This window comes from Lactuca saligna, chromosome 6 (assembly GCF_052625555.1).
Source record: "Lactuca saligna cultivar CGN05327 chromosome 6, ASM5262555v1, whole genome shotgun sequence".
NCBI classification, from domain to species: Eukaryota; Viridiplantae; Streptophyta; class Magnoliopsida; order Asterales; family Asteraceae; genus Lactuca; species Lactuca saligna.
In genome coordinates, this window is record NC_136422.1 from 81,224,362 (window position 1) to 81,296,450 (window position 72,089).

Below are 72,089 nucleotides of genomic sequence, written 5' to 3' on the forward strand. Positions count from 1 at the left end.
TCAGAAATCAGCTGGACTTCTAGAAATCAATACTTTATTGACTTTCTTACCAAAGTTCAGATTTCTGATACTGGATTGTTTTGATAGAACTTTATCAAAATCATACACCTTCCCTTAGATAGCACACTTGTGTGTCTAAACAATTATGAAGAGCGATGCCGTAAACATAATGGTTAGACCTTTTTTCCACTTCTCACAAGTCCAGGTTAGTGTGCTGGTAAACCACACACGCTCCACTAACGACTTTGAGAATGCAAAATATTACATTTGCTATCTAGCTAAATTCTACTTAGTGAAAGTGTTTCCTCACCATCATTTTCATGAATCGGAGAGAAACTTTATGACACTTAGATTTAATGGTGTATGTGTTCTTATCCATGTGAATTGTCAAAACCATAGTCACAAGACAAGGATAATGACAAATCCAAACTCATATGGACTGAACTCAATCTTAATTTCTTGCCACCTGGTAGCTCAAGGGCCTACCATTGCTTCCAAGTTGTTGTGCAACACATTGAGAACTCTAAGAACTCATATGCAAAGCCAACTTTAACTGGAATGGGCACAAAATATGTCAACACGATAGGTTATAAACCTTAAGTCGTGTGCTAGTGAAGAACTTTAGGTTTCATTCTTGATTAGTTCTTGAGGCTTTCAAGACCTTTAAGACTCCCACTATCCTCTTGACCTATAAGACTCCCTTGTCAAACATCCAAGAGATAGTGTGGATTCTAACCAAGACAAACTCTTCACACAATTGCCCGAAGTTGGTCTTTGTTTTATCCAAAACATCACAATTTACCAATTTCAAATGTACAAGAGTAGAAAACTTTTACTCTTACATTTGTCAAGTGTTTTAAAACTTCTTAAAGACATGTCACTCATATTACAATCTTGGAGTATGACTCTAAGACTTGTATTGGAACGAAGTATGACTGATCTTCTTGATTTAACCATTTCAACAATTTCAAGATCCCTTCTTCTTAGTCATAAGAATGCACTAAGACTTCCTTAGAGAACAAATTTTGATATGGTTTCTTAATCATTAAGATGATCACAAAGCTGATACTAAAGTACTCTCCCATCTTTTCAGATTTGAGAAACTTTTATCCTTCTGCCTAAGTTGATTCTTCTTATTCGCTCTGCCTTACATTGGAACCTTTTCCAATGTCTCAGAGTTACACTTAAGCCTCTAAGTATAATCATATTTACTGAGCTTTAGTAAACTATGACGAATAGTATTATTAATCTTTTGTGGTGGACTTAATCAGTGCACATGACTATGTACTCGATCCCTTAGTCCATTACTTGACTCACACATCCATGTGAATAAGTAATTAGTCTTAATTTTCCAATACTTGAAAGTTCTCATTCATCATGCTATATACCTTGCATGATTCCAAGTTCCGGTCCAATTGAGACTTGGGTGATGAGAATCTTTCCTTTATTTGATAAATTTAGACATTACCACAAATGAAAGAATCAATTTCATATTTCCACTCTTGCTATTAATGGAATCATATAAGCAACAATTTTTCCTCAAATGCCATTGTAAGGATATTTAAAATAAATAAAATCAAAAAATTTCTTTTATTTTAAAACTATGCGGAAAAACTTATCCTTACAACCCATATGAAAACTTGTTGTTATCTATTCCTAAGCAATATCTCATAACTCCTAAGAAGTAGCTCAAGAATCCGATCTTCAAACTACGCGATAGAAATCCATCTACGCGATCAGATTCAGCATATTCTTTCTTTAAGTTCCTTTACTTTTCTTTGATTCTTAAAACATTACCATGTGACCCAGTCACATCATGTATCAGGAATCTCAGAATAGAAACTTAACAGAGTTAGATAGTGGACTTTACCTGAAGTAGAGTCAAACTTATTGACTTTAACATCCTTAGGTAAATTTGGCAGCTTCGCAACTTATAACCCTTACTTTGGCAATATAAACATATGGACCCTTTGATAATGGTACACAGGACTATTACAGACTTAGCCTTTTTCTCTTTACCATTTGGTCAACCTAGTTGACTATGGTCAATCCCTTTCCATTGGGAAGAGAATGCCTTTTCTGTATTTCCAGTGTCACCATTGTCAATGTCCATAAAGTTTCAGGAAGTTGATCTTAACAAATAGATAAGATCATTAAGGGTCTTGTCATAGTCTGTTTCATAGGTGTTCCAAAAGAACTCACTATGTGACTTAGAAAGTAGTTGAACCACCATCTTGCTCAAGACTTTGACACCCAACTCTCCCGGCTTGTCAATATGTGACTACATCTCCAAGATGTGATCACACCTAGACCTTGCCTTGCCAATAGGGCTTGAGTGACCTTAAACTTTTCAAGAACTTGTGAGTTAGGGAGAATAATTAGAGGAGGTGAAAGAAGTATGATTTCCATGGAACATCATCTTCATTTAGGAAAGCTTGTTTCAAGAGATTTGGGAAGATCATAAATGTCTAAACCAGACATGTTTTGGGAGATATTCAAGATAGTTGATCTTAAGGTCCTTAATATGACACCCAATATGAAATATTAAGACTAGGACCCAACAAACTATTTTATAACTTAGAAGAGGTATGCCGTAATCCAAGCTATAAAACAATTTGAAGGTAGGTGAATGACGATTCACCAATTTCCACCAAGATAAACGAGATGTATTATTAGGTTTTAATTGGTTTTGAAACTCCTAGATCTTTTGAGATTCATTGAACTGTTCAATGGCATGTTTCAATCTCGAGTGTGCCCTTCAGGTTTTGTGACTGGGATGCCGAGGATCACAAAACAAGGTGTGAAGTAACCATGCAAATTACTTGGTACCCTTAATAAATTACCCCTCAATCGATGTGCCGGTTAACCACACACGCTCCATCGATACTATGATAAACATTAAGTTACCCTTTGCCTACCTTGTTAAATGCGAGTTAGTGTGCCGGTTAACCACACACGCTCCACTAACCGACTTAAACAAAGTGCAAAGTGTAATTTCATTGATTAGCACCTTCTTCACATTTTCCTAAGTAACTAAGATTGGGAATTATTAAGAGTTTAGTTACTTAGTATTTATCATTAATACTTTTAATGAAGGGAGAATTATAGTCCTGTCAAACCCGTTCGGCTAACGACCCTCCACCAGTCAAGCAAGCGGTGGGTGAGAGTGGACACCCATTAAGTTGCCATTTTATAGGCAACAACCTTATACCCACCTTATAGACCGGCTTCGTGAATGAGGCGTACTAGCGGTAAGACCGACTTTACTCTTATACATATATATATTATTAACTTATAATATTATAAAGTATAAGGGTTGAATTTTAACTTTTAAAATTCTAAGGGATAACTTGGAATTAAAGTATTCATAAGAGAAAACTTTACAAATTCCAAAACTTGAGGGCAAGTTTTGAAACTATTCAAAACTAATTAATTCCGTAACTTATGTATTTAAAGTAGTTTTAATCCAAAAACTCTTCAAGTTCCATAACTTGAGGACAAATTATGGAAGACTTTAAACTAATAAAGAATTAACTTTTCTTTATTTTTATAACTTATGGAATTAATTAAGGTTACAATTTTTTTAATTTTTTTTTATTTATTTAATGAAGAGACTCTTGGTCCTCCATAACTTGAGAACAAATTATGGAGTCATAACTCCAATTAATTAGAACTAGACTCTTCATTTTTGTAACCTTTGCCAACTTTATGAGTTTTATGGTCTTTAATGTGACTCTTCATGTAACTTGAGGATAAGTTACACAAACACATTTTGTACTCAACTCTTAGACTAAAATGGATTGAAAACAACTATTTCAATTAACTTTTCTATTAATCTAAGCAACTCATAAGAACAAGATAATTCAAATCAAACTTTTTCATGTAATTAGTCTAACCTTTAAACTAATACAAAACATGAATCTATTGACAATTATCTTTGAAATTGGATTAGCATGAACATTACCACAACAAAAACAGGTTTATAAGTTCAAAAACAACTTAAGGTAATGTTCCTAGTCCATTTCTAGCCAAAAAACTCGAAAATATGTTGTCTGGGGTCCAACTCGTCGAGTGCATGAACACAACTCGGCGAGTTGGATGCATTTTGCCTTGGACTCGTCGAGTCCCTTCATGGACTCGGCGAGTCTGCTGGGCTGACAGCATCAAAACTCGATTTTTCAGCTTCTATTGCAGGTATAACAAGAAAACAAGCCTAGGCTCTGATACCACTGTTGGGTTATGAGCATTCTAACACTCCTAACTGTACATGCAACCCTAAATACCTTGGATCTATGTTTTCTCTATTATACATGCAAATATGAATATCCAAGGTATTATCCTAAACTAGCATACACAACTATCAATATAACAAGATAGAATACATACCTCTTTGATGGAGCTTGTCTTCATGAAGCTTGAGTGTCTAGTGCCCCAAGTGTGACACCTCAAATGGTTCACAATCATCAAAACACTTAGAATAACTTAGAGAGAATTCTACACTTCATGAAAATCGGCTAGCCCTTTCTTACTCTCACTAGTGGCCGATTTTCCTCAAGAATAAGATGCTTATATAGTTATACAATTAGGGTAAACCCTAATTGTCATGACTTTCCATTTCCTTGGATCCATGGGTTCAAATACACCATGGAGCATCCATGGAGCATCATATGGGTTTTGGCCCAACTAGATAATCCATGGAGCATTAGCCCACTATACAAGTATGGATGATTTACACAATCAACCCACATATTTAATTAGTCTTCTTTTGATCACTCAATCAATGCTAGATTAATTCTTGATCAATACTAATTAAATAATCTCATTATTCTTATTATTAATATACTAGAACTTATAATATATTAATAACCATAAGTGTTTTATTTCTCTCATTTAGTCTATCCAAGTGCATGATGGTATGCAACCCAAATGGACCATGCCGGGTCGGGTCAAGTCTTACCAATTATAGTTATGGACTTAGACATTAATCCAACAAAATCATCACATAAACCTCCAATTTTTTCGTATCTAACCCTGAAATACGGCTACTCAAACATTATAGTATAATGCTAAAGAGAAAATTCCACACACAGGGAAGATTAGACTTGTGAAATTGACTTATGTCGGTAAGAGGAGGTTGATGACCCATATCATTAAACAAAAAGAACCTATCATTCGTAACCTCATAGAATGGACCTGAATATGGTAACTTCATAATCTAAGCAAATTGTCTCTTGGTGTGCTTTTGCAATTTGTTGTTCGTCAGTTCGAAAGTAATGAACTTTGTTGTTTTGTTGAATACCGATGTTGAACTAGCAAGAGATAACAAGGTCATTGGAAAAGCAAATGACGTTGATAAGACAGTTGAAAGAACATAGTGATTTAGGACAAAAATCAACATCTAGAACTGCTCAGGATATTGATCAAAAGTGGGTAGATGACAAAGATTCGAACTCTGAATCTTGAACAACAGTTCAGAAATCTCTTCTTCATTTGTAGTGTTCGAAGGATCAACATTGTAGTAGGAGCCACCATTTTTAGGGTTTGAAAAAGTTGTTTGAAGATGATAAGATTTTTAGAAATTTAGGGTAAATTTGATAAGATAGAATAAAGTCTTCAAATAACACCACTAAATTCCTTTTATTACTTAAAGAATTTCCATTAAAACTCTATTGAGTTTTGATCATCAGAATTATGTTTATCCACTCCTTTGGTAGCCCCGGTTAGAAATGTAAGATGTACTTAAGAGTTGAACGAGTAACACCATAGCGATTGCACTTGAATATCAACTCATTCAAGCAATCATAATATAGCTTAATGGTTTTGCTACCTTTCTGCTTGAATTCACCTAGTTCCAACAAGCATTGTTTCACAGAACTCTTCTTGGTCTTTTCACTTCTTTGATACTAGTCTTTTAGATTATCCCAAATCTCCTTCAAAATCTTGCATCCTCGAATATAGCTGTCAACAACCGGTGGATGAGCATCACGTAGTTCACGAAGGCATTTCTTATCATTAGCACCATGTTTATCCTTTTGTGTTGCCATACCTTCATTTCCAACTTGATCAAGCCTTTCAGGGCGATAATTTACACTAGTAATGCATCGCCAGTGATCTTCATCGATTCCATTGAAATAATCCTCCAAACGATACGCCCACTACCCATAATAATTCTGAATGAGCATTGGAATCTCTGTGGAACATCTAAGCAAATGAGAAAAGCTTGACAAGGTGTTCATGTTGAATTTCACCATTTTTGTATGGACAAAAGTGACTATTGATTTCAGAAAAGAGATCTAACGGATGAATTTGTAACACTCAAAAATTTAAGATAAATTAAAACTTTCAAAAACACGTTGAATTCATCAAAACATTACAACTTTGTTTTCAAAATACATTTATATCAGAGTTTTCCCAGAAACATAACACAATAGGAGGAGCTGTATGATCATGCCTTTGCCTTGCCGCGATCCCATGAGGTACCTGAAACAATAAACCAAAACTGTAAGCCCGAGAGCTTAGTGAGTTGCCCCCCAAAATACCGATACACATACAGTCCACATAACCCTGTCACACCTTAACATATCATAACAAACTGAGCAGAAAAGCACATAACGGGTCCACAGCTTTACAGACTGGAATACCCCTGGGCCCACGGTGTGAGTCTGGAATGCCTACCAGGCCCTCATCTCACATCTGGATTGCCACCAAGCCCTCAGTACGAGTCTGGAATGCCTACCGGGCCCTCAGCTCGTATCAGGAATGCCCCCAAGTCCTTAGTATGAGTCTGGAATGCCTATCAGGCCCTCAGCTCATATCTGGAATACTCTAGGGTTTGTTGGCTACCGCACGAAGCAGTACGGCCTCAACCCATCCCACATAACATATCACATGTAACAGATAATGCACATACAGGTAATCAATCAGTATCACAGGTAGTCCTACAGTCCTACCCTCAAGCGTATCAAACTAGCATTTATAATTAACTCCAACTCAACATAATACAACTACTAGGATATCATATCCAATGGGCCGGCCTTGGTGCCTTAGACCCCTTAGTATAGTGAGGATAACTCACCTCGCAATTTTCGTCGAAAATAAGAAAGCTCAACTCCCGGGTCCAACACGAACTCCACCACCTAAAAGTACCACACAACCTTTTTCATAAATCTCCTAATCCTAGAAACCCACAAAATTCAATTGGTCAACCCTTGGTCCAATTCAAAGTTCACAGTCAGAGTCAACAGTTTATGTTGACTCGACTCGCTGAGTGCAGGTCACCGACTCGCGGAGTTCTTCCTGAATTCGAGAAGTCATGAAATCCTTGATTTGCTCGTCGAGGTCCCCTTTTAACTCATCGAGTTCATAGGCGGCCAAGATCTGGAAGAAGCCCTAGCTAACTCTCCGAGTTCAAGGCAATGTTCAATGAAGTCGCCGAGTTGTTCATCCAACTCGCCGAGTTCATGTCCATCTTCAACGGACTCGGCGAGTCCCTCATTCAACTCACCGAGTCCATGAAGTTCTTAATCTAGGCAGATGCTTTTTAAGCCATGGCAAGGCCCCAGATTACAGATCCAAGCTCCTAAGGGATGTTTATCACTTAAAGTTGCAATCTTTACATACATGCAAAGCTCTAAAGGCCCGAAATTATTAATCTATGCTCTTTAATGGAGTTTTACACCTTGGGAGAGTTTCATCCTTGTACAATTTGCGAACTTTATGGATCTAGAGGTCAAGGGAAGTCCAGATCTGAAGTTACAACTTCAGATCATAGCTTAAACATGGAGAGCCCTTCATAACACCCATCCAAGGGAGGTTCAAAGTGAAAAGAGCTTAAGGAACAACCTAATACCTTCCAGAGAGTGATGTCTGATGCAATCCCTTAGCTTCCCACGGGTTCATGGCCTTGCTTATCCTTGCTTCTTCAAGTGCTTCCTTCCAAGGTTACTCCTTCAAGCTTGGACACACCAAAGAACACACACACATTTTAGGGTTTGAGAGGGACAAGAAGCAGTAAGGGGAGGCTGGTGGAGGCCAATGATCCTTTAAATAGGGTGTAAAACCCCCAGAATTTAGGGTTTCATCTACCAGCTCCTACTCGCCGAGTCCATTGGCGGACTCGCCAAGTAGGTTACTAAACACGCATTCCATTCCCACTGCTACTCGGCGATTAGGGAAACCAACTCGCCGAGTAGGACATAAAACCAATTATTCTTTAATTAAATTCATACCTGGAATCGGGACGTTACAATTCTCCCCCACTTGAACTAGACTTCATCCTTAAAGTCTGCTGCGGTGAACAGTCCCGGATAATGTTCCCACATTTCTGCCTCTGCCTCACACATCCATTCGGATCCCTTCTAATGCTCTCATTGTACCTTCGCCAAAGGTATTTCCTTGTTCCTTAGTATCTTCACCTTTTTCTCCAGTACCGCCACAGGCCTCTCCACATAGTTCAAGCGCTTATCGACTTGATATCATCAAACGACACCACCGCCTCCTGATCCATGATGCACTTTCGCAGCTGCGAAACGTGGAAAGTGTTATGTACCCGACTAAGCTCCTCCGGCAGCTCTAGCCTGTAAGCCACCTTGCTAACCCTGGAAATGATCCTGAATGGCCCGATATATCGGGGACCCAAGTTTCCCTTCTTCCTGAAGCGGATCACGCCCTTCCAGGGCGAGACCTTCAGGAGTACCATGTCCCCCACCTGAAATTCCAACTCGGACCGGCATTTGTCGGCATAACTCTTTTGTCGACTCTGAGCGGTCTGCAAGTGCTGTCTAACTTGCTGGATCTTTTTGGTAGTCTGCAAATCCACCTCCATACTACCCATCACCCTGTGTCCAACTTCGCCCCAACAGACCAGGGTGCGACATCTCCGCCCGTACAACAGCTCGAATGGCGGGGTGCCCAGAATAGAGTGATGGTTGTTGTTGTAGGCGAACTCCGAAAGCGGTAGGTGGGAGTCCCAACTCCCACCGAAATCAATGACACATGCTCTCAACATGTCCTCGAGGGTATGAATAGTCCGCTCTCTCTCTCTGGCCGTCGGTATGCGGGTGGAATGATGTGCTGAAGTGCAACCGCGTGCTCAGCTCCTCGTGAAACTTTTGCCAGAAGCGAGAGGTAAACCTGACATCCCGATCAAAGACAATGGAGACAGGAACCCCATGGCGAGACATGATCTCCCGAATGTACATTTCAGCCAATTTCTCGGCCGATGAGCCCTCTCGTATAGCAAAGAAATGGGCGCTCTTGGTTAATCGATCCACGATGACCCATATAGCATCAAACCCCCTTGTCATCTTCGGCAAGTTGGTAATAAAGTCCATCGTGATCTGTTCCCATTTCCACATGGGAATCTCTAGGGGCTGCAGCTTCCCACGCAGTCTCTGATGCTCGGCCTTGACCATCCTGCAGGTCAAGCACCTCTCAACGTACCAAGCTATTTCCCGCTTCATGCACGGGCACCAATAACTCAACCTCAAATCTCGATACATCTTCGTGGCCCCCGGGTGAATAGAGAAATGAGACTTATGAGCCTCCTCCATAACCATCTGCCTAACCCCACCCATCATCGGGAACCAAACCCGACCACATTGGGTTAATAGTCCCTGACTATCCTTCACAAACTGGGTATCCTCGCCTTTGATCCTTTCCAGCTTCCAATTTTCCGAGTGGATGCCCTCAACTTGGGCATCTCTGATCAAACCCGCCAGCGAAGAATCCACTGTTATCCTCATACGTACCTCTAGGGTGAAAGACCCTGCTGACTTGCGGCTCAAAGCGTCCGCCACTACATTCGCTTTACCGGGATGGTAAAAGATCTCACAATCGTAGTCCTTGACTACGTCCAGCCACCTGCGCTGCCTCATCTTCAGGTTTGGCTTATCCATGATATGTCTCAAGCTCTTGTGATCCGTGTAAATGATACAACGGACCCCGTATAGATAGTGTATCCATATCTTGAGGGCAAACACCACCTCCCCCAATTCCAAGTCATGCGTAGGGTATCTCATCTCATGCGGATTTAGTTTCCGCGATGCGTAGGCTATCACTCGTCCTCTTTGAATGAGGAATGACCCTAAACCTATGATGGATGCATCACAGAACACCACAAAATCCTCGACTCCCTCCGGGAGTGTCAATACTGGAGCTTCGCACAATTTCTGACGGAGGGTGTCAAACGCCCTCTGATGCTCGGGACCCCATCGGAAATCCACTCCCTTCCTATTCAGACGAGTGAGTGGCACTGTGATCTTGGAGAAGTCCCGTATAAACCTCCGGTAGTACCCTGCCAATCCCAGAAAGCTCCTAATATCCGAGGGAGATTTTGGAACCTCCCACTGCATAACTACCTCGATTTTGGCCGGATCGACCAAAATCCCCTCCTGGTTAACCAGATGTACGAGGAACTTGACCTCCCGTAGCCAAAACTCACACTTCGAGAACTTAGCGTACAGTTGTTCCTATCTCAGAACTCCCAACAGCTCTCACAGATGCTCCTCATGCTGCTCTCGGGTCTTGGAATACACCAACATATCATCTATAAATACTATGACCAAGCGATCAAGCATCGGTCTACAGACCCGATTCATCAGGTCCATGAACACCACTGGTGCGTTGGTGAGCCCAAACGGCATCACCACGAACTCGTAATGTCCATAACGAGTTCCTCACGCGGTCTTCTCCACGTCCTCCTCTCTGACCCTGACCTGATGATACCCAGACCTCAAGTCTATCTTGGAAAACCAAGATGCACCCTGTAACTGGTCGAAGAGATCGTCTATCCTCGGGAGTAGGTAACGGTTCTTCACCGTCAACTTATTCAACTCCCGATAGTCGATACACATCCGGTGTGAACCATCCTTTTTCCGGACGAAAAGTATCGGTGCTCCCCATGGAGAACTACTAGGTCAAATGAACTGCTTGCCCAGCAGTTCCTGTAGCTGCAATGACAGCTCATGCATCTCTGGTGGTGCCAATCGGTACGATGCCTTAGTAATAGGGGTTGCACCTGGCACCAGGTCGATGCTGAACTTGACCTGCCTTTCCCGAGGTATCCCTGGTAATTCCTCCGGGAATACATCTGCGTATTCCCTGACCACCAGTACGTTGGAAACCGAAATCTGGCCCCTGGCTCGCCTATCTATCACATACGCTAGATAACCTGTACACCCATGCTAAAGGTACTGTCGTGCCCTAGCAGCTGAACCAAAACCCTTATCCCACTCTGGTGCCCTCGCCATAAACAATCAGTTCTCCCCCACTTGGGGTTCGAACTACTACACGCTGCCCCTCATAGTCAATCATGGCACCGAATCGAATGAGCCAATCCATGCCTACAATCACGCATACCTCCCCCATGGGAATCAAAATCAAATCTATTGGAAATGACACCTCGAACATCTCCAAGTCACACCCTCGATAGACTGAAGAAGCAGAAACCCCGTGTTCATTGGCGATAGACACTCGCAACGGACACTCTAACTAGCCCACTGGTGCACTGAACCCCCTACTAAATGTCTGAGATACGACCGATTTGCCCCCGAGTCAAATAAGACCAAAGCAGGTAAGGAGTTCACTAAAAACGTACCTAACCATAGGTGCAACTAATAAGAATGCAACAGATATAGAAAAAACAAGATAAGGATAGAAACATACCAACAACCACATCTGGTGCTGCTCTGGCCTCCTCTGCTGTAAGCTGGAAGGCACGACCCTAAGCCTTTGGAGGCTCTGTCCTGACCGGTCTCCCATCCGTGATCCTCAAAGTAGCCTGCGCTGGTTGGCGTCGAGTAACGGGCAGTTGGCCATCAAATGGCCAATCTGATCACAATGGTAACATAACCTCAGACTCTGAACTGGATCGGCCTGGCGATAGTCCCTCGCATAATGCCCCTCCTTGCCACACTTGTGGCATCTACTACCAGCTCGACACACACCAGAATGACCCTTGCCACACTTCCCACATGTGCGGCTCTGCTGACCCCCAGTCCTAGTATCAACGGTCTTAGACCGCTTCGGCGCCAGCTGAAAATGTGTCGGGGCCTGCCGCTGTTCTCTCAACTGTTGCTCAATCTCCAACTCATGCCGTCTGGCGGCCTCCTACAACTCTAGAAGAGTATCACATCGTTGGGTAGACACAAACTGACGGATATCCGTCTTGAGCATGCTCAGATAACGGGTCATCTAAGCCTGCTCTGAAGCAAACTCCAAGCAAAACATCTCCCTCTCAGTGAACATCCGGGTGATCTCCGTCACCGAATCCCCATCCTGTCTCAAACTCAAAAACTCCTGTGAAAATCGCACCCATTTAATCCGTGGAATGTAATGGGCACGGAACATATCCCTGAACTGCTCCCAAGTAACAGCAGCTCTCTGATCATCAGAGTATGACCCAGTCGCAAGTCTCCACCAGTCCTTGGTCGCCGACCTAAGCAGGTTCAGAGCACACCTGACCTTCTGGTCAGCAGGACACGAGCAGGTGAAGAAACACCCTTCCACATCTGAAATCCACCTCATAGCCTTGATGGGATCCTGCACCCCATCAAAAGTAGGGGGCTTTGTGTTATCGAAGTCTCTGTTGGATAAGGTGTCTAAGTCCATAAAAATTTCTGGTAAATACTTGACCCGACCCGACATGGTCCATTTGGGTTGCATGGCACCATGCAATTGGATAAACTAAATGAGAGAAATAACACATATGGTTTATTAATATATTATAAGTTCTGATATATTAATAATATTATTTAATTAGTTTGATCAAGAATTAATTTAGAATTAATTAAGTGATCAAAAGAAAACTAATTAAATGTATGCATTGATTATGCAAATCATCTATAACTTATATAGTGGGCTAAGAGGCTCCATGGATAATCAAGATGGGTTATACCCATTGGATGGTCCATGGAGGCTCCATGGGAGTTACAAACCCATGGGTCATGGAATTGAAGAGTCATGACACATTAGGGTGTAAACCTAGATGTGTCAACACTATATAAAGCTCATGTGTTATCCCCAAAATCGGTTAGACAAGAAACAAGAGGGCTAGAGCCGATTTTGAGTGTTATACATTCTCTCTAAGTTTACTCCATTGCATTTGGTGTTGTGTGAAGCATTTGAGGCATCACACTTGGGGTGCTAGGCTCACAAGGTTTCACGGAACACCCACAACAACAAGGTATGTAATTCTATCTATTATTTAAGTTAAAGTTGTTCCCCATGTATGCTAGATAGGATCATAGCCTTGGAAATCAACTTTGCATGATAATTAGACAAACATAGATCCAAGGTTATTAGGGTTGCATGTACACGTAGGAAGTGTTAGAATGCTCAAAAACCTATCAGTGGTATCAGATCCTAGGCTTGCTTGTTTGATTTTTGTGCAAACTGCTTGAAAAAATCGAGTTTTCTACTTTCTGCCCGTATGAACTCGCCGAGTCCATGGGGGGACTCAACGAGTCCATGACCAAATAGAAGCTACTCACCAAGTCAGTTCATGCACTCGATGAGTAGAAGCTGTAGTTTCAGAATTTCGATTTTAGTTGCTGAAAATGGACTAGAAACATTACCTTAAATTGTTTTGGTTTGTGTAAACATGTTTTAGATGGTGTAATGTTTATGTTAATCCATTTACAACAACAAGTTATCAAAATTACAAGTTTTTAAGTGTAATTTTTGATTCATGAAAGTATTGATATTCATGTTCTTGATCTTATGGTGTTTAGATGATCATAGGAATTATTTCTAACCTATGTGGTAGATTAATTCATGATCTTTATGTGTTTTAATGGAGTCCATAACTTGTCCTCAAGTTATGGAAAACCAAAAGTCACTTTGCTTTAAATCCATTAAAAGAACTCATGGGTTATAAAATGAAGAGTCTTCATTTTTAAATACCCTAATAAACTCATAAGTTACAAGAAGTGAAAAGTTTTGAAAGTTTACAAAACTTGCCATCAAGTTTTGGAACAAGTAAAGCCTTGATTAAAACTTTAGTTCCAACGCTTAGAACTTTAAAAAACTTAAAATTCAACTCTTATACTTACTTATAGTAATATGATTTAATAATTATATATATATATACATATATATATATATATATATATATATATATATATATATATATATATATATATATATATATATGTATAAGAACAAAGTCGTCTTACCGCTAGTACGCCTCATTCACGAAGCCGGTCTATAAGGTGGGTATAAGGTTGTTGCCTATAAAATGGCAACTTAATGGGTGTCTACTCTCACCTACCACTTGCTTGACTGGTGGAGGGTCGTTAGCCGAACGGGTAAGACAAAGACTTATAAATTATCATTAAAAGTATAATGATTATTATAAAGTAACTATATGTTCTATAAATACCCAATCTTAGTTACTTTAGGAAAAATGTGAATAAGGTGCTAATCCATGAAATTACACTTTGCACCTTGTTTAAGTCATTGGTGGAGCGTGTGTGGTTTACCGGCACACTAACTTGGACTAAACAAGGAAGGCAAAGGGTGACTTAAGGTTTTTCATGAGGTCGGAAGGAGCGCGTGTGGTTTACCGACACAACGATTAAGTGAAAAACATTAAGGGTACCAAGTAATTTGCATGGTTACTTCACACCTTGTTTTCTGATCCTCGGTATCCCAATCACAAAACATGAAGGGCGCACTCGAGATTGAAACATGCCATTGAAAAGTTCAATGAATCTCAAAGAATCTAAGAATTTCTAAAAGCCAAATAAAACATAATAATTTATATTTCGTTTTCATGGTGGAAAATTGGTGAATCGTCATTTACCTACCTTTCAAATATGTTATAACTTGGATTACGGCATCCCTCTTCTAGGTTATAATATATTGTGATTGGATCCTAGCCTTAATACTACATTTGGGTGTTTTATTAAGGACTATCCCTATATCTAAACTAAACTTACTTTCTTCCTTTCAGACGTCTTCCAATAATGTTACTCCTGGCTCAAACCCTACTGGCTCCTTCTCTCTCATGAACCTTTGTGGGAGAGTCATCGTTGATGGATCCAACTTTACTGACTGGATCAGAAACATCACCATGGTCACTCGTTATGAGAACAAGGAATATGTTCTTGATAAGGAGCTCAAGGTGCCTGAGCCAACCGCTACTCCTGAGGAGTTTGTTGAATATGAGGCACATGAAAGAGATGCTACCAAAGTGGCATGCATCATGATGGCCACCATGACAACCGAGCTCCAAAAGTCCTATGAGGACTACTATCCTTTTGAGATGCACCAAGATTTGACGGACCGCTACCATCAAAGTGTTCGTCAAGAGCGATATGAAATCATCTCCTTTATGATCACAACCCGTATGAAAGATGGCGAACCCATCACAAAACCACATGCAGAAAATGCAAAGGTATGTGGATAGATTGATGAAGTTGAATGTGAACTTCCCTGAGGAGTTAGCAATAGATATTATTTTGCACTCCTTACCTTCGTGTTATGATCAATTCCGCATGACATACCACATGAATAAGGAGGAAGTTACACTTAGCAAACTTCAGGGACTTCTAAAGACCGCAGAATCAGGTCTTAAAGGAAAGTCGGTTTTGACCACTCCTGCTAGTACTCCAAACTCAGTACTTGTCCTGGAAATCGGGAAAGGTAGAGGGAAGAAGAGAAAGAACCCTTTGAAGGGTACCAAGGGTAAGACCCTTGATGGCTCCTCTTCTAGCGGAACCAAGAAAAGTTTCGTTATACCTTCTTCTGATCCTAAAGAGGCTGAATTGTTCTACTTCCACGAAAAGGCGCACTGGAAGCGTAATTGCCCAAAGTACCAGCAAGACGTGAAGGATGGGAAGGTTAAACCCAACCATGCAAGTACTTACACTATCTCATCTAATAATTCACTCTATTCTAACTCGTAGGTCCTTGCTACCGGTTGCGGTATTCATATTTGTTCTGAATTGCAGGGACTAAGAAGAAGTGAGAATGTGGAGCATGGAAAGATAAACTTGATCATGGCAAATAGGAAAGTTTCACCTGTCAACAAGATTGGAGTTTATACTTTATTCCTTAGTAGTGTATGTACTTTAGATTTGAATAAATGTTGTTATTCGCCAGAAATGGCAAGAAATTTTATTTCCTTTCATGCTTTGTATAAACAAGGTTTTACCTTTTCTTTTGATAATGAAACTGGTGGAATAAATGCTTTCCTTAATAATGTGTTTTATTTTAAAGCATTTGTGACAACCCAAAGTTTATTCCGTTACATTACCCCGTTACCGTTAACGGAATATTCCAATTTATAAAACTTTCGTAAATTCGAGGTCGTAAAATAAATAAATGTTCTATTTATTTATATTTTTATGTCGTTATAGTTGTAATAAAGTAAATAAAAACACTTAAATTACATTTCCATGTTAATTTGGAAAAAGGTTAAATTTTATTACGACCACTAAATCGGGTGCGACCAAAAGCCCCGTATAACGGCAGTATCGGGTAGAATTCCACTGAGCCCCAACTCGAACCCCCATATAAGGGGGAGTGGACTTCATTCCACTCTTTTCCTACTCCCATGTCACCCTCTCTCTATACTCTCTCGCATAAATCACGTTTTCGACTCAAATCCGCAACCAAACGCTTCCAAATCATAAGTCCCCTTACCCTAGCTTGTTCTAAACATCTTAGCTTGTGATTATACCCCCAAAAATCGACCATATAAGCTGATGAAAAGGAGTTTACGGCCTAAGAGCCTCCTTAGGCCGTAAACCCCTAAAAAGAGGCAAAAATGACCCAAAAGTGTCCCTAAAAGCTTGGAAACTAATTAAGGATTTAGCCTAGGAGTGTTCGCAACTTAAAACAATCAATTTTGGGCATAAAAGAGGGTTTACGGCCCAAGCACATGCTTAGGCCGTAAAAACCCTCTAAACTTGTAAAATCAAGTTCCAAACACTCCCAAACCACCCTTAGGCTTAATATATAAATTAGGGGCTTGCTATTTCGGGTTTGGAACATTCAAACACAAAGAAAGGTGGGGTGGATTGGATTTTACGGCCCAAGGAAGTGCCTAGGCCGTCAACACTCCAAAACTATGCCAAAAGATGGTTTTTGTCCCCCAAATGGCCTTAGACTTTTATTACAAATTACTAGAAGTGAATTTGGGACTTTAAACTTCCATAAAATCAAGGGATAGGAGTTCACGGCCGTGAACTCCCATAGGGAGTGGTTCATGGGCCGTAAACTCCCATGTAGCCCCTTTAAACACCTTAATTCCACACATACAATTTAGATTTGGACCTAGCAAAATTCCACGATCAATATAAGGCCTTTAAACATCCTAGAAACCCCTCACCATGAGCTTACGGCCGTAAAATCATGGGGAGTTGTCCCAGGGCCATAAACACCATATGGGGAGTTTACCCTTGGAGAGTAAACTCCATTCCTAAGCGATTCAAGCCCTTAAATGTTACCCGAGACACCCCAAACACTTAACCAAAGTGTTTTCCGCTCTTTAGGGTGCGTATACTTGTTTGATTAGTATTAAATGTACTAATTGTATGTGAACATATGTTATCATATGTTAAATATTTCACTAAGAGTGTCCAAGTCTTTACTTAACACCGAGCACCCAACCGCCACCTTCGTCGGAATCCACTTATACCAGGTGAGTTCATACCCCTGGATGAACCTTTTAAATGTATTTACATGTTTTACCGAGTAGGATACTATAAATGGTTTTCTAAAATGTTTTCACTTGTTCATAACTTTTACTTATATTGTTTTATCAAAGTTCATTTTAAACTGGTTTATGAAAGGTTTCCAAAGAATTTCTAAAGGTTTTCAAACTTATTTTACCCAAGAATAGCAAGTTGTGACTTTCTTAAGTATAAAGGTTTTTCCACGGTTTTCATTAAAGTTCTCTTTCATGTCGTATACTCTTGCTTGTTAGATGCCGCTGCTTCGCTTTTACTTTGTTTAAACTCCTACTTGGTAATGTTTCCACTTTGTGATACACTTATATTTGGTAACGCTTATACTTCACAATTTGATTATCCCACACTGTTTGTTTACACTTTACGATTTGGTTATTCCACACTATTCGTTCACAATTTATGATTCAGTTATTCCACACTGTACGTTATACATCACAATTCGGTTATTCGACACTGTACATTTACACACCACGACTCAGTAATACATCATGATACGTTTCCACTTGTTACACACTCAGTCGTAGTTAGATGTATGTCTATGCTTGTATAGGTGCACAAAAATAATGATTGAAGGACTTAGGAAGGCTTGTCTGCCCTATTTCCTTTTCTTCATTGAGATGTGGTCTAGTGGGATCGGATGGCCGTCCGAAGGTCGTTTGATTCATTAGTTGTATGTTATGTATACGAGCATAGACATATAGGTTTACTCTAGTCAGTTTAGTTATGAGTCTCTACCTCTAGTTCAGCACTTACATATGAAACCCACTACCCACTCTTTGGGATGCATCTTCGAGACGCAGCCTTCTCCGTCGTCTAGTTGGTAACCAGAGTCTCCTGTAGGGAGAGCGGACATTATAGATCTATACGAGATTGACACCCCCGCATACTGACTGCTAGCTACAGTTTACAGCCCACCAAGCCAAGGGGTGACAAATGTCATATTTTATAGACGCTTGTAGGGCGTCAGGTACTCCAGTGTCGGTTAGTATGGTTACAAGTATCCCAGGTTTCCTTGTAATTCATGGCCTTAAAGTAACGATATTTCACCAGCAACTTACACTGAATGCTGGAAACCCATTCTCAGAGTCACACTGTTTTTAGACCTTGCAAACTGTTTCTTTCATTTGATACTATCTGCGGTCTGTATTCTCTGTTTTAGACCTTGCTAGATGTATCTTTCATTTCATACTGTATGAGGTCTGTATTCTTTGTTTTAGACCTTACTAGTTGTATCTTTCATTTGGTACCGTCTGGGATCTGTATCTCCTTTTGATAGACTGAGCCAGGCGTGTCATTCGTTTGATACTCTCCTGGAGTCTATGATTCCTTTTGCCTTAGTCAGCAGTCCTCACTGCTGAGGCATATGTTATTTCCCCGATTTCTCTTGCTTTCTTTAATAATCAAATTTTGTATTTTGATAATGATAGCGATTAAGGGAAAACTACTTTTTACCACATAACTCCGTCCAGTCTTGGTAGAAGACTGCTTTTATTAAAGAAAATATAGGATTTTATTGAAAAGACACTAATGTAATGGATACCCTAAAACTACCACTTTTATTAAAGTTATTTGATTAAAATGACACCAAATACTTATGAACTCACCAGCATTTGTAAAAATGCTGATACTCGCTTTTCAAATAACTTGTATTCTCAGGTCAGCATTAGACAGGTACATCCTCGGAGCTGTTGATGAAGATAGCTTAGTACCATGTTGTATTTATTATATTTACTTGTATTACTCTGATATATTGTAATGTAAGCAATGTAAAACTATTACTATTAATGCAATGTTTTGTTGTACTTTGATTACTATAATACATGTGTTGTGATACTTGGCATGACGTCATCCACCCCAGAACGTTTCCGTTGTTCTGGTTTTGGGGTGTGACAGATTGGTATCAGAGCATTGTTTATAGTCAGCTAAGTATATCAATTCAAAAAAGATATACAACCTATAAATACATAGGGATAAAACACTCTGACCAAGAATTATACTTTAAAATATAACCATATTTTACCAAAGTATAAGAACATCCAGAATCTAAACACTCGAACACAAGTATCGCAAGAAGAACAAGAATAAAAGTCTTCGGATGTTGAGCATTGTCGTCAAATCTGGGCAGTTATGTAATCGTAAACTAGAATAAATATAACATGATCAACTACATTTGTTTGAGATGCGATGAACATGTGCTTGGGAGTGATAGTGGTGTGCAACAGGTCTGAAACTTACGAACTAGGAATGCTAGAGCCAAACATAAAGTTAAAATACTATAGGAGTATTTTGGGACACTAAAAGAGTCACACTAATCCCAGAATCATATCCAGAAGATAAGAAAATAAACAAGAAATTAAAATACCATAGGGGTATTTTAGGATACATAGATAACCCTGTGTGAAGAACTAAAAAGATCCTTATTGATATACCTACAATTACAAAGAGTATACTCCCAAGGTTATATATAATAAGGATCCCATAGGCTAAGAATATGTGGTTTCGCCCTATTTCCTTTTCCTTGTTTGGATGTGGATATAGTATCACATATTCGAAGGCCTATCGGATCTAAGCTATATATGATTTGTATACCCTGTGTAATCGTAGCAGGACTCGATATGGATCACTCAGAGGAATGTTAATAATCTCTTAGGATTCTTTAGACATTTCCGTTCTCGCACGAACCCTGTAGAAAACCCTACCCACTTCAATACTCGGCAGAAGAGTTGATTCCGACCCCGAGGAAGTTCATTTAGAAGATTTCTAGCTCGGAAACGAATGAACTAGGTCGAGACTATTGAATTCACCAAGTGCCTATATCTTTTAAGGACATCGGTGAGAGATTCGCCTAAACTTCCAAGATTTACAGTCATCCATCATGAAGTGATGACACCCAGAGTCGGATTCGGAAGTAAGGCGGAGTAGAAATTCAATATGTCTATAGGAGAAAAGAACCCTAGGTAACTACCCGAAGGAAACCAATGCCGATCCCAGTCAAAAATACGAGGTAGACAGAGGGAGCCAGTACATGGATCCCGTGAAATGTCTTTTGCTCGTGTAAATAATACTATTTAGTGAGTTAGTGGTTACACTACTCAGACTATGAGTTAGGTAAATCGCCGTTTCCCGATGCCAGTAACACAATTACAACGGATCCCCACACCTCTGTTGAGGTTGTTTAGCCATAAGTCTTCATGAGCCTTTCTTTCTATTGTCTTCGTTCCGAACTGTTCTCAAAACTTTCCAGGCCGGAGAGTGAAACCTTTCCCAGTATAAAGGTAACTTAGTAAGAACAACTCGCATCGTATGACTTTTTCCCGATACTCCCACTCCTACCTTGTACACCAGGACTACATCATAAGGATGTAGGTCGACACTCAGACAGCCAACATCTGAGGCACGGGAAAATTTATGCCTAATACAGTCAGGACAGATATGTTCAGGGTTAACCATCGTCACTCATTATCTTGTGTCCCTTCCATGTAGGAAAACCATGCCTCCGAAGAAGCGTACCCCATCCGCTGGCAAGAAACCGACTCTTCTATTCGATGAAGCTACGTTCCAAGTTGCAGTCTCAGCAGCCGTAGCAGCTGTCATGGCTCAACTAAATGCTAACAACGCCAATGTTAGCAAGAGCCCTATCGGAAATTCCGATCATAGTAATGGACAGCAGCAACCAACCTCTGCATACCCAGCCACCCGAGAACCTCACTTAAACCCACTAAAGAGAAAGATCAAGATCGAGGAGGGAAGTACCTCGGCTCAAGGATCTTCTGAAGGGCAACGAGCTGAGACAGTCAATACCCATGCCAACCCTTCCATCCCTACTTCAAAAAGACCATACCTAGGAAACCTTCCCCACTGCGGCAAGTGTAGCTACCATCAGCACGGTGTATGCCGGGAACTCTATTGTGCTAGGTGCCACATGTTGGGGCATACTGCTCGCGTCTGTAGAGCCCCGGTTGAGTTCATTACATCAACCACCAACTTGACGGCCAATCCAGTTTGCCGTCTATGTGGTGAGATTGGACACTTCAAGAAGGACTGCCCAACAGAAGGAAACAACAAGGATACAGGAGGAGCCTAACTCTACTGTTTAGGGAGAAGCATCAAGAAACCCAGTGGAATTTTTGGTATGTCTCTAGATCTCAGATAACTAACCGTGAACATAAAAACAACTAATTCTAAATGTAATTATTTCCCGTTAAGGCGAAAGTCGAAGCACTGTTATAAAATTTAAAATTTCATCAGGTAAAACTATAATGGCCAAACATATACGTTACGGCCATGTATAATTGAGATGGATAGACCTAGAGTGAGTGAATGCCGCCTCATTTCCTGTTCCTCGTTTGGTTGTGGATTTAAGGCGGAGTCGCTCAGTCAATAGCCGTCCCCATCTTAATTATGCATGACTAGTATATGCGAGGCGATTATAAAAATGCCTCGTGAGAATCCATTCATAAAATGGTACTCTATTTAGAAAACACTCAGGACTCTCTATAATTCCGCATCGACTCTATCGGTCCAAGTATCCGCGGCAGTGATACCCGGGACGAAACCCGAGACGCCTAGAACTAGTGTGCCTGTTCGGCACATGACTTTATTAACCCTCATTTTATAGCATGTCGAAGTGTGCCAACTTCGACGCCTCTATTAATCATGGTTCAACTTCGTGCAAACATGTGTAAACCCCTAGTGTTGTGTAAAAAGAACTTTCACCATAGCCATGTCGGCGAATAAAGGCTCTTCTGAACCTAAAACATAATAGAAATAATCAAACCTAATGCGATCCGTCAGTCGTCCCTCTTATCTCAAACCTTCTGAAGTACCCAAGAGAAGGGTATCGCGCGCTGCTGACCGGCCCCCTCTTAGTCAGATGGAAACTGAAGCAAAAGACACTACAGAAACTCCAGAAGACAATAACCATCCGAAGCATACTCCATAGATTCCCAAGAAAGACCCTTCGCACCTCGCACATTAGGTTCGTGAACCTAGAGGATAGGACTCAAGGGACTGACCACTATAACTAGGTATATGCGTAAAGGTGGTATATAGTTGGGATCAAAAAGATTTAAGATGTGTGCTTCCTCCCTACTCCCTGTTCCTCATTGGGTTGTGGGTCTGGGGTGGAGTCGCACAACTGAACATCCTGCCGACCTCAATTATATACTGCTTGCATACACCAGATATTAGTGGTTAAGCCAAGTATGAGCTCTACCACGAACCTCATAGTAAAGTCCTTCATCCTATTCCATAAAATAGGAGCTGGAGTCAAGATAACCACTACGGGTTGTGCTACTATAATTACCACACATCCGAAATTTGTGGTCATATCGGTTAAGCCCACATAGTAGCTAACACCCTCAGTTAGTAAAGAGATTAAAGTTCCGAGTGATGGGAACCTATACTCACTAGATTTGACCTACACCGAGAAGACTCAGAACCTTCGAAAGAGTAGTTGCAGTAGATGCTTGCACTACTCAGGCACTTCATCCACCCTGTTACAGACAAGTGGTGCCTAGGATCCTCCGACCTCTCGCATGGAGGAAGTCATCGTCGCCTTGTAGACGATAGATTACATTCTCCGAAGTGAACACTAGGATACCGAGAACCACAGCATAACCTTCGCAACCAAGAATACTTGATCAAAGTGCCAAAGTAGTGGCGTTAAGCATCATGACCCAGATCCCGAAGAGATTATAGACTTGACACCAGCCTTGGTGTTAGTCGAGGAGTTATGCAGGAGCATGCACTTTCCGCACTAGAATAAACCAAAGACCTAGAGATTCATTGGACTATTAGGTGTTCCACGAATACTATCTCACGTAGAAATAGTAGAACCAGCTCCCGAGATAGTCCCACACTCGTCTGGTGAAACCCTATCTCCCCGAGCTTGAGATAGACACTCTTCAGCAAACAGATAACCGTAGATACACAACCCATCCGATGATCTAGAAAGCCTCTAAAAGCGAACTGACAGGAAACGCGAAACCAAAGACAACTCGAGCTCCCTAAGAACCAACCTGAAGGACTAAACATCTAGTACGAGCGAGAATGTTAGAAACTTCGGAATGGCGATCACGCCAGTGACGATCTTGCCATAGAAGTACACTATGTTCCACGTACTAAAAAGCTCTACCCTTCCGAGAGCTTAGGACCATTTGAGAATCCTCACGGAGATTTGGTCCAACCCTCGTCAGACCACTACTACTTCCGGATATTCCTCAAGCTTCACACCAGAACGATGAACTTCTTAGACTTGATATGCGTTTACCCGACGTCACTCTTCGTATCCCACTCATATTGACAGAAACCATTGAAAACCCTAACCTCATAGATACACCAGTCGGAACCCACTAACTAGACGAGACGGAATCCACATCCCGTAGGTGAAGTTTTGTTGGAATGACAAACACAAGCCAGAGTTCACTGGGGAATGCGAAGACAATCAGAATAGGAAGTACCCTCCTGCCTCTACTCGACCATTCATACCTATTTCCTTGCCTAGACCTGAATTTTGGGACGAAATTTGTGACATCCCCAATTTCACGGCCAGAAAAGACCGGTTTTGTTTATACTTTATTTCAAAATCAGAGTAACCTTTTAATAAAAGAATTGCGAAATTTGTCCCAAAACAATAATATGATAAAGATTTATCAAAAGCATTTCCTTAGAAATGTATTTCATTAAAAGACTTGGGATGTCATGTTCGATACAGTACATAAGTATAAATAGTACATTATAAGCCTTACAACAGTTATTTACAACTAATGGCCTATAATCCAAAAGTCCCTCATCATCATCATAATTATGCTCTGAGTCCACTACCTGTAAACAGAAAGCTGAGTGGGTCAGGCTTGGGAGCCTGGTGAGCATATAGGGTTTTCAACCCACAAATAATAATAAATTTATTAATTTCATCGATCAACAATAAATTTATTAATTTCATCAACCAACAATAACCCTGATTACCCATTCCCGTTATCCTCACTTTACGTTCCTAAACACCTATACAAGGGACCTAGTCTAAGGATTTTATCATCGGCATGGACACTACTGCTAAGGGGGTTCCTTAACAATAAATGTCCTAAAGGCAACCATGAGGGGGATGGAGTACACCGGTGAACACATCGTTCACAACACCTATAGGTTGCGAGCCTGCTAGCGTTCCATTGGACTGTCTAAAAGACTTCGTGATCGTCATCCATACTCCGCTAGATGACTGGAACAACAACAACATCGAGGCCTCTCATCATTTTAACACACATCAACTATTTTTTCTACCCATGTTCTACCCAACATATTTGTAGATAAAATACATATACAATTTATAACTTGTATAAAACATTCTATTCAACAATCATCTCAAATAAACAATCAATATAATTACACATAACATGTATTTTATAGAAAATACTTCATATCTATGTGTAAGATGAAAGTGACTATAGACTCACATGATTTGATGATAATCGGACAGCAATTCGTTCTTTAAAATGATCGTTTCTGATAAAACCGGGAGTTTTATTGAGAAATCGGGCTCTACAAGAGTTGGAGCTTCAAAACCGAAAAGATAAAATTTTCTGGGTTTTCGGGCACTTCGGGACGTATTCCAGGCTTTAGAAATGATACCGGGGCTTCGAGAGAAGTCAAAATAGTCAAAATATAAGTTTAGGGGTGAAAATGTCAAGTTTTCAAAAGTACTCGGGAGATCTCGCAGCCCCCCTATTTATAGGGTGCGAGGCCGAGTTCTCCATGGCTGAGAGGCTTCCACGCAGCTGCTTGTGAAGTTTGGTGACGAAGGGAGGAGGTGGCTGTGAGGGGAGGAGGCGTGTGGCATCAGCGAGGCGAGACACGGAGGTGGCAACGAGACTCGGACGTGTCTCTGCGAGGTTCGGACACGCGGCTGCCACGAGGCATCTTCTGATTGGGCGAGGATTCGGTCCAAGGGAGTTGCGACACGCGTCTGGTCTGGATTCGGCCACGTCCTTGGTGACGCAGTAGCTTCGTGCGAGATGACGCGTCCGGTTACTGTTCATGCGAAAATTTCCGAATTTTGAGCCCCGAACTTCTAAAATCCATAACTTTCGCATACGAGCTCCGTTTTTTATTTTCTTTATATGCACGCGTAGCTAAAATCTTGCTCTACAACTTTCATTCAAACTTCGTCGGCTAATTTTGAATTTAATTTTAATATTATTATTTTTAACAGACCGAGACAGGAAAATTCGTTAAAAATTCATAACTTCTTCATCCGACGTCCGTTTTCGTCAGTATTTTTACCGTTGTACTACTATTGAAGAGACCTTTGATTCTTGTTTAGGTTGTGTCGGCTAAATTTTGCTCGATCTTAAATTCGAGTGTTTAGCTGTCTACTGCTAAGCTAAAACTTAGAACAATCATAACTTCCTCATACGAAGTCAGATTTGGGCGTTCTTTTTATCGAACTTCTCGGTTTAACGAATACTACAACTTTAGTTTAGAATGTTAAGGCTAAAAAGCACTTTATCGTATTATTCACTTTTTACGCTTCCCGGTGCCGTGTCGGTTTTGTCGCGAAACTTCGACAGGTCATAACTTCTTCGTTATAACTCGGATTTCGACGTTCTTTATATCTCCGGAATCCTTGTTTCGGCCACCACAACTTTCTTAAAAGATATCAGATTTTTATAATATATATTTTAAATGCTTATTTTTATTATTAATTAATTAAATCATAATAATTAAGCAAATAAGCATATAATTCACAAAATATTCACATAATTCCTCTTTACTACATCAAAATGAGTTACAAAGGTTGACCTAGACTATTACAACTTTATTGATGCTTTTAGCCCAAAAACACGGGCGTTACAAAATTCCCCCTAATGGGGGGATGATGTGACAACCCAAAGTTTATTCTGTTACATTACCCCGTTACCGTTAACGGAATATTCCAATTTATAAAAGTTCTGTTAATTCGAGGTCGTAAAATAAATAAAGGTTTTATTTATTTATATTTTTATGTCGTTATAGTCGTAATAAATTAAATAAAAACACTTAAATTACATTTCCATGTTAATTTAGAAAAAGGTTAAATTTTATTACGACCACTAAATCAGGTACGACCAAAAGCCCCGTATAACGGCAATATTGGGTAGAATTCCACTGAGCCCCAACTCAAACCCCTATATAAGGGAGAGTGGAATTCATTCCACTCTTTTCCCACTGCCATGTCACCCTCTCTCTATACTCTCTCCCATAAACCACGTTTTCGACTCAAATCGGCAACCAAACGCTTCCAAATCGTAAGTCCCCTTACCCTAGCTTCTTCTAAACACCTTAGCTTGTGATTATACCCCAAAAATCGACCATATAAGCTGATGAAAAGGAGTTTACAGCCTAAGAGCATCCTTAGGCCGTAAACCCCTAAAAAGAGGCCAAAATGACCCAAAAATGTCCCTAAAAGCTTGGAAACTAATTAAGGATTTAGCCTAAGAGTGTTTGCTCCTTAAAACAATCAATTTTGAGGCATAAAAGAGGGTTTATGGCCCAAGCACATGCTTAGGCTGTAAACACCCTCTAAACTTGTAAAATCAAGTTCCAAACACTCCCAAACCACCCTTAGGCTTAATACATAAATTAGGGGCTTGCTATTTTGGGTTTGGAACATTCAAACACAAAGAAATGTGGGGTGGATTGGATTTTACAGCCCAAGGAAGTGCCTAGGCCGTAAACACCCCAAAACTATGCCAAAAGATGGTTTTTGTCCCCCAAATGGCCTTATACTTTTATTACAAATTACTAGAAGTGAATTTGGGACTTTAAACTTCCATAAAATCAAGGGATAGGAGTTCACGGCCGTGAACTCCCATAGGGAGTGGTTCATGGGCCGTAAACTCCCATGTAGCCCCTTTAAACACCTTAAATCCACACATACAATTTAGATTTGGACCTAGCAAAATTCCACGATCAATATAAGGCCTTTAAACATCCTAGAAACCCCTCACCATGAGCTTACGGTCGTAAAATCATGGGGATTTGTCCCAGGGCCGTAAACACCATATGGAGAGTTTACTCTTGGAGAGTAAACTCCATTCCTAAGCCATTCAAGCCCTTAAATGTTACCCGGGACACCCCAGACACTTGACCAAAGTGTTTTCCGCTCTTTAGGGTGCGTATACTTGTTTGATTAGTATCAAATGTACTAATTGTATGTGAACATATGTTATCGTATGTTAAATATGTCACTAAGAGTGTCCAAGTCTTTACTTGACACCGAGCACCCAACCGCCACCTTCGTCGGAATCCACTTATACCAGGTGAGTTCATACCCCTGAATGAATCTTTTAAATGTATTTACATGTTTTACCGAGTAGGATACTATAAATGGTTTTCTAAAATGTTTTCACTTGTTCATAACTTTTACTTATATTGTTTTATCAAAGTTCATTTTAAACTGGTTTGTGAAAGGTTTCCAAAGAATTTCTAAAGGTTTTCAAACTTATTTTACCCAAGAATACCAAGTTGTGACTTTCTTAAGTATAAAGGTTTTTCCACGGTTTTCATTAAAGTTCTCTTTCATGTCATATACTCTTGCTTGTTAGATGTCGCTGCTTCGCTTTTACTTAGTTTAAACTCCTACTTGATAATGTTTCCACTTTGTGATACACTTATATTTGGTAACGCTTATACTTCACGCTTCAATTATCCCACACTGTTTGTTTACACTTTACGATTTGGTTATTCCACACTATTCGTTCACACTTTATGATTCAGTTATTCCACACTGTATGTTATACATCACAATTCGGTTATTCCACACTGTACGTTTACACACCACGACTCAGTTATACATCACGATATGTTTCCACTTGTTACACAATCAGTCATAGTTAGATGTATGTCTATGCTTGTATAGGTGCACAAAAATAATGATTGAAGGACTTAGGAAGGCTTGTCCGCCCTATTTCCTTTTCTTCGTTGAGATGTGGTCTGGTGGCATCGGATGGCCGTCCGAAGGTCGTTTGATTCATTAGTTGTATGTTATGTATACGAGCATAGAAATATAGGTTTACTCTAGTCAGTTCAGTTATGAGTCGCTAGCTCTAGGTCAGCACTTACATATGAAACCCACTAGCCACTCTTTGGGATGCATCTTTGGGACGCGGACTTCTCCGTCGTCTAGTTGGTAACCAGCGTCTCGTGTAGGGAGAGCGGACATTATGTGTATAGATCTATACGAGATTGACACCCCCGCACCATGACTGCTAGCTACAGTCCACGGCCCACCAAGCCAAGGGGTGACAAATGTCATATTTTATAGACGCTTGTAGGGCGTCAGGTACTCTAGTGTCGGTTAGTATGGTTACGATTATCCTAGGTTTCCTTATAATTCATGGCCTTAAGGTAACGGTATTTCACTTACACTGAATGCTGGAAACACATTCTCAGAGTCACACTGTTTTTAGACCTTGCAAGCTGTATCTTTCATTTGATACTATTTACGGTCTGTATTCTCTGTTTTAGACCTTGCTAGCCGTATCTTTCATTTCATACTGTATGGGGTCTGTATTCTTTGTTTTAGACCTTACTGGTTGTATCTTTCATTTGGTACCATCTGGGGTCTGTATCTCCTTTTGATAGACTGAGCCAGGCGTGTCGTTCTTTCGATACTCTCCTGGAGTCTATGATTCCTTTTGCCTTAGTCAACAGTCCTCACTGCTGAGGCATATGTTATTTCCTTGATTTCTCTTGCTTTCCTTAATAATCAAATTATGTATTTTGATAATGATAGCGATTAAGGGAAAACTACTTTTTACCACATAACTCTGTCCAGTCTTGGTAGAAGACTGCTTTTATTAAAGAAAATATAGGATTTTCTGGAAAAGACACTAATGTAATGGATACCCTAAAACTACCACTTTTATTAAAGTGATTGGATTAAAATGACACTAAATACTTATGAACTCACCAGCATTTGTAACAATGCTGATACTCGCTTTTCAAATAACTTGTATTCTCAGGTCAGCATTAGACAGGTACATCCCCGGAGCTGTTGATGAAGATAGCTTAGTACCATGCTGTATTTATTATATATACTTGTATTAGTCTGATATATTTTAATGTAAACAATGTAAAACTATTACTATTGGTGCAATGTTTTGTTGTACTTTGATTACTATAATGCATGTGTTGTGATACTTGACATGACGTCATCCACCCCAGAACGTTTCCGCCGTTCCGGTTTTGGGGTGTGACAGCATTACCTTGTGATGGTGTGTATGAAGTTGTGTCTGTTGTAGATAACTTAGGAAATAATGTATTGTGTATTGATTCTACTAATAATAATAATTTTGATAAAGCATCACTATGGCGTTGTCGTCTTGGACATGTAAGCAAGAAGCACATAGGTCAACTCCAAAAGGATGGAGTCTTGGAGTCATTTGACCTAAAGTCATATGATAGTTGCGAATCATGCTTACTTTGGAAAATGACAAAGTCACCTTCACTGGCTCTTGTGAGAGGGGTGAAGGTTTGTTGGACCTTATACACACGGATGTGTGTGGACCCTTCAAACATGCCACAAGGGATGCTAATCGTTATTATGTGACTTTTACAGATGATTATAGTAGATATGGATATGTCTACTTAATCAAGCATAAGTCAGAGACTTTTGAAAGGTTTAAAGAGTTTAAACAAGAAGTCGAGAATCAATTGGGCAGGAACATTAAGATGCTTCGATCCGATCGTGGTGGTGAGTATCTTAGTACTGAGTTCCTCGACTATCTAAAAGAATGTGGGATTGTCTCACAATTGACACCTCCCAGGACGCCACAGTTGAATGGTGTAGCTGAGAGTTGTAATCGAACCTTGTTGGACATGGTTCATTCCATGATGAGTTGAGCTACACTACCAATCTCATTTTGGGGGTATGCCTTAGAGATTGCCACCCATATCCTTAATCTGGTCCCTACAAAGAAGGTTGCCAAAACACCTCACGAGATGTGGACTGGAAAAGTTCCTAATCTAGCCCACATCAAGGTTTGGGGTTGCGAGGCTTTTGTGAGACGCGAGACTCATGACAAGCTTGAACCTCGAAGCGAGAAGTGTATTTTCATCGTCTACCCACAAAAATCTTTTGGTTACCTCTTCTACAGACCTAGTGAGAATGTGGTCTTTGTAGCAAGGAGGGCTGTCTTTCGAGAGAGAGAGTTCATAAGCCAAGGAGATAGTGGGAGGCTAATTGACCTTGAAGAACTTCAAGATTCAAGTGGTGAAGGAACCTCAAACCCTAGCAGTCAACTAGAGGAGGAATCTCCTGTTGACCCAACTATACCTCTAGTTGTACCTCTGAGGAGTTCCACAAGGGTTAGGAATGTACCTGAGCATTACTATGGTTTCCATATTACTACGGAAGGTGAGACACTTATTAGTGATGAAACACTAGTAGGTCTAGATGAACCAAACAGCTATGCGGAAGCCATGGCAGGCCCTAAGTCTGCTAAATGGAAAGAGGCAATGGATAGCGAGATACAATCCATGTATGACAATCAAGTTTGGAACTTGGTTGACAATGTGCCAGGTTGTAAGATTGTAGGGTGCAAATGGATCTTCAAGAAGAAGACCGACATGGAGGGTAATGTACACACTTATAAGGCACGAATGGTTGCAAAGGGCTTCTCTCAAACTCCTGGAGTGGATTATGATGAGACCTTTTCTCCAGTAGCCAAGATTAAGTCTATTAGGGTATTGTTAGCCATAGCTGCATTTCATTAATATAAAATATGGGAAATGGATGTCAAAACCGCTTTCCTTAATGGAAAGTTGGCTGAGGATGTTTACATGAATCATCCAGAGGGTTTTGTCAGCTCAGAGTACCCTAATAGAGTGTGTAAGCTTGAGAAATCCATCTATGGATTAAAGCAAGCACCTCGCAGATGGAATCTTTGCTTTGATGAGAAGGTCAAAGAGTTTGGCTTCTCTAGGAGTGAAGATGAATCTTGTGTATATGTCAAGGCTAGTGGGGGTATAGTCAGCTTTTTGGTACTGTATGTGGATGACATACTACTCATAGGAAATGACATCCCAACTCTGCAGGAAGTTAAGTCCTGGCTTGGGAAGAGTTTTGTTATGAAGGACCTAGGAGAAGCTGCATATATTCTAGGGATAAGGATCTTGAGAAACCGGAGTAAAAGACTAATTGGACTTAGTCAAAGTACCTGCTTGGACAAGGTGTTGAAGAGATTCAGCATGCAAGATTCCAAGAAAGGAGAGTTACCAATCCAGAGTAACACTAGACTGAGTAAGACTCAGAGCCCAAGTACTGAGGATGAGATAGCAGAAATGAGTTGGATACCCTATGCTTCAGTAGTAGGCTCGATCATGTATGCTATGACATGTACTCATCCTGATGTAGCCTTTGCTTTAAGCATGGTTAGCAGGTATCAAGGGAATCCTGGTAAGACTCACTGGACAGCGGTAAAGAACATTCTCAAGTAACTACGGAGGACTAAGGACTAGGTCCTTACCCTTGGTAGGAGTGATGAGTTGAGAGTTATAGGGTATAGTGATGCTAGCTTCCAGACTGATAGGGATAATTTCCGCTCTCAGTCAAGCTGGGTCTTTACCTTAAATGGAGGAGCAATCTCTTGGAAAAGTTCCAAGCAGGAGACAGTGGCTAATTCAACTTGCGAATCAGAGTATATAGCGGCAAGCGAGGCGGGAAAAGAGGCTATGTGGCTACAGAACTTCATTGGAGACCTTGGAGTTGTACCAGCTATATCGGGGCCTATAGAGATTTTCTAGTGATAGTGAAAGTGCAGTTGTCTTAGCAAAGGAACCAAGGGATCATAGGAGATCCAGACACATCGACAGAAAATATCATTTCATTAGACATCGTACAGAAGAAGGACTTCTCGTGGCAAAGAGAGTATCATCGGATGAGAACCCGGCAAATCCCATCACGAAGGGACTCGGTAGGGTTAAGCATCTCCAGCATGCTAGGAGTATAGGGTTGAAGGATGATATTAGTTTTAGTAGTTAGATAATTTTGAAATTGGTAAAACGTAATTGACATTTGATGATGAATAAAAGTTGTGTTTATTTATGAGTGAAGTGTTGCTATCACTTGTCAATCGTTTACTATTATTTATTTTGCATGTTTTGACTTCCAGAATATTTATGTTATTTTACATATTATTCAAATTATCCACAGTCGGTCATATGCTGGAAGTAGATATGAAATAAGACTGTCGTGAGTTGGTTGTAGAGGTCTAAGATGTTGGGCATGGCCTCAACACTCATGAGTGCTCATAAGTTCTGAGTATTGGATTCAACCCACGCTCGCTGGCATCACTTCATGGAATTTATCTCGAGTGATCGCGAGACGGTAATATCATATAAGTCTTCAAACCTAGAGATATGACTTGTTAACTATGAGTTAGTTATGCATTGAACGTGCGAAACCGCATTGGTAACTCGATGTTATAAAACGTGCGTTTGTGTGTAATTTAACAAGTAGTAGAACAAGCATATGAGTCGAAGTTTATCTGTTCCTTCTTGGATTAGAGGCTGATATCTGGGCCCCTCGATGATTTTGTTTTGACCTATGTACCGAGCCCGGTCAGAACTAAGTTGATGTGTTCAATTAAGTTCTTTGTCAAACAAATTAGAAATCAGGAAATAAACTGCTGGACAATAAGCAAAACCATGTTCCATGTGTTTGTCCGGCTGATATCTAGAATAGAGGATTATATGATCCCTTATCTGAAATGGCGTACCATCATCTTCTCAGTTCCGAGAGACCTTGAAAGAGCTACGATTGCTGATCGGTTCCTGAAGTATTACAGTTATAGTTATTAGACTTATCCAAGTGGGAGACTGTTGGATAAGGTGTCTAAGTCCATAACTATTTCTGGTAAATACTTGACCCGACCCGGCATGGTCCATTTGGGTTGCATGGCACCATGCAATTGGATAAACTAAATGAGAGAAATAACACATATGGTTTATTAATATATTATAAGTTCTAATATATTAATAATATTATTTAATTAGTTTGATCAAGAATTAATTTAGAATTAATTAAGTGATCAAAAGACAACTAATTAAATGTATGGATTGATTATGTAAATCATCCATAACTTATATAGTGGGCTAAGAGGCGCCATGGATAATCAAGATGGGTTATACCCATTGGATGGTCCATGGAGGCTCCATGGGAGTTACAAACCCATGGGTCATGGAAATGAAGAGTAATGACACATTAGGGTGTAACCCTAGATGTGTCAACACTATATAAAGCTCATGTGTTCTCCCCAAAATCGGTTAGACAAGAAACAAGAGGGCTAGAGCCGATTTTGAGTGTTATACATTCTCTCCAAGTTTACTCCACAGCATTTGGTGTTGTGTGAAGCATTTGAGGCATCACACTTGGGGTGCTAGGCTCACAAGGTTTCAAGGAACACCTACAACAACAAGGTATGTAGTTCTATCTATTATTTAAGTTAAAATTGTTCCCCATGTATGCTAGATAGGATCATAGCCTTGGAAATCAACTTTGCATGATAATTAGACAAACATAGATCCAAGGTTATTAGGGTTTCATGTACAATTAGGAAGTGTTAGAATGCTCAAAACCCATCACAAGGTACTTCAACTCTTTCACCTATATCTGTTCCAGTTTCTATTGTTATCTCATCCATATTCAAATCCAATGTTATGGATACTTCTACTTTGTTACCACCATTTGTTTCACCAATTTCCACATCTTTACCTGCATCTACCATATCACCTACCTTTTCAAATATCATGAACCAGCCTATCACTTCTTTATTTCCTTCTCAATCCACTGAAGGATCCAAATCCATTCCTGATGATAACACAAAAGATGATGATGTTATGGTTTCTTTCCCTGACATCCAATTTGATCCTGAGGAGGAGAACATTCCTGATTACATGCTTATGTCTGGTAAGCAGTTCAAGATCCTCAATCAAAAGCTTAACTCTTTATTATAGTTGCAACTCATGCTGGCAATCGACATAGTGTATCTGAGATTGAAGTAGATGTCATGCTCAAAGCTCAAGAACTTCGTTTGAAAGCTTTGATGGAACAGGTTGATATGAAAATTGAATAATGGTTGAAGCAACAGTCTGATTCTTTTGTTCATGAGGTAAAGGATTTAAGGGAAATTGCAAAAGAATGACATGTTCTATTTGTTGAGGCTGTTAAACAAGTATAGGAGGATGTGAATTTGAAACTTGAAGAAATTTGTTTTCAAATGCCGAAAGAGGTTGTCAATCGTGATCACAGTTACTCAACTCTCAATACAATAGTTGATATTGTTGTTGCTGTTGTTACGAAAGTTGTTGAATTTCACGATTCTCCTCATACCAAGATTGTTGCAAAGTCGGAGTTTGATTCTAAAAGCTTTGCAAAATTAGAAGAGTTAGTGGGCAGTTTGAAAGAGTTATTTTTGAAGCTTGGTTCTTCTCTACAGTCTTCGATTTCTCAAGAATCCTTGTCTAAGATATTTTCCTCATTGGATTCTTCTCTCAAGGCTAACTTGGATCCACTTTTTTAATTAGTTGATTTTGATGCCAACGAATGCACCGCCTATTAAAACAGGGAAGCAAGGGGGAGAAAAGGTTGGTGGTTCTAATTCATCAAAAGCTGGTGTTGATGAAAAAGTTGTGGAAAAAGTGTTTACTATTGGTTCATCTGCTAGTGGATCAAGTTCAAAGCCACCTTCTTCAAAGAATTATATGGAATGAAAAGGGAAGGGTATCAGTGTTGAGCCAAGGAGAGAATAAAAAAAAATATTTCTTTGCAAAAGTAAATGGAGAAACAAAGGTAGATTCAAAGCATTCCAAGACAAAGACAAAGTAATCCTCCTAGCCTTGAGAAAGGTGATCCAACAAAACCTTATTGTTACGAAACTATTGAAGCTTCGGTTTTTAGTGGGGTTGTGCATGATTTTAAGAAAGTTCCTAAAAAGAGTTATTATACTGAAAATACTAATTTCAATAAGTTGGATTTTCCAATCAATGAAATGATGTTCATATCAGCTCAGTATCAGATTGTAGATAGATTTGAAGACAAGGAAGAATATAAGAGGTTGAAGCTCAGATTCCATGCAGTTCTTGGTAAAAGAGAAGAGGAAATCTGGTCTTTTTAAAGATTGTGAGAGTTCTTAATATCTCAAAGGATGTTATATTCAAAGGGGTATTGCAGAATTATCGATTCCATGTTGTTCGAGCCAACAATGTAGCCTTTGATTTCTCTATAGCAAATTTTCCATTGATGAATCTGAATGATCTCATTAGTGTTGCAAAGATTTTGAAAGGGGCGGACATTTCAAAGCTTAAAATGACCAACAAAGAAGAATTTATGATTAGGTTCGCACATATAAAATTGTTTATAGACAATTACTTTGATTGTCTTGCTATCACAGATGTGGAACTTGCACCTGCTATGGGTAGACAAGTTACTGTCCCCCAATCTACGTTGAAGGGTAAAGGAAGTCTTAAATATTTTAAATATGGTGATGTTTGTGTGAAACCATTAGGAATCGTTTTTATTGGGAAGAACAAGATAGGGAAAAGCACGAAGTTCCTTTTTCAAGTTTGTGATGTGGAAAAGTATACCAATTCACATTATACGAATCTTCTTGTTTGTATAAATATCTGCAAAAGACATAATGATGGAGACAAAGTTAGGGTTCAAAGAACAATTAATTGGTATGTCGAGATTAGAAGAGTTCTTCATTGGAAGCCAATATGCTAATGGCTTAGGATTCGACACTGCTCATCAAGTGGGAGAATGTTGAGGTCAAAGATAGTTGCAAGGTGCCGAACTATCCTTAGTTCTTTGTTAGTGTCGAAGTTAGTATTGTATGTATTGAATAAGGGCACATATGTATGTCAAAGCGTTATTGTTTTAGCCCTTGTGTATTTTTTGTTTACTTATGTTATTCCTATAAATCGGGATAGTGCTAGAGTTAGAGTAACTTTTGAGCCTTCGTTGTTCTTACTCTAAACCTTCTCTTGTATCTTTCAAAAGTAATATTGAGCCAAACGGATTATATTTATGATTTCATTTTCTTGTTTGAGTCACACTCTGATTTCATTTCATATACTCGATTAATAGAAACTACAACAATATCAAATAACATTATGGTATTTTGGGGTCTACTTACTGACTCCGGTTGATCGTACACATCACATCCTCCTTGATTATTTTGAAACAATTTGAAAAATTATTCTAAAAATCTTTTTCCTTAGTTTGAGACTAGATTCAAATGAGTATTCCTCTAATTTACTCAAACCAAGGCTCTGATACCAACTTGTAACATCCATAAAATTCATGAAAAATTTTAACTTTTAAAACAACCCATAAATCATCATTGTTTACAAATAGTTTTGAAAACAGTTTTAATATCTGAGTTTTCCCAAAATCATAAAATCAAAACTCGAGGAGGTGCACAATCACGCCTTCGCCTTCCTGTGATCCTTTGAGGTACCAGAAACATAATCCAAAACTGTAAGCACAAAGCTTAGTGAGTTCCCCTAATACACTAATACACAAACAAAAAGCACATATATAATAATAGCGGGCAATGGGTCTAGAACTAACAGACAGGATGACCCCTTTGCCCACAACATAAGTCTGGCTTGACCTTGGCCCCACAACTTATGTCTGGCTTGCTCCCCGGCTTGATCAGTCCTCGGACTGAATACCTCTAAACCCTCCAAACGAGTCAGACATGCCCTTCCTGAACCTCGGCTCGTATCTAGAATGCTCATGAGCCCTCATTATGAGTCTGACATGCCCTCCCTGGCCCTCAGCTCATATCTAGTTTTCTCCAGGGTTTGTTGGCTATAGCACGTAGCAATAAAACCTCAAACCAACCCACACAATATGTCGACATATAACACATAAAATCATAAACAGATAAACAGACAGTATCACAGGTAGTCCTACAGGTCTACTAGACTAGAATACATATCTATTCCACACTCAGCATATCAATAATATCAAGTTATCAAACCAATGGTCCGACCTTGGTGCCTTCGACTCGAAAGTATAGTGAGGAAAACTCACCTCACAAGCTGAACAGAGCTGGTAAGGCCCACTTTGAATCTCATTTCTCTACTCAATGCCTACATCTACCAAGTGACCAATTTCATCAAAATCACAACAATACCCAAAATACCCTAAAAAGTCCAGCTTGGTCAAACATGGTCAAACTTAAAGTTACCTGGTCAAAGTCCATAAACCCACTGAGTCAACCCAACCGAGTTAACTCAACATGGTATGAACCATGCCAGTATGTGGGGTGTATTTCGGCGGTATGCTCAACGTACACAAAGCTTCGCAGAGAACCACCATCGAGGTGGCTGACCAGGTACACGGGGAGTACACCAGGATGCATGGGGCGTTCACTCGCGTATCCAACTTCTTCATTAACTGCTTAATGCCTTTAGCACTTGAGCTCATACTTCAGATCCAAGTTCCATAGGCATACTATGGTTATAAAGTCCCCAACTTTACGACTTTTCACGTTCAAAAAGTCCTTAATACAAGGTCTTAATCCATTAAGACTATCTACAAGAAGCACGGAGTCAAACTAACTAAAGTGGGCTCTTTTTGTGGCTTAGGATCCATCCTAGGGTCTGAAAGGATAACCCAAAATGTCCAAAACCAAACGTGCATAGAAATGGGACTTTTGACACAAGAAGAACCACATAAAGCTACCAAAATGAGATCCAAGAAAACAAAACATCAAGGGGAAGAATTTTTACCTTCTGGAGCTTCCCAAGGAGGTAATATTCCAAGATCTACAAGCTTGCTTCAACTTCCAAGCTCCTTGATGCAACTCCTTCTTCATAAAGCACACCAAGAACACACTTTTAGCTCAATAACACTCTTAAGGGACTAGGGTTTGCCAAAAACGACTCAAGGGCTTTGGAGGCTAAAGATGTGGAGGTAAATGAGCCATAAAGATGCATAAATACCCCAAAACCCTAAAACTTAGGGTTTTACTCGGACATGAGTACGCCTAACATATATATGTGTATGCCCAGTGTACTAGGGTACGCCCTAGTACGCTTAGCGTACTCCCGCTGCATCTAAATTACAATCTTGCCACTAGGGTTCCCATGGCTCTTTCTTTCCAATCCAAGGACCAATATGACATGATTTAAAACCAAGGGATGAATTTGAAAATACGTGAAAACTGGAGTGTTACACCTTGCCCCTATCCTCTGAGGTACATGGAACCATAACGTCAAACTGTAAGCTTGCGCTTAGTGAGTTCCCTTAAATACCACACATAGCTAAACAGATAATATCATGCATATATGGGTCTGTGGCTTGACTAGACTGCCTTGCAAGGCTTACAACCTATCTGGACCATTGTGGGTATCTTGGGATTCAACACAAAGTAGGACTACCTCAACCTAACCACAATATCTCGACATATGCATCAGACAAACATATACATATAGCCTACAAGTTTAGGTAATCATATAAATCTACCAATCTAATAGTTCGCTACAACATAACAACATCTTATATACCAGGATACATAACATAACACAGTGGGTTGGCATTGGTGCCTTCGACCCATTAGTACAATGAGGAAAACTGACCTCATAGTCTGAAAGATAGCTAAACTGATCACTACTCCAACACTGACTCTACATATCACCTATACCACAAACAGAGACCAAGCCTCAATCCACTACTCAAAATACCCCAAATAACCTAAAGTCAAACTTGGTCAAAGTTAACGATAAATGGTAAAAAGTCAAAAGTCAACCTCCACCTGGTCGACATGTTGCAGCCATCCTTGGCCACGTCGTGGCATCAAAACAACAAAACAAACGAGCCTTAGCCTAGTCGCCACACCGGGGCCACCTAAAGTCATGGTGTATGCATTGGGTTCCTAATAGCTTAATGAGTTAACTCATTTACTTTGATGCTAAGGGCTCCAAACCTCAGATCTGGTCCATTCTATGGTCTCAATGGATAAAGTTTCCAACTTTATCCCTTTAGACTCTCCAAAAGATAAAGATCTCAACTTTTAGGTATAAAAAGGGCAAAGCACAACTTGGCTTAATCAATAAGCACTTAATCTTGAATACTTCTTGTCTAAAGTTTCGATAATGGTTTCTAGCACCACAACTAACAAAAAAAAATCCATACTTGTTAGAGATGCATGTCCAATGCATGTCTTGAACTCCTATAGGGTTAAAATGAGCGTTAATGGCCAAAAATCCATGTATGATACGAAAACTCATTTCTAATCCAGATCCAAAGCACCAAATAACCAAAATGGCCTGGAGATTCATAAAGTTTCCTGTTAGGTTAAAATGAGCGTTAATGGCCAAAAATCCATGCATGATACGAAAACTCATTTCTAATCCAGATCCAAAGCACCAAATAACCAAAATGGCCTGGAGATTAATAAAGTTGAAAACTTTATGAGATCTAACCACTTAAGCCCATCAATACATGAATAAAATGGACAAAATCTAAGATCTAGCAACTTAGCAAGGAAAAGTTTGGGTCTTGAACACTCACGAGCTCTAGAAGATGTGTTAACTGATGTAGATGATGCTTGTGCAATGTAGATTACCACACCAAAGGCTTCTTTCTACTTCAAAGATCACCATAAACACCAAAATGAGTTCACAATTACAGTGAAGGCTAGGGTTAGGGTTTCTGAGCTTGATAGGGTAATGCAGACTGAATGACCACGAAATCCTAGCCTTAATGTCCTTTAAATGGGGCCCAAAACCAGGGAATTAGGGTTTTCTCCTAAAAACATCTACCACGTTGTGGCACTTATGGCAATGTTGTGGCAGGTCATGTAAATCTGCAATTAAAACACTACTACTACATCGTGGTGAAGCTCCATCACACCGTGGCCACCTAAAATAAAAGTAAAACATTTATAAATTAATTCATACCTGAAACAGGTGTTACATTTACTATTAATATGTTAATGTGACACGAAAAGATGATTTTATGATCTCCTAATAAATATGAATGAATCCCTTTGGTAAAACCTATACTCTTATTTTAGAAATGTATGGTCATATTCTTTTGGATGTTATAATTGGACATACATGTCTTTAAAGTAAGGATTTTTATCAAGCTTTTGGGGAGCTAGGAAGCTTTCTGGAATATATGAGTGTTGAGCCTAGCGGATTAGGAGCTTAAGCCATTAAACTGGTTTTGGTTAGATCTCACGGCATGGGGCGTAGCTTGACACAATGTGGTTGCAGGTTTCATCCATGTTTGTCTTGTTGTGTGGCTACCCAGGTATGGTCAGTGATTGGTCATGGCTTGTTGATTGACTGTTGACCATTGACTCTGGACCATGTTAAGTTTTTGGAAATTTTTTAGTTTTAGTTATTATACTAAGGCTTGGCCTTCTATGATTCACCAAGTGGTGTGTAGTACAAGCTTCTCGACCTTGTGAGTGGTGGTGTAGTCTAATTTGATTTGTGAGATAAGTCTTCTCACAATACTATATAGAATGCTAGATTGTCTTTGTGACTCGTGCATGTATGTTGGACGAGACCCGTTACGTATGTTGGGGAGTGTTAGGTACGTTGGGTGGGGCCCGTTATGTATGTTAGGTAGGGCCGGTTATGTATTATGGGTGAGGCCCATATTGGTATATGGTATTTTTTGGAACCCTTTAAGCTTTGTGCTTATGGTTTAAAGTTTTATTATTTCAGGTACTTCTAGTAGCAAGGGGAAAGAATCGGCTTGATTGTGTTGCATCCACCAATGGGTTCTGCACCTTATGATTTTAGGATTACTCTGATGTTTTTATAAAAACTATGAGCTCATGATTTGGATTATTTGACTTAGGATGTTTATGGAATGATTTTTAGTACTTTAAAAATGAAGAGTTTTCATAGATTTTTTGGTATGTTACAATTGCCAAGAAGAAGCTAGGAATGATGTGGAACAAGTATTTGGTGTCATTAAGTGGTATTGACACATACTCAAACTCGCAGCAGAGTCATATGAGTCGTAAGATTGCAAAACATAATGTATATGTCCATCATATTATATATGATTTTAGAAGAATGAACAAAAAGTGATATGCTACTAAAATGAAAACTAAATTTTTCCAGCCTTTGAAGGAGTAGATGTTGATATGTTGCAATATAGGACAAACGGAAGGGAAGTACATGAACGTGATATCCATCATGCCCTTCGTATTGATTTGTGTAACATATTTACATGGCTAACATATATATTTTGATCGAGGATAAGCATGATGAGTTGTTTGATGATACATATAAAGATTCATATTTGTTCATCGAGGATGCGGACGAAATTTTAGAAGAAAATTCGGTGTGATATAATATTTTAATCATTGTTATATTTTAGTTTCGATTTCTTATATTTATTTTGTAATAATTATTTTCAGATAATAAAGTATTTTTATTTTTATTAACTTTGTGTTTAATTATATTTTTTATTAGTTTTTTTACTAGTTAAATCATAGCTTCGATTTTACCCACCCCACGTTACGACCGCAATAATGGATTTAAGTAGTAGAAACTAAGTTATTACATGTTGAAAATCGACAAAAATGTAGTTTCTGCTTTAAGCAGACAAACTCGAATTTATACAAAGAAATACATAATTTTTCTCTAATTAACAAACAAAAGTTAAAAATTGTGGTCAAAATGTTGATTACATTGAATATATGAAATATACATAAAATAAGCACGTAGAAATTTAGCTTGTTATATTAAGAAAAATCAAATTATGTATACAACAAGGATAAGCACCAAAGCTTAGAAAATGGGATTCGAGAAAGTCAAATGAGTTAAAATGACATCAAAAAATAATAAATATGAAAAATGTAATTATCAGTTCTATATAATATTGATATTATTTGGCAGCAAGGCTAAACCTCAAGTTTTTCGAACTATGACCAGCCACAATAAAATGAATAACTTAAGGCAATAATTTTGTAAATAATTAATAATTATATATATTCTACTATGATTCATTTTTATATACATAAATGATTTAAGACCATATTTATTAAAGCTTGACAACAAATACAAATCTTAAAGTTTTTTAAAACATTGGTAATTTTACAAATTAGAGGGGTGCAAATTATCGAGCTAAAAATAGAAAATAGAAATGATTAAAATGACATTTTAAAAAGTAGAAAAACGAAAAAGAATATTTTTTCAAAGTAGAATTCCATGTTAAAATACTGAAAGTCAAAATGATATTTTAAAAAATAAAAAATAGAAACAATTATTTTCAAAATAAATAAATACAAACTATAGATAAAAACGTCTGTCAACTTAAACAAAATAAAAGTAATTTGATAGAAAATTGATGTTCCCAAGTTGTGAAAAACAAAAGGAAAATTAGGTGACATAAAAGGAAAAAGAAATTGTAAAAGATTGGTAAAAACGTCTATCAACTTAAAACAAAATAAAAATAATTTGATAGAAAATGAAGTTCCTAAGTTGTGAAAAACAAAAGGAAAAGCAAGCCACATAAAAGGAAAAAGAAATTGTAAAATATGACCAGACTGGTAAAAACGTCTATCAATTTAAAACAAAATAAAAATAATTTGATAGAAAATGAAGTTCCTAAGTTGTGAAAAACAAAAGGAAATTTAGGTGAGATAAAAGGAAAAAGAAATTATAAAATATGTCTCATATATTTTTTGTATTAAATCGCACGATTTTTTTGTACTACATGAGATCAACGTTAGGAAACAACCAGAACCGTATAGGCGATAAGCAAGTGGGTAGGCGGGTTGCTCAATCTTAATGGCAAACATGAAACATTAGTATGTGGTCAATCACTAGTTCACCACGTGTCCTACGTAACATCAAGCATATACTACCGTTGACACGTATTATGCCACCTGCCAACTATCATCCTTGTATATATATATATATATATATATACCCTTGGCTACGTTCACCTTCTCAATAAATATATTCTCCGCTTTACTCGATTACTATATTTGAATTTTTAAAGCTTTTTGATTGATCTAAAATGGCGGAAACAGTGGGACGAAGCATTGCTGCACCATTGCTGTTCCTGAACCTTGTTATGTACTTTATCACCTTGGGATTTGCTAGTTGGTGTCTTAACAGGTTCATCAATGGCCAGTCCTACCATCCTAGTAAGTTATCTATCTGCCCGCAGCTACCTGATGCGTACTATTGCAATATCTGACCTTTTCTATTGCAGGTTTTGGAGGGAATGGAGCAACAGAGTTCTTCTTGGAGTTTGCCATTCTAGCTTCTGTTCTTGGAATAGTCTCGAAATTCGCAGGTGGCAACCACCTTAGGGTATGGAGGAACGACAGCCTTGCCGCCGCTGGATCGTCTTCTCTGGTTGCGTGGGCCGTCACTGCTCTTGCTTTCGGGTAATATCTTTGGTTTCACATGCAAGTACGTTAATGGTAACAGGTGGTTACTGAATTAGGTAACTGAGAGTTGAATTGCAGGTTGGCATGCAAGGAGATAAACGTAGGAGGACACAGAGGGTGGAGGTTAAAGATGGTGGAAGCATTCATTATAATCTTAGCATTCACGGAGCTGTTGTATGTAATGTTGCTGCATGCCGGTTTGTACAGCAGCAGGTATGGACCAGGCTACCGTGACGGCGACTATGGAGTTGGAGGGCATCATGCGGAAGAAGGTGTCATGAAAGGGACCAGAGTTTGATCGTCGTTGAATATGTGTATATCTATGCACGAAGGTATAGATATATGGTAGTATAAATATAAAGGAAGGTAGATTTAATTAATATCAAGATGTTAACTAGGTGTAATGTTATATCTAGTAGAGACTGGGATTAATTAACCAAATCTTAATCGGGTCTTACTGCGTTATAATAGTCTAGTTACTTTACTCATGGGTTCGATCAGAACATCGGTTTCACAAAGATCGGCTTGTTAACGGTATCGTTTTGTTTAGTTATAGAACTAGGTGTGAAACCCGTGTATTACACGGGTTGATTAAAAAAATATATGAAAGTTTAAATATTAAGAATTTTTTAAAATAAAATTTCAAAATAAATAAACATATTCAACTAATGAATAAATAGAATCACTATTAAGAAGATCATCCATAATATCATTGATTGTTTTATGATATTCATTAAATTTATTATCATATTCAATATATTTTAATATATCTTATATATTTTTTAAGATTCTTTGCATTTATTATCACATTAAAATATATTTAATACTTTACATATATAAATTTAGTATTATGTGGCATATTGATTGATTTAATTTAAAAAAAACCACAAAATGACATGTGGATTTAAATTTAATCAAAAAATTTACAAAATAAATTTAGTATTATGTGGCATATTTATTGATTTAATTTAAAAAAACAACAAAATGACATGTGGATTTAAATTTAATCAAAAAATTTACAAAATTACATGTGGCAAATTTAATAAGAAGATGATATTTAGCAAAATCATCTTTATTTATTAGGATAGATACTTGATTGAATAATGTACTAATATAATTATAAGTATTTAATATAAGAGTAACCTCGCGGTTTTCAAGAATTGTCCTAACTAAATTTAAATCCAATCTTTTATATTTCGGTTGGATCGATTTTTATAATTCGGTTTTCAAAAGGGATAACATTTTAAAATGAAATATAATTATAATATTATCTAATTTTTATAAAACAAGCAAAACAAATTATTTAATTATAAGATCTTTACATTTATTCTGGATTCCAGACTTTATAATTTATTATTTATAAACAACTACTAAAACTTTGTAATTTATAATTTATAAAAAATTACTAAGAAGGTATATTATAATTTAATATTTAATACATAAATTTTTTTTGAAAGAAAATACATATTAATTTTTTTATTTGGTGAAACTTTTAGAATTTTTTTGAAAAAAATAATTTATCAAACTAATAAATAATTATAGATATATTAAAAATAAATGAATAATAAATTTTTATTCGGTTCTTTTGGTTTATTCATTGGCTTATTCGGTTCTTATTTTATAAAGCAAAACTAATCCGAAATCCAAAATAATAATTCGGTTTTAACGAAATCCAATCCAAAAATCCGAATATCCAAACCAAACAATCAAATCCAAATTGTCCAATTGGATAATTCAGTTTTATTCAAATAGTGAACAGTCTAGTTTAAGCTTTCTTTCTGTTGTATTTTTTTTATTAAATTTTTTGTTTGTTTAAGCTTTATTTCTTATTAAATCTTTTGTTTGTTTAAGCTTTCTTTCTGTTGTTTTCTTTTTATTAATGGATATCTATTGGAATTAATATATATATATATATATATATATATATATATATATATATATATATTAAATCTTTTGTTTGTTTAAGTTTTCTTTATGTTCTTTTCTTTTTATTAAAGGATATCTATTTGAATTTAATAATAATAATAATAATAATAATAATAATAATAATAAATGAAGAGTGAATTAGAGTCTTGGTCCGTGTGGTTTACTGTGAAATGTCCTTATTTTGGGAACAAATTTGGTCTTTAGGGTAAAAGTAACACCATTGGTGTTTAGGGTTTTAGTAACATTGGTGATAACACCTAAGAGACAAAACGAATTTCCACCACTCACTCACAACCATTACCCATTAGCCCCAACACCGCTAGCCACCATCAACACCGTCGCGATCAGTGATATCACTAATCGTCATCATCTCCGATCACCAGCATCAATCATCACCACTCCAACATATAGATGTTGCAACCATCCTCACAACCATTATGCCATTATATATAAATATGGTTTGATATGGTCAGTTACTTGTTTATAAACATACTCTGTGGGGTTGTTTGTTATGGTAGTGTCAGAAGATGTTATGGATGATGTAATCATCACCACTCCAACATATAGATGTTGCATCCATCCTCACAACCATTATGCCACTATATATAAATATGGTTTGATATGGCCAGTTACTTGTTTATAAACATACTCTGTGGGGTTGTTTGTTATGGTAGTGTTAGAAGATGTTATGGATGATGTACGGTAATTGGGATTATGTTTGTCTTCTACCATCATACCACTATTTATAATTTGTTTGATATAGTCAATAACTTCCTTATATAGGTAGGGTTGTTTGTTATGGTAGTGTCATAAGGTGATGTACGATAATTGGGGTTATGTTTGTCTTAGAGCAAAATGATATTGGTGGTACTTGCTGGTGGGGCCAACACATAAGTGATGGTTGTGGTGGGGTGGTAATAGGACGGTGGATTTGTGATTATGAAAGTGGCAACGAAAATGATTGTGTGGCAGTAGCATGGTAGTTGTGACAGTGTTAGCAATAGGTATGGTAGTGGTGATTGATGATGATGACCACGATGGTTGTTGGAGATGATCGTTATTGGTGATGTTGGTGGTAATGGTGATATTGATTGTGATTAACTACTGATGGTGGTGGTGGTGGTGGTAGGTGAGTGGTAGTGGAAGCAATGGTGGTGATGCGTTTCAAGCCTATTTAAAGATTCATGATAGCAGAAGCGACAATTTTTTCGATCTATAAACTCGAAACATGTTGATCTAACCCAAACAAATCTATTAAAATTTAAAGGACATTGAACATATCTTTATGTTCTTCTCGGACTTCTTTGGTCTAGCCAGTTGATCGAACTTGAGAGCCCAACATAGAGTTCCTCTCTTGTGATCACACCCATTACGCAAAGCTTCACATATCTGAAACCCCCTTGAACATCAGGAGAAACAAGACTCGATTAAATGAATATGAGAAGGACCATCACATGGAAAAAGAATTGACCTCGGCCGCATGGTGACACGCTCGGACGATTCTTGGGTTTTTCCTTAGGGTTCCAAACTTTTGAGGTAGAATCGTATTATCTCATGTACTCAAAAGTTGGTTTTAACCCCTTTTTGTATAGGTAGGTGATTTAAAACCCTAAAGAATGTTACCAGGTATATTTGTAATTATCTTGACTTTTCAAATCATTATGAAATATTTCAATTTCATTTATTTTCTAATTGATTAATTAATTTATTAATTAATTAACAAAACAAGTCCATAATATAAATATCTTTTCAGTTCTATTTTATTGTGTTCTTGTGTGAATCCAAAAGGACATTGTTATTTATTGTAATATTTGTGGTTTGTTATAACCGTAGGCACTAATCTCCATCAGCTCTCACTTGCACTTAGGCATCAATAATTTACTAGTCCAATACTTACTAAGAATAGCAGTGAGTGGCAATCTGATGTAACTAATATACTTATAACAACAATGCTATAGAAAGCCCTAAGACGAGTAACTTCAAATTCATTTGATCTTCATCATATCTTATTGTGAACTAGAGACATGAATCAATGGTCAATCTCATGGTTCAAGATCATGTTCCCTGATACCGACTTGTGGTGACTTTTCTTGAATGGCATATTGAATTTGATCAACTCAATCTTAGCTTGGCCAAACATTTGTTGTCAACCCAAATTAACGACGGAGCCAAAGATATCTACTTCTATATTTCTGGCAGAAGGATCAAATAAAATTTGAGTACATAAGTCAGTACTATTCCTCATTTTATATCTAGTCAAACCCTATATAGCTGTCAGTTACGAACAACGTTGTCGAAAAAAACGAAGATACAACAGATTGTAGAACTAAAAACCCAATGCATCTCCATTTGAAGAATAAAAAATATAGTCGTCTTAATTTTCTCATGACATGATCAATGAAGTAATCTTTAAGTTTGGTTAATCCAATACATAAATTATCAATTTTCAAATACTTATCGGCATTAATTGCAAGCCTTTGCTATGTTCATCTCAATAAATAATCTACTAATAATCAATGACAATCTTAATTCACTACCATCTTCCAAGAGTAGGACCGATTATTGAAGTTTGAATAAATTATTGTTCTTGAAGTGATTCTAAACATATAAATGAGGAACACAGGTAATATGATCAAATATAGCAACTTATTATTAATAATCTTCAAATAAAAATATCTAAAATGGTCCATAAAATCAAACTATAAATTGTGTAATTAAACTAGTTCTGTAACACCCAAAATTTCGAAGGTTAATTATGGAAATAAAACATTATCTATAAAGGTCCACTCGTCGAGTTTAAGGCATAAACTCGGCGTGTTGGAAATATGTGGCACACGTATTTTGGAAGATCAACTCGATGAGTTGGGGAGATCCAACTCGACGAGTTGGCGTTGGAAGAGAAAACCCTAATTTTTTTGGTATAACACCTTATTAAAGGACTTAACTTCTAGGCCTGGACTCCTTACCAATCTCCATTGTCCAGAAGAAACCCTAGATCGTCTTTCCACTTGTTCATTGAGTTTTGTGAGTGTTTGAGTGATTATTGAAGATCTTTAAAGGAGGTTTTGAAGAGAGAAGTATCAATCTTGGAGAAGTGAACTTGGATCCAGAAACTCTACATCAAGGGCAACATCTTGGAGGTATAAATTCATAACCTTGACATGTAGCTTATTAGATCTCATTTTTTTGTTGTCTTGGGCTTGGTTTTTGGATTTTAGCTTGGATTTCCAAAGAAAAGAAGTTTCCATAGGTTAAAGGTGTATATCTGGCCTCTATAAGACCTCTAGAGCATTAAAGTTGCAAACTTTAATAGCCTCCATGTCCCATTCATGCAATATGTTCATTATAAAGCCAAAAAATTAACCTTAAAGAGTATTTATAGCATGATTAAACCACCTTAGGACCTCAGATCTGTAATATGGAACATTAAAGCAAGGGTTAGAGGCTTAATGGGTCAAGACCCTCCTCAAAAGAGCTAGGGTTTGGGTCTAAAGCTTATTAGATAATCCTTAGGGATAAATTTGGAAACTTTACCCTTCTAGACATCTCTATGAAGGTTGATTTGTAGTTTAGAACCTTTAGATTCAAGAGAAAGGGCTTAATGCATTAAGTGGGTTGACAGACTGAAGAACTCAACGAGTTCATAGGGGAACTCGGCGAGTTGGGTTGGAGCTACCTCGATTTTGTTGGAAAACGAAGGAACTCAACAAGTTGGATCGCAACATCACGATTTTGGCTTTGGGATGGACTCGACGAGTTACAGGGATAACTCGATGAGGCATGTCAACTCGGAGCATTAACTTTGACCTGGACTTTGACCTTGACCAGGGTTAACTTTCATGGGGTTTGAAGGATTGAGTGACATCTAAGGAGTTGTTTATGATAAGGGAGGTAGTAGAACTGATACTTAGAGTTTGGACCTACTCAGCTACAGTTCGCATTTGAGGCGAGTCTCCTCACCATACCAATAGGTCAAATGCACCAAGGCCGGCCCATTATGTGTTATGTGGTATGCTAGTTGATTATGTGGCACATTATATGCTAGTTGTCTTTGTGATACCTGCACGGAAGACCCTGGGGGAAGCCTTTGGTACTTGGATGTCAGACCATGTGGGGGTGCCCATAGCACTTGGTTGACAGACCATGTGGGGGTGCCCTCGACATTCCAGGTAAAGACCATGGGGGTTCCCATGGCACTTGGTTGTCAAACCATGTGGGGGTGCCCATGACATTCCAAGTAAGACCATGGGGGTGCCCATGGCACATAGGTGTAAGACCTTGGGGGAAGCCCAGAGTTCACGACATCCTTATATGTTTAAATGCATGGCTTATGTGATTGATATGGTTTATTTGGTTATGTGGATTATGTAGGGTATGTTATGGGTAACTCACTAAGCTTCGTGCTTACAGTTTTGTTTATGCTTTCAGGTATCATTGGTTTGGAAAGGAAGGGCCCAACTTGATCGCAGTACACACACCCGTGTTTTCCACATTATGTGATTTTGGGATGTAACTTTGATAAATGTTTTAATTAAGAAATGTTTTTGAATGGTTGGATTAATTAACATTTGTGTTTGACTACAATGAAAAATGAAATGTGTACCCTAGATTTTTGGGTTATTAAATGTTGGTATCGGAGCCTTGGTTTGAGGGATTCGGACATACTTTCGGGTGTGTTTGAACTCAAAATGAGGATCTGTAAAGTTTTCAAAATAAAAATGTTTTCAAGGAAAGAGTTTCTAAGACAAGAAAGGGTGTGGTGCATGCAATCGGCTGAGCTCTATTAATTTTTACCCATAATACACGTACATGTTATCTGTTATGACTTGATTTATGAATCTGTGAATCGCATGCTAGTTAGGGATAGGAGTGATGCCTTTGTATGTATGTTGTATGATCTGGTAGACTTTCATACTAGTACTGATTAGTCAGCGATAGATTAACCTGATATGTGGTGCTTGTAGCCTTGGGGATACTGGATGCTATGCTGGAATGGGAATAACTATTGGTATTAGTAACTGCTAAGTGTATGCTTTTAAAATTGTATACGTTTAGGATCTTATAGCCTTAGAATAATTGACTTGTCCTTATTTCTTATTCCTTGCCTGGTTGTGGTCCTAGGGTTGAGTCTATTATTCGACAGGGTGAGGTCGCGAACCTAGGATATGCTCCAAGAGAAGTTCTTCAGCAGTTGATGGCAGGGTGAGGTCGCGAACCTAGGATATGCTCCAGTGTGTTTAGTTATGCGATTTGGAAAGGTTGGTTATTTGGTTTGAGGAAGGGACTTAGAGTATTCGGGAGGATTGCTGAGGAAAGTATAGATAGGTGTGGAAGGTAGTATAGGGCCCGTACTACTAAAAGCATAGGATCCATACTTGAATCAGTGAGATTTTTGGAGAATATAAGAAGCTTATGGAAAGGAGAATTATTGGTTAGGCTCTGATCATGGGGATAGCTTCTTTTCCAGATGAGCATAAGCGCGCATGGGGGAAGGACTAGGGTTTGGTCCCGGCTTCGGTGGTGAGCCAATTAGTGGAAGGAATGCCAGGGATTTGAGTTCGCATTGGATTAAGGAGATGGAAAGTGTTTTCCGCACTAGTCCCTACCCTTTAGGAGCTAATATTCGGTTCGCCTTGGAACTCTTGTATCGAGCGGCAAGGATTGATTGTGTGATCTATTGCGCTTTCGGGATTGGAGACTATATCTTGGGAGTAGTTTGTACCTCGGTTTATGTCAGAGGTTGCTTCTGCTACTGCAGTTCAGCCATGGATAATTGAGTTGGTGAGTGTATCAGGGTGCGAGACCCTGAATGATATGATTTCTAGAGCCATAGAGCGACAGACTAATTTGGAGCACTCAGGAATGGGATCCAGATTCTAGCTCTGGCTCAGGAGCGGGACCTGGGCCAATCAATACGCGATCGTGGGAATTCATGTAACAGCCCGGAATTTCAGGTATTGCTTTAAACTATTTTGGGGCATATTTAGGAGGGGACTCGGCAAGTTGGTGCCTGACTCGCCGAGTAGGACCACGGTCTTGGACACAGATTCGCGACTGGACTCGACGAGTCCATTAGGGACTCGGCGAGTCGACGCTGTTCAGCTGAAACCCTAGCCGTTTTGATTCTGGATCGTATATAATGTCTTTAGGGCCGTCATGTCTCGTCTTTTGGCCGATTGAAGATAACCTAAACGTCTGTGGGCATCTGGAGCAAGGGTGAAGACTAGTGGAAGCTTGAAGAGGTTGTTAGGCAAGAAGAGGCAAGGTTGTGGTCAAAGGAGGATCAAGGGGATTGAGCTCTGAAGGTTGGGGACACACGGAACACGTTTTCCAGGTAATCCTCGGATCATTTCTGTAGTTTTGGTGTTGTACACGAATCTAGGGTTTAGGAAACCCATTTAATGATTAGATAGATTATAGTGTTGTTACAAGTGTTTAAATCCCAGTAATAGTACGTGTAAAGGTCCAGGAAGTCCCATATCTATAAATTACGGAACCATGCGAATTACAGGAGGCAGTTGATTGACTGCATGGCGTGGACTCGCCGAGTCCAATGATCAGACTCGGCGAGTAGCTTGAAGATCCGCTTGGACTCGCCGAGTTGTTCGTTAGACTCGGTGAGTAGCTTGAAGATTCACTAGAACTCACCAAGTTGTTCTTCAGACTCGGCGAGTAGCTTGAAGACTTACTGGGACTCATCGAGTCGTTCTTTAGACTCGGCGAGTGGAGTCGGGGTGGCCCCGCGATTCTTTCACAAGGACCTCGTCGAGTCAAGGGGGGGGGGGGGTACTCGACGGGTAGAAAGGGGAATAACAGGGAAGTTGGGGAGGACGTCTAGACTCGCCGAGTCGCTTTCGCACTCGACGAGTCCGGCCAAGTTGACCGTTGACCTGTATGTAATTTCGTAAGGTCAATGTCTTGTTTGATAAGATCATTAATAAAGGTATGTGGTATTATAGGGAGTCTGCAGATTAGCGGATCGAGTGCGAGTAGCTCCAAGGGTTTATAGCTTGCATACTGCGAGGTGAGTTTCCTCACTATACTTCACCCGGAAGGGTTTGACTGTGTGACCGGAAGGTCGTATGTGATATATGTGATTTGTGCTATAACTAGAAAGGTAGATGCTATACATGTTATGTATGTTTACACGGGCCGGAAGGCGATATGTTATGTGATAGAAGGAACAGGTATGATGTATGGTATATGTGCTATGTGTGTTATGTTATATGTGTTATGTGTTGTAAATGTTATGGGCCGGAAGGCAATATAATACGGGCCGGAAGGCGATATGTTATGGGCCGGAAGGCGATTAAGTTACGGGCTGGAAGGCAATGTTATGTGGACCGGAAGGTCAGGGCCTGGAAAGGCGTATGTGTGTAAGTCGTATACTGGGGAACTCACTAAGCATTTATGCTTACAAGTTGTATTTATGTGTTTCAGGTACTAGTGATGACCGTGGGAAGGCGCCGGCGTGACGCGTACACACTGCCATTGTTGGAGACCTTGGGGATTCGTTATTTGTATTTTTGAAATGAACTTGGAATAAATACTTTTGTTGAATAATATTGTTCTATTTTAAATGAAAATTTTATTTGAAAATTTGAGCCGTTACAATTGGTATCAGAGCCTTGGTTTGAGGGATTCGGGTGTACCTTCGGGTGTAACTGAACTCAAACCGAGGATTTGGGGAAAAATCTTTCAAAAATAATAAAGACATAAAATTTTATAAATGTTAAAGCGGTAAACAAGAACGGAGCAGTGTGTACGATCAGCCAGCGCCCGAACGTTAAAGATCCCCAGAATACCTTACAATGTTATGTTATGCACTGAATTATGAATTGTTATGCATGCTAGAAGACTAGGTATAAATGATAGGACTAGAACGGCCTGTTTTGTGATGCCTTAGTCTAGGGAGATTGCTTATATGAGATATTTGGTAGCGTGCAAGTAGATAGTGCATACTAGAGGTAGAGTACTCATTATTCGGGGTTTGGGGAGGAAGATTTGGGACGAATACTGATACGGTGTGGTCGGTAGTATTGGGCCCGTACTACCGAAGACACCGGGTCGGTGGAAGACCCAAGTAAGAATCCCTGGATACCGGAGACTGAGTAGGGTTGCGTTATCGAGTACAAATGTACTTGATGGAGTCTCTGATAATTTTATGTTGTATTTCAGAGACATCATGGTTACGACACGCCACGGAGCGAGTTCGAGCAGTATGAGTGACGAGGAGATTCGTCAGATGATTCAGGAAGAGGTAGCTGCGGCGGTTCGGGCTGAGATCCCGGAGATGTTTGGGTCCATTAAGACCACCCTGATGGAGGAGTTTGAGGAGCGGTACGCCGCACTAACTGAAGCTGCAGTCGCTGCCGCTACCGCAGCAGTGACCGCTGCTAGACCGCAAGGGGGCGATTCGTTGCTATTCCGGGAATTCAGCAACACGAAACCCCCTGAGTTCGATGGGACGCAGGATCCGATTGCTGCGATGAGGTGGATCGCCGATATAGAGGGGTGCTTCTACACTTGTTCATGCCCGGAGCACCTGAATGTACGGTTCGCTTTGAACCAGCTCCGACTGGGAGCGAAGGATTGGTGGAAGTTCGTGACGGCGAACTTCACTCAGGCGGAGATTTCAGCGGTGACATGGGAGAGGTTTACTGAGATGTTCAGGGACGAGTACGTTCCCCAAGTGGAGAGGGAACGATTGATCCAGGAGTTCTTGACCCTTAAGCAGGGTACTGATTCCGTTGCGGTGGTTACGCGGAAGTTTCATGAGAGGGCGATGTTCTGCCCTGAGCTGGTATCTACGGAGCAGTCACGGATGAGTCGGTATTTGGGCGTTCTGAGGAGGGATATCCGGGAGTTTGTGTCAAACTCCACCTATCGTACTTTCGCTGAGCTTCAGGCGAACGCCAGGAAGCGCGAGATTGAGTTGGAGACTCAGGCGAGGGAGGAGGCCGAGTCTCGGCAGGTGGATCGGCGACCGGCTCAGTCTCAGCCGACAGCCAAGCGGATCAAGTCCGCTGATTCGAGGATGGGAGGTCCGAAGGGCCGTACATGCGCGAAGTGCGGCAAGAGTCACGAGGGGGTGTGCCGAGCTGGTGGTTGCTACAAGTGTGGCAAGGAGGGACACATTGCCAGGGATTGCCCTAAGGGGTTTATGGTTTGCTTTCACTGCAACCAGACAGGCCATCAGAAGGCTGAGTGTCCGCAGCTTCGTCAGGGAGCTACACCTACTACCAGGACTACTGAGACCCGACCGGCGAAGGTCGAGGCCCCGAGGGCTCGCGGAAGAGCTTTTCAGCTGACTGCGGAGGAGGTCCGCGCTGCGCCCGATGTTGTGGCAGGTATGTTATCATTCACGTATTTACTTAAAGGTCGAAATGTTATGCTTATGTTAATGTATGTGTAGGTACTTTTCTTGTGAACTCTATGCCTGCCCTAGTGTTATTTGATTCGGGTGCGAGTAGATCTTTTGTATCGTTAGCTTTTAGTCAGCATATCGGCATTAGTCGTGAGCCGTTAAGTCGGCCTTTGAGTGTTTCTATTGCGGCCGAGAGGGTGATTTGTGCTACGGAGGTTCTTCGGGGATGTGTGCTAGAGATCTTCGGGGTCGCTTTTCCGATTGACCTAATTCCTATTGCGATGGGGGATGTCTGTGTGATCGTAGGCATGGACTGGTTGAGCCGATTCAGCGCCGTCATTGACTGCGAGCGTCAGCTGGTGACTATACGAGACCCTAGTGGGGGAGTTCTTACGGTATACGGCGAGGGTACCCGTTCGGGATCAGCTTTTTGTTCGGCCGCTAGGGCGAGGCAATGCCTACAGCAGGGATGTAACGGTTTTGTGGCGTATGTGATGGATACGCGGGAGACTTCCGAGAGACCGAAGACAGTGGAGGAGGTTCCAGTGGTGCGCGAGTTTCCAGATGTTTTTCCCGAGGATTTGTCGGGAGTACCTCCTGCGAGACAAGTAGAGTTTGGTATCGATCTAGTTCCAGGGGCTGCGCCTATTGCGAAGGTGCCTTATCGTCTTGCACCTCCAGAGATGCAAGAGTTGTCCTCGCAACTCCAGGAGTTGTTGGGAAAGGGATTTATTCGGCCGAGTAGCTCGCCGTGGGGAGCACCGATTCTGTTCGTCAAGAAGAAGGATGGTTCACACCGGATGTGTATCGATTACCGGGAGCTGAACAAGGTGACGGTCAAGAACCGCTATCCGTTACCGAGGATCGATGATCTATTCGATCAGTTGCAAGGGGCATCTTGGTTTTCCAAGATCGATTTGAGATCAGGGTACCATCAGGTAAGAGTGCGGGATGAGGATGTCCAGAAGACAGCATTTAGGACGTGGTATGGGCATTACGAGTTCGTGGTGATGCCTTTTGGGCTCACCAATGCCCCAGCAGTGTTCATGGACCTCATGAACAGGGTATGCAGGCCGATGCTGGATCGGTCTGTGATTGTATTTATCGACGACATCCTGGTGTATTCGCGGTCTAAAGAGCAGCACGAGGGACATTTGAGGGAGGTCCTTGAGGTACTGAGGTCGGAGAAGCTATATGCAAAATTCTCCAAATGTGACTTCTGGTTGCGGGAGGTCCAATTTCTGGGACATGTTGTTAATCAGGCAGGGATATTGGTTGATCCGGCCAAGGTGGAAGCAGTGATGAGTTGGGAGGCACCGAAGTCACCTTCCGAGATCAGGAGTTTCCTTGGGTTGGCGGGGTACTATCGGAGGTTTATTAGGGACTTCTCCAAGATCGCGGTACCGCTCACCAGATTGACCCGGAAGGGTGTTACATTCTCATGGGGACCCGAGCAGCAGACTTCCTTCGAGGCACTTCGTCATAGATTGTGCGAAGCCCCGGTATTAGCTCTCCCGGAAGGGATGGAAGACTTTGTCGTATATTGCGACGCATCGATTTCGGGACTGGGTGCAGTGTTGATGCAGAGGGGTCATGTGATAGCTTATGCATCGAGGCAGCTGAAGCCTTACGAGGCGAGGTATCCCATGCATGACTTAGAGTTGGGGGCAGTAGTGTTCGCTCTCAAAATTTGGTGTCACTACCTGTACGGGGTTCGTTGTACTATATACACGGACCATAAAAGTTTGAAGTATTTGATGGATCAACCCAACCTAAATATGCGTCAGAGGAGATGGTTAGACGTGGTTAAGGATTATGACTGTGAGATCCTATACCACCCAGGCAAGGCTAATGTGGTAGCCGATGCATTGAGTCGTAGGGCGGAAAGCACTTCATTGCGGGACGTATGTTTGAGATTGACGGTGATGACTCCGGTATTAGATGCTATTCGTGGGGCACAGGCCGAGGTTGTGAAATCCGAGATGCAGAAGAAGGAGCGGGTCGTCGGGTTAATTTCAGAGTTCGTTAAGGATGGACGGGGACTTCTGACGTTTCAGGGTCGGATTTTGGTACCATTCGTGGGCGGTACGCGTGTTACTTTGATGGAGGAGGCTCACAGATCGAAATTCTCGATCCATCCCGGTGCTACGAAGATGTATTTGGATTTGAGAAAGGAGTATTGGTGGCCTTGCATGAAGAGAGACGTCGCTTGGTTCGTTGAGAGGTGTTTGACCTGCCGTAGGGTTAAGGCCGAGCACCAGAGACCGCATGATAAGTTGCAGCCCTTGGAGATTCCTGAGTGGAAGTGGGAACAGATCACGATGAATTTCATCACCAAATTGCCGAGAACTGCCAGAGGAGTCGATGCAATTTGGGTGATTGTGGATAGGTTGACAAAGAGTGCACACTTCCTTGCCATTAGCGAAAGTTCATCAGCAGAGAAGTTGGCAGAGTTATACGTGAGAGAGATAGTATCTCGACATGGAGTGCCGATCTCGATTGTTTCGGACCGCGATGTACGTTTCACTTCCAGGTTCTGGAAGAAATTCCATGAGGAGTTGGGTACTAAACTGCATTTTAGTACCGCATACCATCCCCAGACCGACGGTCAGAGCGAGCGGACGATTCAGACATTGGAAGACATGCTTAGAGCGTGTGTGTTAGACTTCGGGGGTAGCTGGGATGCGCAGTTGCCTTTGGCTGAGTTCTCCTACAACAACAGCCATCATTCGAGCATTGGTATGCCACCTTTTGAGTTGTTGTATGTTAGGAGGTGTCGGACTCCCATTTGCTGGGGAGAAGTGGGACAGAGAGTGATGGGCAGTACAGAGATCGTACTTCAGACGAACGAACAGATTCAGCAGGTGAGGCAGAGGTTATTGACCGCCCAGAGCCGACAGAAGAGTTACGCAGACAGACGCCGGTCCGAGCTCGAATTCCAGGTTGGCGACTTCGTTCTCCTAAAGGTTTCTCCTTGGAAAGGAGTGATTCGGTTCAGAAAGAGGGGCAAGTTGGGGCCCCGGTTCATAGGTCCTTTTCGGGTAATTGCAAGGGTAGGTCGGGTAGCTTATCGGTTGGAGTTGCCAGCGGAGCTGGGTCAGATTCACAATACCTTTCACGTATCACAGTTGAGGAAGTGTATAGCCAATGAATCGGCAGTGGTTCCGTTAGAGGATATTCAGGTGGATGCGAGCCTGAATTACGCCGAGAGACCAGTAGCTATCAGGGATCGGAAGATCAAGGTTTTTCGGAACAAGGAGATACCTTTGGTGTTGGTTCAGTGGCAACATCGGAAGGGATCGGAGATGACTTGGGAGCCGGAGAGTGAAATGCGGGAGCAACATCCGGAGTTATTCGCAGAGTGAGACTTCGAGGGCGAAGTCTAGTTCTAGTGGGGGAGAGTTGTAACAGCCCGGAATTTCAGGTATTGCTTTAAACTATTTTGGGGCATATTTAGGAGGGGACTCGGCGAGTTGGTGCCTGACTCGCCGAGTAGGACCACGGTCTTGGACACAGATTCGCGACTGGACTCGACGAGTCCATTAGGGACTCGGCGAGTCGACGTTGTTCAGCTGAAACCCTAGCCGTTTTGATTCTGGATCGTATATAATGTCTTTAGGGCCGTCATGTCTCGTCTTTTGGCCGATTGAAGATAACCTAAACGTCTGTGGGCATCTGGAGCAAGGGTGAAGACTAGTGGAAGCTTGAAGAGGTTGTTAGGCAAGAAGAGGCAAGGTTGTGGTCAAAGGAGGATCAAGGGGATTGAGCTCTGAAGGTTGGGGACACACGGAACACGTTTTCCAGGTAATCCTCGGATCATTTCTGTAGTTTTGGTGTTGTACACGAATCTAGGGTTTAGGAAACCCATTTAATGATTAGATAGATTATAGTGTTGTTACAAGTGTTTAAATCCTAGTAATAGTACGTGTAAAGGTCCAGGAAGTCCCATATCTATATATTGCGGAACCATGCGAATTACAGGAGGCAGTTGATTGACTGCATGGCGTGGACTCGCCGAGTCCAATGATCAGACTCGGCGAGTAGCTTGAAGATCCGCTTGGACTCGCCGAGTTGTTCGTTAGACTCGGTGAGTAGCTTGAAGATTCACTAGAACTCGCCGAGTTGTTCTTCAGACTCGGCGAGTAGCTTGAAGACTTACTGGGACTCGTCGAGTCGTTCTTTAGACTCGGCGAGTGGAGTCGGGGTGGCCTCGCGATTCTTTCACAAGGACCTTCGAGTCAAGGGGGGGGGGGGTACTCGACGGGTAGAAAGGGGAATAACAGGGAAGTTGGGGAGGACGTCTAGACTCGCCGAGTCGCTTTCGCACTCGACGAGTCCGGCCAAGTTGACCGTTGACCTGTATGTAATTTCGTAAGGTCAATGTCTTGTTTGATAAGATCATTAATAAAGGTATGTGGTATTATAGGGAGTCTGCAGATTAGCGGATCGAGTGCGCGTAGCTCCAAGGGTTTATAGCTTGCATACTGCGAGGTGAGTTTCCTCACTATACTTCACCCGGAAGGGTTTGACTGTGTGACCGAAAGGTCGTATGTGATATATGTGATTTGTGCTATAACTAGAAAGGTAGATGCTATACATGTTATGTATGTTTACACGGGCCGGAAGGCGATATGTTATGTGATAGAAGGAACAGGTATGATGTATGGTATATGTGCTATGTGTGTTATGTTATATGTGTTATGTGTTGTAAATGTTATGGGCCGGAAGGCAATATACTATGGGCCGGAAGGCAATATAATACGGGCCGGAAGGCGATATGTTATGGGCCGGAAGGCGATTAAGTTACGGGCCGGAAGGCAATGTTATGTGGACCGGAAGGTCAGGGCCTGGAAAGGCGTATGTGTGTAAGTCGTATACTGGGGAACTCACTAAGCATTTATGCTTACAAGTTGTATTTATGTGTTTCAGGTACTAGTGATGACCGTGGGAAGGCGCCGGCATGACGCGTACACACTACCATTGTTGGAGACCTTGGGGATTCGTTATTTGTATTTTTGAAATGAACTTGGAATAAATACTTTTGTTGAATAATATTGTTCTATTTTAAATGAAAAATTTATTTGAAAATTTGAGCCGTTACAATTCATCTCATTGGAGATTACTTGTAGAGTTATGGAATGGACCTCGGTGGTGTTTCGTTCATCCAAGGAAGGGATTTCAGGAGCTCTTGATAGTCGTCTTGGGGCCTTTCGGGCCGGAATTGTCGCAAGGAAATTAGGGGCTCATCTGGAGCCCAAAGCCTGTGGATCCCTATAATCCTTTAGGAAGGAGGATCCTACTGTTAATTCCTATTATTGGGATTGGAAGGGAGTGTTCCACCATGTCCTTAGAATGGTTGAGGTAACTTAGGAGGAGGTGGTAAGAATTCCTCCAGATGTTTGCGGGTATGTTATCTTCTGGCACTTCAAGTGGATATCGGGAATTTGAATTGCTTTGGTTTTTTTATTGAGTATGAATAAGTTATATCTAGAGTCAGTTCTTTGCTACTGTTTGAGTTATCAAGGATTGTCATATGCCATTCTGCATGCCAATGAGTCTTTTATGAATCTTCAAATGGACATATCTTGCGGAGTGGGTCCTACGTGTACCACTATTGTTCCGGGTCTTTGCCCGAATCTATTCAGGAGTATTGCTTGGAGGATATTTGGTCAGGAATTAGTGGGATGGTTCTCCAGTGAAGTTAGGGTTTAGTGGTTATGTCATCTGTTTGGGTATGATTGACATCTGTCGATGGAAGAACTTTGGAGTTCAAGGAACTATTGTTACTAGGAAAGGAATGGTAGCATGAAGATGGTGGGGTCAGTTGCGTGAGTTGTTTGATCATTGGATGCGTCAAGGGAATCGTACCTTCGCATGGACTGAAGTCAGTTTGAGTTTAGTGATTCCTTGAGAATAGAAACTAGAGTAGAGGTTCGTCAATACATGACAAGAGTTATGCTTCTTAGTCGTCGGCATAAGAACTCAAGGAATTGGTATGCTATCATGGGAGGTGATTTATATTATCGAACTGGTTAAGGTCTTAAGCATATTCTTTTGAATTCCAAGAGTTGGGTAATCGTTGAGATTGGCAAGTAATGGATCACTACCAAGGGTAAACCCCAGTCGTTAGCAGATCGATCATTGGAGGGTAAGAAATTGGTAATCATTCGATTCTCATGTGCTTTGGGAATTTACTCGATTTAAAGTGGGGGGGAACCATTCAGGTATTCAGGAGCAGGAGCGGTTATCAAACTGGGATAAGTTTTGCATCCTCGTCGGGAAGAAAGACAACCCAAGCGGCTATTAGGATTGAGGATTGTGTGAGTTGGGAGTTCGATGAAACTTCCCAGCATGTGAATCGCATCTTCTTGGTGCTTGATTACATAATTTAAGGGTAACAAGTTGGGGTTTCAGTAATGAATTGAGTTCAGTTTGGGTGTTCGGTCGAGTACGTGTTGGACTTTGTGTGTGTCTCGAATTGGTGGATTAGGAGTAAGGCATTGGGCTACGTTTGTGTTAGTGTAGAAATGTTGTAAGACTACGAGAGAGATATAGCATTCACTAGTAGTCAGTTGGGGTGAAAGTGTTGTAAGATTACGGGGGAGCCGTAGCAGTCACTAGTAGTCAGTTGGGGTGAAAGTGTTGTAAGACTACAGAGGAGCCGTAGCATTCACTAGTAATCAGATAGTGTGGGAAGAGTTGTAAGAATGTGGGGTAGCCGTAGCATTCACTACTGGCCAGATAGTGTGGGAAGTGATGTAAGACTACGGGGTAGCCGTAGCATTCAATACCGGCCAGATAGTATGGGAAGTGTTGTAAGACTGTGTGGTTGTCGTAACATTCACTAGCAGCCAGATTGCGCAGGAAGTGTTGTAAGACTAGGGGTAGCCATAGCATTCACTAGCGGACATATAGTATGGGAAGTGTTGTAAGACTACGGGTTTGCCATAGCATTCACTAGCGGCTAGATAGTGTGGTAAGTATTGTAAGACCACGGGGTTAACCGTAGCATTCACTAGTGGCCAAATAGTATGGAAAGTGTTGTAAGACTGCGGGGTAGCTGTAGCATTCACTGGCGGCCAGATAATGTGGGAAGTGTTGTGAGATTGCGGGATGACCTATAGAATTCATGGATTCTTTCAGATGATTAGGCAAGGGTGGGCCAATTCGCAAGATTATGGGTAAACCACAACATGTTTGAAATCATGAAATGGTAGGTCGTGTGAGAATGGGTATGAGGAAGACTAATGTTGGACCTGTAGTGTTCAGCCTAGCATCGGGATAATTTCAAGATGGTTTGAGTAGTTATTACCTATGAAGTTTTCTATTGGAAGTCGTGAACGGTGATAGTGTGGGGGCCATTTTGGCTCAGTAACCGGGCTGGAACCCAAAATTTCAAATGACTGGCTGACGAATTGGGGCAAGGGAGGTCTTGGTGGATTGAGGAAAGTAGCCAGAAGGTAGCAACCTGTTGTTTCAGGCAATTTTAGTGTTTCGGGCACTATTATCGATTTAGGTTTTGTGCGAATGAGGAGTATCTGGGTGTTTGGGTAATGCCAAGTCACTCACAGCGGGATTAAATATCGCAGAGTAATTGATTTGACCTTGTTGTGCAACTCTCGTCTGAGTCTAATCTTTTCAGTGTTGAATCTTCCACTCGAAGGATTATATGAGCCTCCTATCAAGTTATATGTTCTTAGCGGTATATGGTCACTGACTTTGTCTCTGTCGAGATGACAATGTGATCAGGTATTGAAAGCATTTTGTCTAGTGCGAGACACTATGAGGATAGCTTGGTGGCAATTCGGTATGAGGGGTCTGACAGGTAGTCAGAACATTGAGACTTAGGTTTCCGATTCCATATAAATGGAGTCAGTTTCTATTCGAGAGTTGAGGACTAGTTCTTCATTGGATTCGGGGAACTATTCTGAGGATGGTTTCGACAGATCTGGACGGATTATTGTTGGAGGTGTTATGATTGGTCTGCAATTCGTTAAGAGTTTGGCAGAAAGTAATTTCAACACGGGCGAGCTGTTGGGAAGTTAGGATATGGTAGGTTTCAGGTCTCAAAATGTAGAAGTGGCTTGCAAGGGTTGACGGTTCGGGTGTATTTTCGGGATAGAAGTTTCGTTTCGGGTTCCGTTGCCTTAAGAAGGTTATTTTCTGCGCAGAATTTCCAGTCATGATCACCAAGTTGATTATGTTGGCATAAGTGTTAATAAGGAGCGATTTCGAGGACGGAATCTAAATTTAGTGGGGGAGGGTTGGAACAACTAGAATTTAGAAGGTTAATTATGGAAATAAAACCTTATATCTAAAGGTCAACTTGTCGAATTTAAGGCATAAACTCGACTTGTTGCAAATATGTGGCACGCGCGTTTTGGAAGATCAATTCAACGTGTTGGGGAGGTCCAACTCGACGAGTTGGCACCGGAAGAGAAAACCCTAATTTTTCGGGTATAGAACCCTATTTAAAGGATTTAACTATTAGATAAGGTGTCTAAGTCTGTAACTATATTTGGTATCAACTTGACCGGACCCGGCATGGTCCATTTGGGTTGCACTTTACCGAACAACTTGTTTGGATATACTTTTGAGAATAAGATGCATGTGATATATTAATATATTATTGGTTATAATATATTAATATGATATCATAATTATTTAATTAGTATTGATCGAGAATTAATTTAGAATTAATTTAGTGATCATTAAGAGCTAATTAAATATGGACTCTTATTTATATATATAAATTGGGCTAAGATTTATTTAGGATGGGCTAAGTGTATATGGAGTCCATGGAGCTTTTAATCCATTGATCCTACGTAAATGAAGATTCATGGGTATTAGGGTTTAACCCTAATCCTCCATACTATATAAAGGAGTCCTTGATACTAGAATTGGCACTATGGCGTGTGAGCATAAGTGTGAGCCGATTTCTATAGTGTTCTCATTCTCTCAAGAGTTTCCAACTTGTTTTGTTGATTTGTGACACCACTTGAGGAATCCACATTATTGGTGCTTGGCTCATAAACTCCAAGCTACTCACTACAAGAAAAGGTATGTAATTCTATCTAGAGTTTTTGTTATTTATGTACCTAGGATTGCATGCTAGATATGTGAAGGCTTTGGAAATCATTTTGCATGTATAATAGAGAAAACATAGTTCCAAAGCTTCTAGGGTTGTATGTGCACCTTAAGGTTGTTAGGATGCTCAAAGCCCATCAGTGGTATCAGAGCCTAGGCTTGTTTTCTGTTATATTGATGTTTATTTGATTTTGCAAAGCTGAAATCTGTCCAGACTACAAAACTCGATGATTTTATGTAGAAAACTCAACGATTTCATGACTTTGGGCATGAACTCGACAAGTTCTTCAAGGAACTCAACGAATTTGTTGAAAAGAATGCATGTTGTTCGAGTTTTTGGGCCAGAATTGGGTTAGGATCATTACCTATAACTATTTTTTAAACTGTTTTTATGATATGGTAATGATTATCCTAATCCAATTACAAGGTAGTTTTCATACTTTCAAGATTAGTGTTAATATGATTATGCTAATTGTCTTGAAACTTGATAATATGAATTGTCTTGAACTATGAGTTTGAATATGATCATGTATGTATGATTGTTTGATTATTATGATTAGTTAAATCCATGATTATATGTTTTAATGGAGTTCATAATTTGTCCTCAAGTTATGGATTACCAAAAGTGTTTTTCATTTAAAACGTTTAAAGAACTCATATGTTACATAAATGAAGAGTCTTCATTTTATTGGCCATTAACTCATAAGTTATGAATTTGAAGAGTCTTGAATAGTGGGAGGCAAATTGACCTTGAAGAGCTTCTACAGATCCATTGATAATGTGGTCTTTATAGCAAGAAGAGGAGTCTTTCGTGAGAGAGAATTTTTAAGCCAAGGGGACAGTGGGAGGCAAATTGACCTTCAAGAGCTTCAAGATTCAAGTGGTGAAGGAATCTCAAATACTACCGACCAACTTGAGGAAGAAACTCCTGTTGAACCGATACATGAGTCCGTACCTCCGAGGCGTTCCACTAGAGTTAGGAACACACCTAAGTTTTATTATGGTTATCACATCACCACTGAAGGTCATACATTTATTAGTGATAGTACACTAATAGATTTGGATGAACCTAACAATTACAGGGAAGTCATGGCAGGCCCTGAGTCTGCTAAATGGAAGGAGGCTATGGACGGTAAGATTCAGTCCATGTATGACAATCAAGTGTGGAACTTGGTTGACAATGTACGAGGTCGTAAGACAGTTGGGTGTAAATGGATCTTCAAAAAGAAGACCGAAATGGATGGGAAAGTACACATCTACAAAGAAAGACTGGTGGCAAAGGGCTTTACTCAAACTCCGGGAGTTGACTATGATGAGACATTTTCACCAGTAGCACAGATTAAGTCTATTAGAGTTTTGCTGGCCATATATGCGTTTCATGATTATGAAATATGGCAAATGGATGTCAAAACCGCTTTCCTTAATGGAAAGTTGGCTGAGGATGTTTATATGGCTCAGCCAGAGGGTTTTGTCGATGCAAAGTACCCTAATAGGGTGTGTAAGCTTGAGAAATCCATTTATGGATTGAAACAAGCATCTCATATATGGAATCTTTGCTTCGATGAGAAAGTCAAAGAGTTTGGTTTTTTCGAGGAACGAAGATGAGTCGTGTGTGTATGTTAGGGCTAGTGGGAGTATAGTTAGCTTTTTGGTGTTGTATGTGGATGACATACTATTCATAGGAAATGACATCCCAACTTTGCAGGAAGTTAAGTCCTGGCTAGGGAAGTGTTTCACTATGAAGGACCTTGGAGAAGCTCCCTATATCCTAGGGATAAGGATAATGAGAGATAGGAGTAAGAGAGTAATTGGACTTAGTCAGAGTACCTACTTAGATAATGTGTTGAAAAGATTCAACATGTAGAATTCCAAGAAAGGGGACTTTCCGATCCAGCACAATGCGAAGCTGAGTAAGACTCAGAGTCTGAGTACAAAGGCTGAGTTAGCTGAAGTGAGTCGATTTCCATATCCTTTCGCTGTTGGATCGATCATGTATGCTATGACTTGTAATCTCCCTGATGTAGCCTTTGCTTTGAGCATGGTTAGAAGATTTCATGGAAACCCTGGCATAGTGCACTGGACTGCGGTAAAGAATATTCTCAAGTATCTACGGAGGACTAAGGACTAGGTCCTTACCCTCGGTGGCAGTAATGACTTGAGAGTAGAAGGATATAGTGATGCTAGCTTTCAGACTGATAGGGATAATTTACGCTCTCAGTCAGGCTGGGTCTTTATCCTAAATGAAGGAGAAATTACTTGGAATAGTTCCAAACAGGAGACCAAATATTGGCGGATTAAGACAGAAGATTTTAGATGAAGCTCATAAATCTAAGCTATCAATACATCCTGGCACAAGTAAAATTTACTATGATGTAAGAGCCGATTATTGGTGGCCTGGATTAAAGAGAGACATTGGAAGGTATGTACAGGAATGCTTAGTATGCTTACAAGTCAAAACAGAACACCAAAATCCTTATGGAACTCCAGAAAGCCTTAGTGTTCCTGTATGGAAGTGAGAAGAGCTGTCCATGGATTTTATTACCAAATTGCCAAAGACTGCTAGACAGAATGATAGCATTTGGGTAATCGTCGACCATCTGACTAAGAGTGCACATTTTCTAGCTATGCATGAAACGACTCCAATGGAGAAATACGCGCAAGTATACTTGGATGAAATTGTTGCAAGACATGGTGTGCCACTAAAGATCATTTCCGATCACGATACTCGCTTCACTTCTTACTTTTGGGTGAGTATGCAATGCGAATTGGGATCTCGAGTTGCTCTCAGTACCGCTTATCATCCTCAGATAGATGGTCAGACAGAGAGAACAATCCAGACAGTAGAAGATATGCTTCGTGCATGTGTTTTGGACGGTGGTAACTGGGATAAATACTTACCACTTATCGAATTTTCATATAATAACAGTTACCACACTTCAATCAAAATGCCACCATATGAAGCATTATATGGTCACAAATGTCGTACGCCGTTATGTTGGCGAGATGTAGGACAGAAGATCCTTGGAGACCCTGAAATGATTCAAGACACCACCGACAAGATTCAAATCGTACGAGAAAGAATGAAAGCAGCCCAGGATCGACAGAATTCCTATATGGAAAAGAGAAGACGACCTATAGAATTTCAAGTGGGTGATTTCGTGATGCTGAAGGTATCCCCATGGAAAGGCCTTATGCGATTTGGGAAGAAAGGAAAGTTGAGTCCTAGATTTGTTGGTCCTTTCAAAATCATCCAGAGAATTGGAAAGCAAGCTTACCGCATAGAATTGCCTGAAGATTTAGCGGGTATTCATGTTGTGTTTCATGTAAGTTATATGCGTAAATGCTTGAGCATCTACGATGAGACATTTCCATTATCCGAAGTGAAATTGGATAATAAGTTAAGATATGTAGAAGAGCCTGATGAAATCGTGAATGAAAGAACAACTAAGCTACGCAATAAAGAAGTAGAATTGGTGCTTGTCAAGTGGAAAGACCATCGTGGCCCAAACTATACTTGGGAGAATAAGAATGAGATAAAAGCAAAATATCCCCATTTATTTTAATCGATGTAATTTCGGGGACGAAATCCTCAAAAAGAGGAGGTATTTGTAACATACACGTTTTAAAATTTTGTAATGAATAAAATTGTGAAATATTATGTAAAATTGAGTGTTGAGTTCTAACAGATGGTTTTTACTAGAAATGAAGTAAAACTATGTTTAGAATAACTTAGAAAATATTGGAAGTCTTATGAGATTCCAATTAAAAGCTAAATAGTGAAATTTAGTGAAAATATGAAATTTTAAATAAGTAAAATTTTATTATTTGATGTTGTAGAGAATCTCGTTAGAAATTTGTAGGCGAAAACCTCGTCAAAATCCGAGTTATAACGAAGAAGCTATGACCAACCGAAGATCCGCGTCAAAACCGGCACAGCACCGAATGACGTAAAAAGTGAGTTTTTTATAAACTACTTTTTAGCCTTAGTAATCTAAATGAAAGTTGTATTATTCGTTAAACCGAGAAATTCGATAAAAAGAACGCCAAAATCTGATTTCGTATGAGGAAGTTGTGATTTTTCGGAGTTTCAACTTACCAGTAGATAGCTAAAAACTCGAATTTTAGATCGAGCGATATTTTACCAATACATCCTAAACGAGAATCAAAGGTCTCTTCATATGTAGTACAACGGTAAAAAGTCTGACGAAAACGGATGTCGGATGAAAAAGTTATGAATTTTTAACGGATTTTCCTGTCCCGGTCTGTTAAAAATAATAATATTAAAATTAAAGTCAAAATTATCCGACGAAGTCTAAACAAAAGTTGTAGATCGTAATTCTAGCTACGCGTGCATATAAAGAACGTCAAAAACGGAGCTCCTATGCGAAAGTTATCGATTTTAGAAGTTCGGGGCACAAAAATCAAAAAAATTCGCATGAATAGTAACCGGCCACGTCACCTCGCACGAAGCAGGTGCGTCACCGGAGACGTGGCCCGGACCGAACTGCCTCGCTGCTTGCTTCCGGAGTCCGACGCGTGCCACTCAGCGATTCGACCGAAGTGCGAGCCAATTGGCTTCTGACGCGCCTCACCCTCGTGTCCGAGTCTCGCACCTCCACGTCACGCCTACCAGCCTCGTAGCCGAAGCTCGCATCCGAGCCTCCCTCTCGCGCCACCTGCTTCGCTCCGCTACTGCCACCGAGCTTCGCCTCTTAGCCGACTTCCGAACCTCGGCCCTATATAAAGGAACCTGCGAGATCTTCCGACTAACTTTGAAAATTTGACACTTTTAGCCCCTTTTTCCATATTTTCTTCATATTAACTTTCCCCGAAGCCCCGAAATAAATTTTAGCACCCGAAACACGTCCCGAGACCCCCGAAAAGCCCAGAAATTTTATCTTTTCGGTTTTGAAGCCCTACCTTCGCAGAGCTCGGTTTTCAAACAAACTCCCGGTTTTCAACATAGAAAGGCATATTTAAAGCCGAAGTGCTGTCCAAATTACTATTTTAACCCCCGGTTAATTTAAGGTGAGTTCAATATATAGGAACAATTATATGTTATCTGTTATATGTGCTATGTGCTTTTCCGTATTATCATTTTGAGTTATTTTCTCGTGTTATTCGCTATGTTTATAGCAATTGTAATACCTTTGACCATGTGATCAGTGAAAGGACTTAGATTCACATTGGTACTGGTACGTAGCCTCTGGCCATGTAGAGCATGTATCCGTAAGAGAATGACTTCTATTCTATGGCATTGACAAATGGTTAGACGTGACTATAAGCCTGAAATCTAACAAGATGTTAATCAGAAATTGCATGTCTTCTATGCCAATTGGGCCAAAGCTTTATTGATGTATATCAAGAATTGAAAAGAATATCTTTGAATAATATCTTTGATTGATATGAACGCTTGTCACATGATCTCACATACTTATTGTTGTTCCTCTTTGCTTTGCCACATTGAAGTATATATATATATATATATATATATATATATATATATATATATATATATATATATATATATATATATATATAATATGGCATAACATTATATTGTATCTATTTTTGAACTCACTAAGCGTCACCGCTTACCCTATCAATGTTTAACAATTGCAGGTGATAAATAATTAGTATGTTTACATACTATTGAAAGATGTAGAATAGTTTGTAATAGTACTTTTGTACTACTTTTTATGTTTGTATAAATTACAATATCTTGGGTAGTTATGTAATATATATAACACTTTGTAATAGAAGGTTTGTATCCAATACTTAGTAAATCCTTATATCAATGTAAAATATTGCTTTTATGAATATGCAAATAGCATGTTTTGGAGTAATGATAATGTGAAATATGAAAGTTTGGCTCTTTCAAAAATACGAAAGTTGGGGTCTTTCACCGGCTGATATCTTGAGAGCATAGGAATATATGATCACTTATATAAAATGGCGTTTCATAGTTCGATAGAGTTTTAAAGAGCTACGATTTCTGGTTGGTTCTTAAAGTTATACTTGCAGCTATAGTTATCGAACTTATCCAAGTGGGAGATTGTTGGATAAGGTGTCTAAGTCCGTAACTATATTTGGTATCAACTTGACCCGACCTGGCATGGTTCATTTGGGTTGCACTTCACCGAACAACTTGTTTGGATATACTTTTGAGAATAAGATGCATGTGATATATTAATATATTATTGGTTATAATATATTAATATGATATCATAATTATTTAATTAGTATTGCTCGAGAATTAATTTAGAATTAACTTAGTGATCAAAAGGAGCTAATTAAATATGGACTCTTATTTATATATATGGATTGGGCTAAGATTTATTTAGGATGGGGTAAGAGTATATGGAGTCCATGGATAGTCCATGGAGCTTTTAACCCGTGGATCCTAGGTAAATGAAGATTCATGGGTATTAGGGTTTAACCCTAATCCTCCATACTATATAAAGGAGTCCTTGGTTCTAGAATTGGCACTAGTGTGTGTGAGCATAAGTGTGAGCCGATTTCTATAGTGTTCACATTCTCTCAAGAGTTTCCAACTTGTTTTGGTAATTTGTGACACCACTTGAGGCATCCACATTATTGGTGCTAGGCTCATAAACTCCAAGCTACTCACTACAAGAAATGGTATGTAATTCTATCTAGAGTTTTTGTTATTTATGTACCTAGGATTGCATGCTAGATATGTGAAGGATTTGGAAATCATTTTGCATGTATAATAGAGAAAACATATTTCCAAAGCTTCTAGGGTTGTATGTGCACCTTAAGGTTGTTAGGATGCTCAAAACCCATCAATAACTTCTAGGGCTGGCCTCCTTACCAACCTCCCTTGTCCAGAAGAGACCCTAGATCATCCTTCCACTTGTTCATTGAGTTTTGTGAGTGTTTGAGTGAGTGTTGAAGATCTTTGAAGGAGGTTTTGAAGAGAGAAGTATCAAGCTTGGAGAAGTGAACTTGGATCCAGAAACTCTACATCAAAGGCAACATCTTTGAGGTATAACGTCATAACCTTGACATGTATCTTATTAAATCTCATATTTTGTAGTTTTGAGCTTGGTTTTGGGACTTTGGCTTGGATGTCTAACGAAAAGAGGTTTCCAGAGGTTGAAGGTGTATATATGGCCTCTATAAGACCTCTAGAGAATTAATGTTGCAAACTTTAATAGCCTCCATGGCCCATTCATGCCATATGCCCATTATGAAGCCAAAAATGAACCTTAGAGGATATTTCTAGCATGCATGGACGTAAAGTTGGAAACTTTACATGATTAACCACCTTAGGACCTCATATTTGTAATATGGAACATTGACGCAAGGGTTAGAGGGTTAATGGGTCAAGAACCTTCTCGAAGGAGCTAAGGCTTGGGTCTAAATCTTATTAGATGATCCTTGGGGGTAAAGTTGGAGACTTTACCCTTCTAGACATCTCTATGAAGGCTGATCTGTAGTTTGGAACCTTTGGGTTCAAGAAAAAGGGCTTAATGCATTAAGTGGGTTGACAGAGTGAAGAACTCGACGAGTTCATAAGGGAACTTGGTGAATTGGGTTGTAGTTACCTCGATTTTGTTGGAAAATGAA

General features: G+C 39.9%; 1 protein-coding gene across 1 annotated transcript; it reads left to right on the forward strand.

Annotated features, from left to right (window-relative positions):
- The first annotated feature begins 43,737 nt into the window (after positions 1–43,737).
- Positions 43,738–44,414, forward strand: LOC145002753 (membrane protein PM19L-like). Its single transcript, XM_078961953.1, has 3 exons — positions 43,738–43,867; positions 43,936–44,113; positions 44,195–44,414. Exons 1-3 carry the CDS (start codon positions 43,738–43,740, stop codon positions 44,412–44,414), a joined length of 528 nt encoding a protein of 175 aa, XP_078818079.1.
- Positions 44,415–72,089: the final 27,675 nt, after the last annotated feature.

Coding starts and splice junctions, on each gene's coding strand:
- LOC145002753 (XM_078961953.1), top strand. CDS start 43,738: ATGGCGGAAACAGTGGGACGAAGCATTGCTGCACCATTGCTGTTCCTG. Junction 43,868..43,935: donor TGGCCAGTCCTACCATCCTA/GTAAGTTATCTA, acceptor TTTCTATTGCAG/GTTTTGGAGGGAATGGAGCA. Junction 44,114..44,194: donor GTCACTGCTCTTGCTTTCGG/GTAATATCTTTG, acceptor GTTGAATTGCAG/GTTGGCATGCAAGGAGATAA.